Source organism: Peromyscus maniculatus, chromosome 16, assembly GCF_049852395.1.
Source record: "Peromyscus maniculatus bairdii isolate BWxNUB_F1_BW_parent chromosome 16, HU_Pman_BW_mat_3.1, whole genome shotgun sequence".
Taxonomy (NCBI): domain Eukaryota; kingdom Metazoa; phylum Chordata; class Mammalia; order Rodentia; family Cricetidae; genus Peromyscus; species Peromyscus maniculatus.
In genome coordinates this window covers 51998615-52070703 of record NC_134867.1, presented here as the reverse complement: position 1 = coordinate 52070703, position 72089 = coordinate 51998615, and the positions used below count along the sequence as shown (strand labels likewise).

Genomic DNA, 72089 nt, shown 5'->3' with positions numbered 1-72089 from the left:
TGCTATCAATGGGAGGGGAAGGTGCTTTCTGTTGAGATGTTCAGACAATTCAAGCCAAACTGTATATGTGGGGAGGGAAGGGCTCCCTGGGACCGGAAGGATAATTCCCTCAGTTTACTGATCGGCTTTGCATATGTCGACACAGAGTGTACAGTATTTAAAGTATCTCATATCCTACCAGATGCGAGCCCGGCCTTTGTGAGCGCGCTTTAGGTTAAGGAGCAGTGTCCAGAAACCCTGGCCTGAGCCAAGGCCATTGTTCGCAGCCCATTTCTGTGTCGCCCAAGTCGGAGAGAATTCCATTTAAGAATACTGCACTATGTTTTCAGAGAGGGCTTCCTTCCTGGTGTGGGAGAAAGTTGAGACTGGGTGCCATTCAGGACCAGCCTTTGGAGACATGTCTGGGGGAGGGGAGATGATTAAATGACATAGCAATCATTTAATCCCTGCGAAAACCTTAGCTTTCAAATGCTCGCAGTGGTTGAGTTTGCAGTATGCTAGCATCCAGTTTGACCCTAAGAACTCCCCTAAGTAGTAAACACTATTCCAACTAGAAAGGTTTTTTTTTTTTTTTAAATCTACATTGGTATCTTAAGAGTGCCTCAGATACCACAGAAAAGGCTGTTGCCTCCTCTTGCTTGCTAAAAATAATCCTAGGTAGAATATTTTAGCAGGAGAAAATGGTGGAAGTGTGGCTTTTCAGAAAGGGAAAGCAAATGTCCCGGGGGTAAGTAAACCAAAGCTTTAACATTTTTCTCTTCAAGTAATGATTTCTCTAAAAAGGGGTGGGGGTTTTGTGGGGTGTGTAGTGGGGAAGATCGTGTGTGTAGTGATGGGAAGTGATACGTGCACGTGGTGAAGAGATTATTTGTGCGTGTAACAGGGAGATGATGTGTGCATGTAGTAGGGAGATTATGAATGCACATAGTAGGGAGATTATTGTATATGTGATGGTGTGTGGAGTGGTGGGGGAGATTGTGTGCATGTAACAGGGAGATAATGTGTGCACATAGTAGGGAGATTATGAATGCACACAGTAGGGAGATTATTGCATGTGTGATGGGGAGATGGTGGATGCTGTGTGGAGTGGTGGGGAGATTGTGTGCATGCGGTGAAGAGATTATGTGTGCATGTAGTAGAGAGATTATGCACACATGGGGTAGGGAGATTATTGTGTATGTGATGGGGAGGTGTTGTATGCAGTGCTGGGGAGATGATGCATGTGTGTGGTGAGGAGATGATGTGTGTGTGTAGTGGGGAGATGATGTGTACAGTGATAGGGAGAGTGTGTGCATGCAATGAGGAGATTGCGTGTGCAGTGGTAGGGAGCTATGTAGGAACTCTGTGTGTGTCGTAGTTGCATGAAATTTAGCCAGGGAGATGCAGGCAAATGTCTACTCATTGTACATAGGACACCAACGATAGGCCAAAGGAGCAGTTCTACCACAGTGCAACTGGGTGAGCCAGTGAGTTGAGCTGGGCTTCCTTGCAGAGCATGGGGAACAGGTTACTGACCGAAGTGTGGGTGGCTCTAAAGCAATCATGTCCCTGAAAAGTCTCCCCCCACCTTGGGTGATGACTGCCCCATAGCTGCATAGGTGGTGTCTACCTCCAGCTGGCCTTCTCCCTCGATGTGTTCTACCACCTGAGACCACGGGGACCTCGGGCAGCTGGGGCAGAATCACCCACAGATCAGAGGGAGGTGTGTAGGAAGGCATAGCTAGTCCCTAAGATGAGGCTCCAGTGACCATGCCCCCCCCCCACCATCTGCTTCTTCGATGGGGAGCGCTGACAAGTCTGTGAATCGATTGCAGGTAGTCACAGCTGCCCCGTGAAGACAGCAATGGCTGAGGTGCGTGGAGAACACATTTCTACAACATTCAATCTTGCTATAACCCCCCACCCCCACTGCTTTATTTTTTAAGTCTGCTGAAAGGACTCATAAAGGATTAGATTTGTTTTAGGATCTAGATTTTGGTAATGTCTCAGAGTTCTTGCTATAGTTTGGAACTTCCAGGACCCATGTGTTGAAATCTTGGTCCCCAAAGACCAAAGTTGAGACCCAAAGTGAGGTCACGGGGATACTAGGATTGTGCCTCTGATGAGGCTTCCAAGACTCCAGACTATTACTTTTCCTGATGGCTCCCTGGGTAGGAGGAGAGTTGCTCCTCTATACCCTCCCCTCCATGTGTGCCCTTGTCACAGGCCCCAAGCTACAGGGTCACCTGACCATGGACAAGAACCCCCCCTCCCCCCAAACCATCAGGCAGAACAGGCCTTCTCACTCCAGATTAATTTCCTCAGGGATTTTCCCGTAGTGACAGATAACAAACCCAGTTTTCAAACCTTGCCTAAAAGTTCCTCGTTATTCCCAACTGATTTTGTCATAAGTTCCAAAAAGCCAGCAAGAGTGGCTCTAATATCAGGTGACAATTGGCACCAAGGGTCCTTGAGACTAGAAGTGAAGAAAAAGCTAGCTCTAGGAGTGTACTTGCCGTAGGCTATGCTGAAGCAACTACATGCCTATGGCCTTACAGGTCCTCTGACCTTTAATACAGGGGATGCCCAGCAAAGCCCTCTGGACCATATTTTCAATGCACTCTCCTAATCTGTGAGCTCTTCTGAGGCACCTTTCCTTTCAGTCTCTCTCCCTGGCCTGTCAGGATGCCATGCTGCTAAGTAGATCAACCACGTGGCCCAGATGCTAAAATTCCTCTACGGGGGAGACAAACAATATTTACCCCCTTCTCCCAAGGTCCCAATGACAGACCAAGACACAATGCCACCAAAGTTAACTCTGGACAACCAATGGGTTTCTTGGGCTTACTTACAGAGCCTAGGTGAGGGCTTCCCTACAGGGGTGTGGGTGCTCTCTACCTGAGTCTTTACCCAGCAGGAACGAGGGCTTTCCATAGATGGAGCCACTTCTCAGTTTTCCCTGGCTCCTCTGAGGCCACATGAAATTCAGGCAGCGTTACACGCAACAGGAGTTGTGGAGAGAGGTTGGATACTCAGGTGAGGGTCTTGTGACCCCTCCCAGCCCTCCATGAGGAGATGCAAACTGCAAGCCCAGCTAGAATAATCCTTTTGCAAGAGGTGAAGCTGAACGCTAACAAGATAGCAATTGTTTGTCTAGGAGGATAGTGATGCACAGCAGGCCCCCAGGCCACTTGTCTTCAGCAAGTGGCAACTACTTTGGCTTTGGGGAGGATATACAATTCTTGGTCTAGTTTCAGAAAAATCTGACTATCCCTTCCAAAGTAGGTTGTGCCCTAATTTCCCTCGGAATACCTCCAATCTGGCTGGGAATTTCACAGGACTTTCTGGAAGACTCTAAAACAGTGGGAGGGGATGAGAATACAGAAAATGACTCAAAACCACTAGTAATAAGATAGTCATGGCTGTCAACATCAAATTTAATATCCTGTGTAAAAGCCCAAATCCCACCGGGGCACCTTGACATCGGGTGTGCTGAGGTGTAGAGCTGGCTCTCCTGCATTCCTGTCTTCATAAACACCACCCCTTCTGCAAAGAGACCTCTAATAGTGTGCAGAGCAGGGAGGGGCATAGCAACCAGGAGAAGCTTGGGAGAGGCCAGGCCCAGGAGACTCACACACAGGCTTTATTTCCTTAACCAGTCTCTACCTTTCTACCCCACCCCCCCAGGCCTGTAGGTTCCTTTGCTGAGAGAGCTCTTGGCTTGGGAAATCTTTTTTTTTCTTTCTATCATAAGCTAGCCTGACCCTCTTTTCAGTTCTTTCTTCTTTACTTTCCGTGAACAATGAACACCTAGTTAAACATTTGTTTGGCTCTTTGTGGATTGCATTTCTATAGTGCAAGCTTTGACGTGGTGAGTCTGTCTTCTGCTCTCTCAACCATGTTGTCAATGGGCAATAACAGTTGAGTGATTGGACAACTGATCTAATAAAAGAGTCATTCTTCCTGGGTTTTGAAATCAAGCCTTCAAATTAAAAGAAGCATCTGGTTGGAAATTCCAAGGGAACGATTTGGTGTAGCTTCAGAAAAACAACCTTAAACATCACTCTCTCTATACGGTACCTTGCTATCTTGGGAAGTAAAAAAAAAGACAATTTTTTTGCCTTTGGGCCATGAAAACTTTCTTGCCTGGAGTCATTGGCCAGATTACTCTTCTCTGACCATGGTAGCAATGACCATTATCAATTAGGCTTGAGGAAGGAGTTCCTAGCCCACTCTGGCTGTAAGAGCGACATAGTGAATGAACTATGCACCAAAAGGCTTCTCCTGCCTAAATGGCTTTGTCTCATATCAGCTTCTTTGAGTTTCTGCCCTTCTGGCTTGAAGGAAATGCAATTAGAATCCCTTCTCTTCTAAACAACAAAATGAACAGTCGAGTCTTACAGCAATAGCGGGTCACTTGATCAACGGGGCCTTAGGATGCATGCCTGCATGTGTACGGATGTGTGTGTAGTAGTGCCCTTAGCTGACTCACTTTTTGATTCGTGGACATTAGAGCCAGAAATAGTTTGGAGACCAACAAAGGCAATCTATTGATGGATTAGAGGTCAAAGTCTAGTTTTTAAGGAACGTGCCATATTCATCAAAGGGAAAGGCTAAAAAAACGAAGTGACCAAGGGCACCTGGCCTGGGAAATAAGCCATGACAAAGGAGAGGGGTCCAGTATTGGGTGATGTCACTGAGGCATCTGTGTGACTTATCATTTCGTGTCTTTCCAATCCTTCATTCTGTCTTTCAGACTTGTCTACCAGGGAGATATGGAAAGTCTAGAAGAATTTCCCAAGGCAGGGAACCAAACAGCACACTGCACTAAAGAAAGCACTCATCCGGGTCTTTTAGCTCTAGAAATGTTGGAAACTCTACTGAAGAATCACAGACACCCCCCCCCCCCCAACCCCATTCCCTGGGGAATGAGGTGAGGTCACAATTCAGAATTTGAAAACATACAATAACAACTTAGAAAAAGCATCAGGTACCTCATTCCCGCCATTCCCTGGACTGTTGTGTTCTTTACCTGTTTCTCGCTCCCCACCTTTTGACATTCTCTCCCAGCACGTGGAAGAGAGGAGCTGAGACAGGAAGAAAGGTACCAAGAAATAACTCCTGGGAGCGCTTGCCCTGAATTCTCTCAGTGATGGAGCATGACAGGGACATGGAAGCTAAATAAACCCCTCCTTCCTGAGTTGCTTTTGGTCAGAGTGTTTTATCACAGCAGTGGAAAGCAAATTAATACAGTCCCCAATACATTAAAATTTTTCTCAAGAATCTGAGGCAAGAAGAAGGGATAGGCTGATGCCTGGTGCCAGCTAGAGCAGGAATTTATCTCCTAGGAAAAGATTTCACACAGTTCTGTGACCTGTCAAATTTCCTTGCAGAAGAAATCTGAGTGTAGACAAGATGTTTCAAAAATGGGCAGGACCACGCCTTGTCCAGGACTGCTTAATTATGCACACCTCTTGCCACTCCCAACTTGAAACCTAAGCCTCGTGGCAGGACCCTGAAGGTAGACTTGAGGCAGTCATTGAGTACAGTGACATCGTTCTCCTCCAGTGTGGCCCCATTGAATAAATGTCCTTTCTTTGCTAGAACCCAGGCTTTGACTGTAACTGTTCCAGTAGCCGTTTGGAGATTCTTGGTTCGGCATGAACTTTGCAGGGACTCAAGCACAGATGTACCCCTCCACTGGTGAGTCAGTCTGTTCATTTCCGACTCACCCACCCTCCAGGCTGAGCAGACAGCTAGCAACACATTTTCACATCTAAGCATAGACACAGGAAAAGAAGTACAATGGAATGCTTAATGTTGGCTTGTAAACGCCGGCATGAGAAGCTGCTGTCCAAGTATGTGAGACCCAAGGAAGGCAATGATGCTGAAATCCAGCTGCTGGGGGTGGGGTGGGATTCTGACTTGGTCAGATGGATGCCTGAGAACCTCAGAAACATCTTTCAGGTGATCAGGGGGCCCACAGGTGCAATTCTGATGCCTCCCTATTTAGGAGAACTCTTCTCTAAGGGGAGATTTATCTTCTGGTAGCTCATGCTAGGAGGATCAATGTCAGGGGGAAAAATCCAGCTGGTTTCCTTTGTATTTTAAGATTTCCTGTTGTTGGTATCCTTCCTCGAGGATAGCTTTATCTCCATGCAGGGGCCAGGAAGTTGATTGTGTTGATGGGAGCATCCTCCTGGCTGAGCCAAAAGCCAGCTCAGGCTTTTCCCAAAGTCCGAATGGAGAGTTCATGAGCTACCAATCTTGTTCGTAAGGTATTATTTGCCTACTGAAAATGAGAAGCTTCAACTTCCCCATAGCTCAGATACATTTAGATGGGTCTCCATTTCTGCAGCTGTCCTAGCCAGATGTGGGTGAACGCTACTGTTCATGCCCCTGTAAGCAAATACTACTCACGCATCCATCCATTCATTAGACAATTATTGCTCAGGGTGTTTAGTTCTATTTGAGTCACCAAGGTTATAGACTCATTTGTTGAGGTGTGGCTACTTTGTAGTGCGGGATGATGGGAAATTCACTGGCAGCATAAAGGCACAGATCTGTTGGCCATGAGTGTCACAGAGGGAAATAAAGCACCCTAAAGATGGGACTGCAACAGAGACTAATGGGGTCAATGGCACAGGGAAGGTGTTTTGTATATTTGTTATGTATTGTGTGTGCATGCACATATGCCATGGTGTATGTGTAGAGGTCTGAGGACAGTTTGTAGGAACCAATTCTTTACTTCCTCTATAGGAGTCCCAGGAATTCAACTCAGGTTATCAGGCTTGCCAGCAAGTGCCTTTACCCACTGAGCCTTTGTGACAGCCCTGCTGTTTATCGTTTTTTGTTGTTGTTTTTTATTTTGCTTTGTTTCATTTCAAGACAGGGTTTCTCTCTGTGTAGTACTGGGATTAAAGGTGTGCACTGCTACTATCCAGCTATTATTTATTATTATTATTATTATTATTATTATTATTATTATTTAAATAGGGATTGTCTTAGTGGTCTATTGCTGTCAAGAGACACCATGACCAAAGCGACTGTTACAAAAGGAAGCATTTAACTTTCTTCCAGTTTCAGAGGTTTAGTCCATTATCAACATGGTAGGGAGAATCATAGCATATAGGTGGGCATGGCACTTGAGAAGGAGCTGTGAGTTCTACATCCAGATCCACAGGAAGCAGGAAGAGAGAGAGCCACTGGGCCTGGCTTAGGCTTCTGAAACCTCAAAGCCCACCCACAGTGACACACTTCCTCCAACAAGGCCACACCTCCAAATCCTTTAAAGTAGTGCCCCTCCTGGGTGATGAAGTATTCAAATCTATGAGCCTATGGGGGCCATTCTTATTCAAACCACCACAGAGGATAAGTTAGGGCTGAGCGATAAAGAGAGTTCTAGGTAGCACAGAATCATTGCAAAGGCCCTGCAGTGGAAGCATCCTGTGTGCTTGGGGAATATTAACAAGGCTAGTGTGGCTGGCATGGAGTACATATAGGGAGAACAGATGATATCTAAGAGCATGAAAGAATGATTAGGGTGAGTCAGGTCCTGGGGGACACTGAGACAACTCTGCCTTGCTTGACCCTGAACTACAGAAGAAGCCATTTGTGCTTCTCAAGTTTGGGATGTTTCAGAAGTTGTCAGAAATTCATAGTTAAGTGGCAGAGTTCAGCTGACACCAGTACTCTGCCTCCAGTGTTCTGCCATGTTGGGGAATATTAAGGTGTGTTACTTTTGTTTATGTTGCATTTGTTTAACTCTGTGAAGCTGTGTTACTGTGTCTGTCTAAAGCACCTGATGGTCTAACAAAGAGCTAAATGGCCCATAGCAAGGCAGGAGAAAGGATAGGTGGGGCTGGCAAGCAGAGAGAAGATAAATAGATGGAGAAAACTGGAGGAAGGAAGGAGAGAGAAGTAGCCAGAGAAAAAGGAGGACTCCAGGGGCCAGCTACCCAGCTACACAGCAAGCCACCAAGTAAGAGTACGATTTACAGAAGTAAGAGAATGGGAAAAGCCCAGAGGCAATTTAAAGTTAAGAAAAGCTGGCAAGAAACAAGCCAAGCTAAGACCAGACATTCATAATTAAGAATAAGACTCTATGTGTGATTTATTTGGGAGCTGGGTAGCATCCCCTCCCACCCCCCAACCCCCGCAAAAGATCAAAGACAAACAACAACACTTCCATCACAAACTAGCTGTCTAGAGCCCCCATGCCTCTTTCTTCATGACAGGGAGAAACTCAAGCCCATCTGAAGCAGGAACATCTACTTGGTTCACTGCTGTGGTTTGGATCCCAAATGTTTGATCCCTAAAGACCCTCCCCATATCAGTCACTTTTCTGTTGCTGTGATAGAACACCATGACCAAGGCAACTTATAGAAGAAAGTTTAACTGGACTTACAGTTCCAGAGGGTTAGCGTCCATGAGGGCTGAGTGAAGGCGTGGCAGCAGGCACAGCTGAGTGCCCACATCTCAGACTGCAGGCAGGAGGCAGAAGCACTCTGGGGATGACAGGAAGCTTTTTTACCAACTGGAGACCAAGTAGTCAACCCCATGGCAGCCATTTTTCTTCAAACCACTATAGCCACTGTGTGAAAGGCTTTGTCTCAGCTTGGTACTGTGAGGAGGTGGTCAAGCCTTTAGTGGTGGGGTCTACTGAGATGTGGTAAACCGCTGGAACATGCCGTGAAAGTGGTAGAAGGAATCCAGATTCCTTTCCTCTCTCACTTCCCAGTCAATCACAAAGTAAGCATTTTGCTCCATGGAATGTTCCCCACCAGGATGAGCCCACAGCCATGGGACCAAGTGACTGTTCGATGATACCTTTGAAACAGTGAGTCAAATAACCATTTCCTCTTCTGTGAGTTGAATTCCCCTTTTAATGAATTTGTATCGGTTATGAGGGTTAACCAGGAAGTGGCACTGGTTGACGTTAGATTATCTTGTGTTATGGTAATGAACAGTGGCTAACTGTCCTGGTTGATGGGGGCTGAGGACTTGAGGTACTGACCGTGCGACAGTTCTGCACAAAATAGGATAGCAAGTCACTACACATTTGGCTGAAAACAAAGTAGCATATGCTAGTTAGCTGGGTGAACTCCTGGTGTCTCTGGTGGGTGTCTGCCTTTCACAGAGGCTGCCCTATCCTTGGGAACTACCCAGAAAGACATGGGGTCACTGCTTGGATTACTACTTAGATTTCATTGAAATAAGGGTGTTACCTCTGGGGTGTGTGTGTGTGTGTGCGTGTGTGTGTGTGTGTGTGTGTGTGCGCATGTGCGTGTGTGTGTGTGTGTGTGTGTGTGTGTGTGTGTGTGTAATCACATGTATTTTCCTTCCTATTTACGTACCTTTTCATATTTAAAAAGTTTGACCATAAATCTACAATACTGATGCTAAGTGGGAATACATCACATTGAACTATTACTTCACGTTCACTGTCTCTGTTCTGAGTCCTCACTTCAGTTCTTTGTGCTTAATGAGAAAAAGGGTTTGAGACAAGGTCTCATGAAACCCAGGCTAACCTCAAATTCACTCTGTAGCTGAGATAACCTTGAACTTCTGGTCTTCCAGCCTCTGCCTTCTGATTACTGGGAGTATGTAAATCGGTGGTTTAGGAAGTGATGGGAACTGAACCTGGAGCTTCATGCATCCTAAGCCATCAATCTACTAATTGAACTACATCCCCCAAAATCAATGACATATTTTCGAGCCACATACTACATGGATTGAGACAAGCACATTTATCACACACCAGCAGTGTGCGAGGCCTTTGAAAGACCCCATTAGTGTTTCTCAAGCATCCGTGTGTTTACGTGGACGGCATAGTAAGCCGTAGATGGCCATAGGCAGCTTGACCACCCTCAGAGTTTCTGAGTCAATTCATCGGAGGTGGGGCTGTATAATTTGCATTTTAATAAGTATCCAGGTAATGCTATTGCTGTCATAGGTAGGAAGGAAAAGATCACATTTGAGATGAATGGATCAATACTGATGATTGGTTAATTTGGTGCTGGTGTTCATGTAGTCATGTAGTTCATTTAACCATGAAGTGGAATGTCTCTTCATTGGAAAGTTTAGTTCAGTGTCTGAGATCAAATTTAGACATGAGGTCATCCCTTTGTCCCCACATTAGGCAATCACTCTGCTGTCTCCTTGAGGCATGAGTGGGAACACTGGACGCCGATTGGAAAGCAGCCCTCACCCTTCAGACACCCTGAGCCTATAAGAAACACACACAGTTGTTTGTTATTGTTGTCGTTGCTTTGGTTCCTAAATTTTCAACGAAAAAGTGGAACTCAGGAAGGAAGTATAAAACTTTGAGAAAATGTGTTGTTCATTACCCATGCATGAAAGCTGACTGACTCCAGGTTACCCCAGCTCAAAGGACGGGCCCTCCTTTATGAATTCAGCTGTTGAGAGCACAGGGCAAATGGGGCCAGCGTCATGGATACGGGCCAACCAATCAGATGGCACCCTGGGTGGAAACAAAGATCAATGTAAAGTCCTGTGTTGGTATTTGAAAAAAAAAAAATCAATAACTCAAGTGCAGTTTATGTAAAGAAGACGGGGAGTTGTGCTTGGCTTCCGTCCAATACCCACGTATAGAAACTCGGCTTGTGTCCCTTGCTAGGGGTGCATTTACAGCCTGTTTAGATTGGAGGGTTAACCGGGAAGCGGTGCTGCTTTAGGTTGGATTTCTGTGGACTCGTGTGTGTGTGTGTGTGTGTGTGTGTGTGTGTGTGTGTGTGTGTGTGTGTGTGTGTGTTCTTCGCACACTATGCGATTAGTCCATTTTGCTTTGCACATTTTCCTGGACAGAATTCTCACAGCCATGCTATGGTGTGGTATTTTCTAGGGGTAATCTGGGGACCTCCAGAATCAGCTTGTTACACCTAGCGAAGCTCACTGAAAACACTGCTTTCTGTAAACCCATCATCAGTCTCTGTAGATGGACCCTACGGTGTTGTTTTGAATACAAAAGCTCTAGAACCCCCAACTCTATACCAAGAAGGAAAAAGAAGGTAAGAAAATATTGGGATTAGTCATAGGTGTACTTTCAGTATCCTGTGGCTGTGCTGCATTTAATCAGGATTCTTAATCTCCTTAAGACATGCCGACTGCGTTCCTTCCCTCTTCCCTGCCATTAAGGAATATGGTCTTGCTAGAGAGCATTAATGTGCAAGGCTACTTTCCTCACTTGCTTTTGCTGCCAGGGAGCTCACCTTCAAAATTGGTATATATTGCAGGTAATTGTCCTGGTATTTCTGACAATTTTTTGTGGCTTATTTGTGGCTTTGTCTTCTTTCCTAATATCTTTTTCCTTTTCCTGATTTAATTTAAAATTCTGTTGTCCTATCTGTATTTCAGTAAACCACCTTGAACACTTTTGCTTGGAATAAGATAAGAATGAACAATTAAGTATTAGCATTTGTATTGTTTTCAGGAGACATTGTTAAATGAAATAAAGGCCAATTATTGTCAAAAGCGTAAAGCATAGCATTTACAACATAAAGCTAAGGAAGAGTGTGTTCACAGAACTGATTCATCTCTTTCATCTGGGGCTAGAGAGACAATAGAAACTAAAGAAAATTAGAAACTATTATGAATCCCAGCAATAACTTGATGATGCTTTTTGGTGTGTGTATGCATACACGGATGGTTGTGAGTGTATCCACCTGTCCACCTGTGGGTAGGTGTGAGTATATGTAGGGAGGGTTATGGAGGCCAGAGGACAACCTGATGTGCTGTTGACGTGTGTGTGTGTGTGTGTGTGTGTGTGTGTGTGTGTGTGTGTGTGTGTGTGTGTGTGTGTGACAGAGTTTCTTGCTGGCCTGGAACTCACCATTAGGCTAGGCTTGCTGGCTCATCAGTGAGTGAGCCCCAGGGACATACCTGCCTCTGGTTCTCCAGTGCTGGGATTACAAGCCGGGGCCACCATTTCTGGCTTCCTTTATTTATTTCTTTTTTTCACCTGTGGTTTGGGGATTGAACTCAGGTCCTTTTGCTTGCAAAGTAAGTGCTTTGCTCACTGAGGTCTCCATGTCCTTTCTTTCTTGGTGTTTCTTACTGATGATATTACACAGAGGTACACACACACTCACATACACCTACATGAGAGAGAGGAGGGAAGAGAGGAGAAGGAGGAGGAGAGAGGGTGTGTTATAGTTATGGACTGAATGTTTGTGTCTACCCTAAAATCTGCATGTTAAAGACCTATCCTTGGTGACAGGGTCTTTGCTGAAGTAATAAAGGTTAAATGAAGTCATAAAGGTGGAGTCTTGTGATTGGATAGCACTAATGTCCTTATAAGTCACTGCAGAGTCCTGCTTTTTCTGTCCTCACCCTATGAGGACACAGTGAGAAAACAGCTGTCTGCAGGAAGAAGGCCTGCAACAGAACCAACCGCACTGGACCCATAGCCTCCAGGCACTGATGAAATAAATTTTGATTGCTTAAGCCTTATGTATATACATATACATATATACATATATGTATATTCCAGAAATAAAATAATTTAAAAAATCAGACTCAGGTTTCTGAACTTTGTCTTTATCTTTTGACAAAAGAAACAAGCAGTTACTAAAAGAAAATAATAGCAGGGGGAGAAAACATAGCTATTTCCAATAACATTATAGAGTTCTGGGTTTAGAGGGTTTGGACACGAATTCAGTTCTGCATATGCTAGCGTGTCCAATGCACATTCATGAAGGAATGAATCCAGCAGGAACATTAGAGTGTGGCTTCTGGCTATGATGCGCAGAGATGGAGAAAAGCAGCCCGAAGCGTTGGGGTGTGGTCAAAAGCTCTTCGACAGGGCAGCGCTTGGAGCTGGAGAGATGGCTGAGCTGGCAGGGTGCTTCCCCTCCAAGCATGAGGACCCAAGTTTGACCCCGAGAGCCCATGTGAAAATCATGGTGGGGTGGGATGTACCTGTGATCCCTGCACTGGCGAGATGGATACGGGCAGATCCCTGGAAGCTAGTTAGCTTATCAGTGAACTCCAGGCCAGTGAGAGCCCCTGTCATCCTGTCTAAAAATCAAAACCAAAAAACCGACACACTTGTGTGCGCGTGCACACTCAGGCACACACACACACGTACACACACACATGTACACACACACACACATGCATGCACACACAGGCACACACACGTAGACACACACATACACACACAGGCACACACACAGGCACACACACACACACACATACACAAACACACGCGCACACACACACACAGGCACACACACAGTGCAGCAGAGCTCAGCCAGTGAGGGCAGCAAGGATCAAGTATGCTAGTCTCTTTCAAGCCAACTCTACTTTGGTTTGTGGCGATGGTCAGAAATATTAAAGTAATGAATGGATTATAAGGTTCCCAGGGCTATAGTTTAGATGGAGTTTGTCTCCCAAGGCTCTTAAGTCCTTGAATGAGAGTGTTAAGGTAATAGAACTTTCAAGAGATGGAGCCTTCCTGCTGGAGAAACCAGATATTGTTTCGCTAAATGGTCCCAATGCCAAAGTGCCTTCTAAAGGTCTGTGTTTACACCCATAGATTCATGCTGCTCTCTCTCAACCATGCTCAGAGAAGCAGCAGTTGATACAGAGACTAATAACTGGCCAAAATGCAGAGGATAAGTGACCATGAGTGTTCAGTCCTAAAGGGGACATCTATATTAAAGCCACCCTCCCCCCCACACACCTCATCCTCGCCCCATGCAAGGCTCAGGGGACATCATGGAAGAGGGGATAGAAGAATGTAAGATCTGGGGATGGAGAGGTGTTCTGTGAGATGCAGTCTTCTGAGCACGACAGAGCCTTGCACTTAAGAACTCACAGTAGCTGTGCTTGCAAAATCCAGTGAGGCTTCCAGCATGAAGGGGGGAGGAACCCATGAGGCTCCATCCCTAGCTGGGGAGTCATTGGTAGTTAATGGCTATTGTGGGAGAGAGAGACATTTTTTTTCCTGTGAGGATGTGGCCATCAGTAGGTTGTCCATGCTCCAGGGGACAGACCTGCCCATGCACAGGAGAGCAGTACTAATCGAACTCTGTGGGTTATTTGCAAAATAAAGAGGAGGACATGAGTTGGTAAGGAAGCACACTGGGAGGGCCTGGGGGGGGGGTTGGAGAGAGGGAATCGGAGGGGTGGATATGATAAAGATGTATCGTATACATGAAATTCTCAAATAATAAATAAAAATATTATGAAAATACACATGAAAACATTTTCTCCCCCCTTAATTTTATTATGGACAAAACTGTGTGCATTTATGAAAAGAGAGGGGCAAAGCCTTGTGAGAGGTCATTGGGTCTTAGGGGCTCTACCCTCAGGTGTGTTGGCAATGTCTTGTGGAATAGGTCAGGGCTCATAGGAGTGGGTTAGTTCTCACAAGGGCAGTTATAAAGTGAAGCCACCCTACATGCCTGTCCCTTGTGCATGTGGCCATTTCCCTTGGCACTTCTCCACTGTATTGTGACAAAACTGGGACCCTTTGCCAGGATATCAGCACCATGCTGTTTGGACTCTCCGGCCACCAGAATCGTGACCTGAGTAAACTCCTCTTGTCTCTAAGTTGCTAAACCTCAGGCATTTTGATATAGCAATACGAAATGGACTAAGATACATATATGGTTTTGAAAACCATTTAAAAAAGGCAATGAAAAAATAAATGCCTGGAGGGATGAGTTAATGAAGTCCGGTAAGGATGAGTGAGAAGTCAGGAAGGCCAGGACACACTGCTGTAGCTGCACGAAATCTCAAACCCTTGGAGGCGTTTACGATAGGTTAACAGCTGGGAGGTCATCCTTTGAGATGGGCCCTGGCTGAGAGTAGCCAGTGTACCCTCCCTCTGGCCCTGGGGATTTCTGGGACAAGGCAGAGTTCTCTGGCATGGAATCCTCTGTTTCCTGGCTACAGTTGGGTTCTGGGCCATCTTTTGTTTCATTCAGTTTCAGATGAGAGGATCTTTTGGATGCTGGCTCCGGGCTGGGAAATGGAAACTATTTGTGCAGCCATGAGGAAGCTTTCGGCATCTGGCAAGGGACTCTGGGCTGGAACCAGCATAAAGAGACTGTTAGGAAATCATCGAGCGGCCTGCACTCATGGTGTGCGTTCATTGTTAGGGTTCCAGGTCCTGGGAGGATGTCTAAAGCTTTTCCCGGTTTATCGCCTTGGAGATAGAGAAAAGAAAAAAAAAATAATAATAATAAAGGAAAGCCCACGGCACTGTATACGGCCTGAGCTCCTCACCACAAGCATCCCAGGAAGAAAGTCTGTGTATATGTCTGTGAACAACTCAAGATGGTGTGGGTGATAAACAAGGCACGTTGGGACCCTTTTTCCATTCTCTCATTGCTCTTCTGGCTCAGGCTTGCAACATCAGACAAAGTCCGCTCTGTCCTTTAGAAGTGCCTGCTGTACTTTCGAGGGTTTTCTCTCCACAATCCCCCCACCCCCCAAAAAAGAAGGCTTCGTGAGGGATATTTAGCTTGTTTCTTCACAGCATGAAATGGTCACTGTTTTGCTGGCATTTGGAATAATGAAGGGCATAGCCATTGGATCCTTGGCTTTGACACATGCAGAAGTAGAAAAGGACTGCTCTTTAAGAAACAGAGCTCCTTCCTTCTCTCCAGCATCCCAGTTCAACGTCAAACGCAGCCCAAAGCATCTGCAACGGTATTAGGATACTTTTCCAAAGGAGAGGCTCATCTCTTCTGTCTCTCCTGCTTCTCAGCCTCCTCTCTGTTGCCTTCAGTGAGCTAAAGACTCCCAGGAACACGATGTGGGCCCGGGAGGCAGCCTCCTGCATGCACAAACAGTGCTCATTCTTTTGAAAGTCCCAGCTCCCACTGAATTTAAATCTGTTTGATGCTTATTACACACAGCCCTTGAAATGTTTGGAGAGGACCGGGGTGTCTGCATTTGCCAAATGGAATATCTTCAGATGTTCTCCACTGGTCATGATTACCAGCACACATTAAAGCCGATACGCTCCCTTCCCGTCTTCCTTCCTCCCTCCCACTCCTATTTTTTTCTTTCCACAAATATTTCTGCATGTAAGTGCCAGAAATGGTGCTAGACACGCTTTCTCTCCATCATACAGCCAGAGGACTTGAATATTAAAGGGAAATACAGAATTTATGCAGTGTGGTGAGGTTGTGAAAGACCATAGACCCTGGAGTTAAGGTTTTGTTTTCTTTTGTTTGGAATGGGATGGTGCTATGAATCCCTGGGTGGACTTGAACTTTCAAATCCTCCTGCCTCAGCCTCCCAAGTGCTGGGCTTACAGGCATGTCCACCAAGCACATCTGATGTTGGTTCTCCTATCCGTCTTGGCTCTGGAGTCCTTTCAACCTTCCTAAACACGCTGAGCACCGGTTCCTTTAGTCATGATAGAGAGGGCACTGCATCTTTGTAGGGATGGCAGCAATGTGTGCTGCCTGCTTGGCACATTCCTTGGACTGAGCGGGAACTCAGCCATTGAACAGTTTGGCCTGCCATGTAGTATTATTCACCCAAATAAGAACATGGGATGGTCTTTGTCATCAAAGTGCATCTGCTACAAATCAACTATCAGAGAGCTTGTTCAGCCAGCCTGGTATCTGTGTTTTCGTTGAAGTTATTGATAAAAAAACATCGACCAGGATGTGGCCTGGATAAGGGCCCTGTGACCTTATCCAAGGACACCAAGCCCTTGTATCCTTATTCTGTTGATAAACATTTTTTTTTTATGCTGGGGATATTGAGTTGGTTATAAATAGAACTGTACTCTTTTCTGGTGTATGATTTCTCCAGATGGAAGTTTGGAGAGCTTTTGTCAACTCCCCCACTGAAATCCAGATATCTGTCTATGGTATTCAGAGGTCCAGTCATTAGAAGAGTCCTTGTCTTTTCTCTGTCCTTCTGAGTTTCAGAATGAAAACCCTCCCATTCAGTTGTACATGTTGCATTAGTTGGAACTAAAATATTAGTGATCCAACAGACAGACTCTTTTCTATCTGAGTCAGGTGGGAGTGAGAGAGTTGCTGGATCCTGGGAAAGGCAAAGAAGGGTTGTTAATAGAAATGTAAAAAGTAAAGCTGGGGCTAAAGAGATGGCTCAGAGGTTAAGAGCACTGTTTGTTCTTCCAGAGGTCCAGAGTTCAATTCCCAGCAACCACATGGTGGCTCACAACCATCTATAATGAGATCTGATTATTTCTTCTGGTGTGCAGGCATACATGCAAACAGAATACTATGTACATAATAAATAAATAAATCTTTTTTTTTTAAAGTGTGTAGCCATCATTGTATGGGGGATAAAAACAGGTCATACAGACTTAACGAACAGGCTTGGAAATGGATCTCTGCACAGAACCACATTTTGCACTGAGAAACAATACACATTAGGATCTCTGTGCCCATGCTTGCTCTTTCTCCCCATCTGTATGAGAAGCACCAAGGTCAAAACATTCCAAATGTACCTTTCATCCTGCCCTAGCAGGCATCAGGAGTGGGAGACAGATCCTTAGAGTAGATATTCAAGTTCAGCACAACTTCAGCATCCCTGCTAATGGTCAGATGCCAGCTGACATTCCTGGCCACAGTGCTAAGCACAATAAGTCATAATTCTCCCAACAACCCCAGGAAGACAGGGACATTAGTTTCTTGTCTTAGAGACCCAGAGAGGCTGGTCAATTTGCTTAAAACTACATAGATATGCAGGGAACAGAACCATGGCTAATTTAGTTCTTCACTCTACCAGGTGTGTTCAACATTTCAACATTTTGACCAACATTGTCATCTACAAAGTTCATACCTGAACTTTGCAATTGAGTCACAATAGCAATCACTCACACACACACACACACACACACACACACACACACACACACACACACACACAATCTTATGACATTTTAAATAAATTTTTGATTTTGTGTTGACTGGCATTCATAGCTACCCCAGGCCACAGGCTGCCCACAGGACTTGGATTGGACACGCCCTCAGGTGTTTCAGCTTTAAACAAATGATTCTTCCTAGTCTGTTTTTCAGGATTAGTTGACAATTGCACTGGCACTTGGGGATTCTGAACTCAGCCCTGACAGTGTGCCCTTTGTCCCCTTTATGATTTGCTGCCATGTGTTCTGGAGAAGCCCAGACCCCTCGGGATTATATATTTCCAATGTGTACACCTATGTGGCCTGGCCACAGGGCCAAGGACCAGGGTAATCTGGAGTGGACTCTGCTCACTTCAACTCAAGGTTCACACCCAAGGAGCCCTCTGCTTTCTGGAATTCATACTGCAGGGAGGCCAGCCTCTGGATTGTTTGGGAACTAGGCGGTGGTATCTTGGAACAGCTTGACTGGGGGCTGAATCTCATTACTGACAGAATTGTGACCTTTCAGCAGAATACAGAAAACGCCATTAATATAACATGCAAGAATGATGTCAGTGCTGTTCCATGGGAGGGAGAGAGATAGGCCATGTGGGATATTTATTTTAATGATATCACCATCAGTTGTTATGTGGTTTGAATTAAATAGAAGTCTTTGAGTATAAATTCCGCCAATGATTTTTCAAGAGCATTCTCTTGTTTTGTCTGGTGTCATTTAGCACTCATTTTGCTGTGCTTCCTGGCTGAATGGAGCCCTTGATGTGATTTGTTGTTGTTGTTGTTGTTGCTCTGATGTCCTAAAACTCAGAAAGAAGGGGCCTTTATCTTCAATCTAATTGTATCCATATTGATCTAAGATATAAGCATTTTTAAATAAAGAGTTGGAGAGAGTGTGGTGGTTCAAATTAATGAGATAGAAGGGATGGAGCCTGTTATACATGACAACTGGGTCTGGTCATATAATCTCTGTGTCTCTCTGCCTCTGTCTCTGTCTCTCTCTCTCCAACCTCAGGTTTCCCATGAAAAGTTCGTGTTCAGTGAGTTGGTAGGTATCCCATTCTTTTCAGCTCTCCTTTGGTCCTGGACACTTTTATTATAGCTATGTCTTTTAAAACATTATGCTGTTAACATTTTAAAATCATGTCTGTGTTCTTGGCCCTTTTCTTGGTCTGATCCTGTGCCGCCCTGTAGTTAGTTCTCTCCTGTGCCTGATTCTTATCTGATAGACCTACAAGTGCCTTCTATTTGCCTTCATCCTCCTCCCTGTCTTCTGCCCAAGGCCTTTCTTTCAACTGCTTGGCAGCTCCATCTAAATCATCACCCAGTGTTCATCCATCATATCTCCTGCTCAGTTCAACTAAACTCAGCACAAATCGGATACCATTCTCTGCGCCCAGCTGTCTACAAGATGGCTCTCAATGTCCTGATGTTACTTGAGTCTGAAAATACCCGAATTTGGCGTCTTCCTCCAAAAGCTAACTTCCTGCCCACCCGCTGGAACACACCCCCACCACTCTTATACAATCTGAAGTTGAGTAAAAAATAAAGAGTGACAAATAGATCATAAAAATACATAGTTACATGACCCAATGACAAGTTTCCAGATGTGTGGCTGCCAGGTTGAATCCGGGGCCCTCAAATTCTGTGAAGTGATGGAGTAGAGGTTCCGCAATGGCTCCCCACTGCTGTTTTGTCCAAGCTATGTCTGTAGAGAAGGTTTGCTAGCGATGCCAATAATTAGTAATCATAAATAACAACAACAATAATAAGCCCACTGTGGTGGTTTAATTGAAAACATCTCCCATGGCTTCATGGGTTTGGACACTTGGTTCCCAGCGGTAATGTTGTTTGGGGACACGGTGCCACCTCCCAGGAGGAAGTGCGTCACTGGAGGTTGGCCTTGAGTCTGTCGCTTTGTCTCACTTCCGTTTGCTCTCTTTGCTTCATGCCTGTGGTTAAAGATGTGGTCGGCTCCTGCCACCACACCTATCTCTTGCTATCATGCCCCCACCCTCCCATGACGGACACTTATTCCTCTGGAACCCCAAGCCCCAATTCACCCTCCCTTCTATACATTGCCTTTCTCACGGTGTCTGATCACAGTACCAGAAAGGAAGCGATCCAGCTACGTATCTCTAGTTCTCACACGTGCCACCTGATTTGATCTTGTCAACGTGGGTAAGGGGACTGTCAACATGCAGGTTGTTATGATCTCCATGTTACATGTATAAAGCAACAAACTTAACTGAGTGAGGGCATTGTGGCAGACACAGATATAGTTAGTGGTAATGGATGAAGCCTGGGCTCCAGGGTGTTAGGCTGATAGGTCAAAGCTGCTCCTGGCTGTCAAGTCCTCCTTCCCAGAGAGATGGCAGAGTACACAATAATATTCCTACCGGAGTCAGAACTGGGCTACCTGCTCCATACAAAGGACCCGTAAGAGAAGAATTCATTAGACATCCCCTCTGCAAAAGTCAAGGATGAGTTGTAGGCAGTAGCAATGAGTCTAGGTAAAGCTCAGTATGAAGCTCTGGTGTGTGAGGGCTGAGATGGGATTGTAGCAGGAATCTTAAAAGGTCTTATTAATAAAAACAAACTCAGTGCCAGGTATTGGAGTGAACGCTGAAAGATCAGAGAGACAGAACCAGCCACAGCTAATCTCATCTCACCAATTTCTCAGCTGATCTCATTTCTTCAAACTGGAAGCTTCTGTATCCTCATCCAAATGGATCTCAGCTGAACTGCTGCTAAAAGCCTAAAAGCTTACCCGACCCTAAGTTCCTGGTTTTCACAGCTTATATACCTTTCTGCTTCCTGCCATCACTTCCTGGGATTAAAGGTATGTGTCACCATGCCTGGCTGTTTCCAGTGTGGCTTTGAACTCACAGAGATCCGGATGGATCTCTGACTTTGGAATACTACGATTAAAGGTGTGTGCCACCATTTTCTGGCCTCTATATCTACTGACTGTTCTGTTCTTTGACAGAAGTTTATTAAGGTGCACAATATATTAGGGGACACAATATCACCACACCACATTGGAGCCTGTGTGTAGCAGGAATCTTAAAAGTTCTTAATAATAAAATCAAACCCGAGGCCAGTTATTGGGGTGAATACTGGAAGGTCAGAGAGACAGAACAAGCCACAGCTATCTCACCTCGCCGGATCCTCAGCTGGTCTTGTCTCCTCAGACTGGAGGCCTCTGAGTCCTCATCCGGAATGGGTCTCAGCTGAATTACTGCTCAAAAGCCTGAATGCTTAACCAGCCAAATGCCTCTAGTTTCTGGTCCTCACGCCTTATATATCTTTCTGTTTTCTACCACCACTCCCTGGGATTAAAGGCTGGCTTTCTGGGATTAAAGGTGTGTGTCACCATGCTTGGCTATTTCCAATGTGGCCTTGAACTCACAGAGATCCAGAGGGATTTCTATCTCTGGAATGCTAGGATTAAAGGCGTGTGCTATCACTGACTAACTAGTGGCTTGTCTCTTCTCTGACCCCAGGTAAGTTTATTAAGGTACATAATATTTAGTGAACACAATACCACCACACCTGTGTTCATTGTTGTGGCTGCCATAATGAAGTGTCACAGACTAGGGGGGTGCTTGAATATCAGGAAGCTTTCTTCATAGTTCATGTGGTTAGAAGTCAACAGCGTCGCTTTCTCCCAAGCCCCTCCGGCAACGGCTGCCTTCCCTTTTGGAAGGCCATGCCTATGCGTGTGTGTGTGTGTGTGTGTGTGTGTGTGTGTGTGTGTGTGTGTGTGTGTGTGTGTCCTCCTGTCCTCTTCTTGCAGGGACCCCGTCATGCTGTGTTAGTGTGCACAGTAATGACCTCATTTTAACTCAATTACCCTTTTAATGACCCTATCTCCGAACATGATCTCACAGAGAAGATTCCGGAGGCTCTGACTTCAACCCATGCATTTTGAGATGACACGATGCAGCCTGTGGCCCACTGAGGTGGTTTCATTGAAAATATTACTCAACTTTATTGTATTGGTGAGACAGAAGCAGAAGGTGCCTGGAGATCAACCAGCTTTATCCTTCTCACTGCTGTGGAGTGCTTGGTCTGCGTTCACCCCTAAGTTCAGCCAACCTACCACCCCATCACAGCCCATCAGGGCACCCTATTCAGGAGCCACCATGGCTGCTGACTCTCCAGTGCTTGGAGAAGGAAGACAAGCCTAGTCTCTATCCTCCCAGGTACATAAAGTCACTTGGAAAACTTGCTGAAGCCTGGAACAACGGGTCTTATAAAGATTCTGGGGGTGAGTTGAGGGTCTCCATTCTGACCACCTTCTAGGTGAATCTAATGTCACAGGTCCAACAGTCACACTTGGAATGACACTAGCAAAAACACACTGGGCATTCCCCATCCTTAAGAATGGCTCTCCAGCTGTTGCTCAGCAGCCTCCGAGTTATGAGTTCTGTGTATTCTGAAAGCTGTCTTTTAGAATTCAAGTTAGGCTAATCCCATTGTTCATTTCACAGACCCTACTGCTCTGAGGACACAGGAAAGCATGCCCGGTGCATTCTTGCTTCTCTTGAAATGTTCTTGATCCTCTTGCTCATGAGAAAAAAAGCTTCCATAAAAACAAAGGGCGTGTGCCCCACCATGCTCTACTGATCAACCTGTCCACACTTCATGCTTTTTAACGAACAAAAAGAATATCCAGGGACTGGCAGGACACACTTCCTGAGTGCTTACTTTTGAGTATTCCTGGCCAAAAGAAGGGTCTGTGCTCTGAAATTTCATCCCAAAGCAGATCATTTAGTACTCAGAACAGCTTTTCCAAAGAAATGACTATAAATAGTCATTTCACAAAAGCCCATTCAACCTGTAATGTAATTGAAGTATTTACACCATCCCTCACCACTGTGACTTGCAGGAAAGTACTTGCCAATGTCCAGATTACCCAGAGCAAACATTCCCATCATTGGCTTTGGTGGGAGTGGGTGTTGGGTAGGGTGGGTGTTAGCTGGGAGGACAGGAATTACAAACTTGAAGGAAGCAGTAACAAGTTCAAAGTTGGGACTATAGACATCAGAATTAGTTGCGCTTGACCTTGTTAAATTGTTGATGGTGTTTATTGTACGTTATCTGCTAAGATGGATTCTATGTTTATATGATATGTTTATTGTAAGTTATTTGCTAAGATGGCTTTAGTACACTGGCCCTCCACCTTCTAATGTTGCGACCCTTTAATATGATTCCTCATGTCGTGGCGACACCCCCCCCCCATAAAATTGTTTCATTGCTACTTTATAACCATAATTTTGCTACTATTATAATGGGTAATGTACCAACTGATATGCAGGGTATCTGACATGTAACCCCCATGGGGGTTACAATCTACTAAAAAGAACTGCTGCTGCTTTAGTGTTCTCTAATTCATGAGTTCTAATCTTGTCACTTCAGGTAGACTATAGTCCCCCATACATGTACTACAAGTGCTTCCTCTGCTGTCTTCTGGAGTAGCCTCTTGACTATCAATTCATTATGTCCTCTTATGCTTGCTTACTAGGTCCCAACAGGGCTCACCATCTGGTCCTAAGAAGCTGTGATGTCAAGTGGCAAGGCTGTGCTAAAGCTTACCAACAGGGACCAGAGCAACATGAGAGACAGGGAGCCCAGGTGCTGGCTTAAACGAGGACAGATAAAGTTTCCCTGCTCATGTCCTGCCAGTAGTCGAACTGGAGGAAGAAAGGAGAAAAGAATAAAATCATTTCCTTGGATCTCGTAGGAAATTAGACCAAAAATAAGTGGTGTTTAGAAATAGCTACATTCATCACTGGTTGTTCTCAAGGCTGAAGGGAGATCGTGGACAGGGGTCAGAGATTGCTAGAGATTCTACAGTTGAAGAAAGCCCGTGCCTGCTCTGGAAGTCCCAATGCTTAGTGCAGCAGTTCTCAACCTGTGGGTTGAGACCCCTTGGAGGTCAAATGACCCTTTCACAGGGGTCGCCTAAGTCCATCAGAAATATCAGATATTAAATTCCGACTCATAACAGTAGCAAAATTGCAGTTATGAAGTAGTAATGAAAATAATTTTATGGTCAGAGCTCACCATGCTAGGAAGGCTGAGAAGCACTGTGTTAGTGGAATGAGTTGGGCTCTTTCCACTGAAGTGACCCTGTCTTGGGGGCCTTGTTAAGGACATAGCCAGCAAGTTTATTCAAAAGTCTTGAACTTCAAGTACTGTATAATTTCAAAAGATAAAAACAATTGTTCTTGATGGTACTCCTTCTTGGGAAGATTTTTTTTTCCCTAAGGGAAACGGAACTCTAAACCATGCATCAGAATGCAGCCCCAACTCCAACAGAATGTATGAAAAAGACAGACTTGTAAAGATGTGCTTCCTTTGTGTGAAGATTTGTTTTAAGACTGGTATAAGCATATGCCAAATGGGCTCGAGAGGGAGGACAGGCCAACGACAGATACACATCTGCACATCTGCACTCTTGTCGACAGTGAAACCACTAAGTAGAGGATGAATGATGGCCCTTTGCAAAATGGTGCTGTGTCGATTACATATCCATTGAGAGAAGATGCAATTCTGCATTTTCTGGGATTGAGGAGACGGCTCACTTGTTAACGTTTTTGCTTTGTAAGCACAAGGATGTGAGTTGAATCCCTAGGACTGGCTTTAAAACAACAACAATGACAACAACGTCAGGCATGGTGGCACATGCATGTAATCCCAGTGAAGGAGAGGCAGAGACTACAGATGGATCCTTGGGGTAACTGGCCAGCCAGCCTACTTGGTTAGTTCCAAGTCTTGTGAGAGACTTTGTTTCAAAATGGTGGATTGGGTCTGAAGAATGATGCATGCATGATGTTGTCTTCCAGTCCCCACATGCATGTGTATACCCTTGCATGTACACCATCCCATATACATATACACTGACAGGCATGAACATGCAAACATGCAGCTGAAAACATGCATACAACACATGAACATGCAAAGACACACCAACACAAATGAACATGAAGACACATATATGTTCATATCCATTTTCTCTCATCTCACCAAAACCAGACATTGCAGTTGGATTGAGATTTAAATGCTAACCATTAAACAATTAAAGCTGGCTAGAGTGATATAGAATAGCATCTTTGTGATGCCAAGGAAAAGACCAAAAGCAACAACTGTAAGAAGAGAATCTGCCAGAGGCCCCGTGAATGCATCAGAATTACAAGAAATATATCAACAGTTTGAACTGAGAAAAAAAAAAAAGGGAATCAAGAGAATTTAAGAAGTTAAAGAAGCCTGGAGTAGGAGGCTGAAGGAGAAGGCTGCTGGAAGGAGGAAGTGATCACAGCATCAAATGCTGCCAGGAATTCCAGCAACATAAGTCGGTCAAGCGTCCACTGGGCTTATGAGGGAAGGGATCCTGGGGAGAGCAGCTGGAGTGCCTGGAGACAGCTGTAGCACAGACCGCCTGGATGAGGGACTCAGAGGAGCGAGGGAGGAACAGGGGAAAAGCTGCTGCTAATCTAAGCAGGTCATTGTTTTGTTTGTTTAATGAGAAAGTATGTCTAATGCTGTTGACAGAAGCACAGTGCACGGGGGTGGGGTTTGAGATACAGGAGAGGAGAGATGGAAGGGTAATTGCCTGAGGCTGCCAAGGAGGCAGGGTGCAGGGGAGGTATCTGAAGCAGTGTGTGGAGGAGGAGCCTCAGTCAACCTGAGACCCGCTCTTTGGGTAACAGGAGAGTAGAGGAAGGGACATCAATGAATATAAGTTACTACATTGTAGCTGGAGTTTTCCTGGTCCTGCCTGGCCCACGGTCAGGACAAATCTCTCTCACCCACCAGTCCCACAGCCAAGTAAACACACAGAGACTTATATTATTTATAAATTGTATGGCTGTGGCAGGCTTCTTGCTATCTATTCTTGTATCTTAAATTAACCCATTTCTATTAATCTATACCTTGCCATGTAGCTCGTGGCTTACCGGTATCTTACATCATGCTTCTCCTCACAGTGGCTAGGCACGTCTCTCCGAGTCTGCCTTCCTGTTCCCCTAATTCTCCTCTCTGCTAGTTCCGCCTATACTTCCTGCCTAGCTACTGGCCAATCAGCATTTTATCTATCAATCAATCATAGCAATACATTCGCAGCATAGAGAACATCCCACAGCACTACACAGTTTTCAGAAGTTGAGTGTGTTCATCTTTTCAATAGATAGAGTCTAGTTTTTCTAAATATTACCACTAGCCATCAGTAGAACTAGCATGATGCTATTCCAAGCTTTTTGTCTATACTGATTTGTTTTTTATCTCCAAACAGCCCACTGAGAAGCTGTTGGGTCATCTCCATTTCAGAACTTAGGAAAGGGAACATGGAAATAGATGAGTGAGTTTTGCCAAGGCCACATGGAGCCAAACGGCCCCCCAGGTGAGTCTGAAACCCACTGTATCACCACAATGGAAGTTGTCTTTACTCCCTGTGAAGAAGGGGGCTCCCTTGTGGGGAATCCACAAAGATGGGTTATAATAAACAAGGAGGGCTCCCTAGGTGGACCAAGGGCTTCATGGATGCTGAGACCCATGCACTGTTGGCCCCAGCAAGAACGGAGAATGCTTAGGTTAAGAAACGCCAAGAATCAGGTGACTCCAGCAGCCAAAAGTCACTTGGTGCTGCCTCTTGGTGACTGTGTTGCTCATGATCTTCATATTTTTCGCCAAAGGAAAGAATATGTTCTTTTGAAGACATACCCTCGGAGAAAGAGCTTGGGATTCTAACTCCTCAAGTATTATTTGGACTGGGCAAGTGGTGGATAAACAGAATGTAATAGAGCTATGGACAGCCACGGTAAGCTAAGCCACGAGGAAGGGGTGGAACAAAACGGTACCTATTGACCAAACGATGCGACTTCAATTTTATAGGAACACTGTGTTTTCCCCCAAGAACTGCTGAACTGTCAGTGTTATTAATATCCCTTGGCCAGCACTCAGGGGTATCCTGTGATCCAAAAGAACATGACTCACACTTCCAGGCTTTACAAGGTGGTCAGGGATCCACATCCTCTTGGTCTCCACAGTCCCCTGAGCACTGCTGCACATTCTGTATAAACTCCAGTTTACTGGCTGGTTGATTAAATGACTGGAATCTGTCCCATATACAGGATAGATTTTAAAAATCCAAACAAGATGGTTACAACCCAAGACATTTTTGTGTTGAGAAAATGTTCCCTGAGTCTCCACAGAGTGCAGATGGTACCAATCTTGTTTACAGGGCCAAATGTTTGTATGATGTTAATAAAACTTAGTGTCACTGGAGACTCACAGAGTGGCAGGAACTATTGAGTTTGTATGAGGTTAAATCCTTATGAATTCATACAGGAGAAATAAATCAATGCCATTAGTTACCAGTGTTGAAAAAAAAACCTGCCAGATCAGGAAAGGGTTAAATAGTCACCTATTAATTGTTCAGCCCACTGACCTGCTGGAACCAGGAAATCCAGCCAAATTGTAAACATTATTAGGAAGCACATTGGCAAAACAGGAAGATTGCTATAGTCTGCATCATTTCTTAAACATTTGCAATTTAACAGTAAGTTCTATTAGCTCCAGAAAAGAGCCAAATGATGCAAACACATGTTTACAATTCCTATCAACTGATTTCTGCAGAAAGAGCAGTGTGCTTAAGATGGGGAAGTTGAAAGCAGAGAGCTTGGGCAGGTATCCTTGAGAGGGCAGAGGTAAGGTAGAGAACCAGAGACAATTGGAAGTATGCAAGGCGCGGAGCAGGAAGAATCCACGGAGGAATGGAAAGAAGGGGTGGTCAGAGTGAAAGCAGGAAACTCAGGTGAGGTCAGAGGATGAAAGGAGGCTGCCGTGGTCTGAGCCAAAGAAAGTTGTTCAGATCCGAAGGTGGGGACGCCGTGTCCCCGAGTCATTTCAAGACATGGATGTGGGTGAGTGGAAAGACAGGTGCGTTGATGATATCAAGGCTGTGTTGGGTTATTAAGGAAACAGTGCTTTCAAAAACTTAACTTTTTAAAGATTATATACATTTACATACATACATATACATGTATATATGTATATGCATGTATGTAAATACATACAAGGTGTAACTTATAGAGTTCTCAGACACAAAGCTCTGGACTGGAAGGAACAAGGTTCTGTGTAAGTATGGGAATTATGATGGTCTAAAATCTAAATTCTAGAGCTGGAGAAATGGTCCAGAAGTCAGGAGCAGGGGCTGCTCTTGCATAGGACCCAGGTTCTCTTCCCATCACCCACATGGCCGCTCATAACCACTTGTATCTCCAGTTCCAGCCGATCTGCACTCTCTTCTGGACTCCGCAGAAACCAGGAACATGTGTGGTGCACAGATATGCATGCAGGCAAAACACTCACAGACATGAAATAAAATAAAAATAATTAAAGTGTGAATTCCTGGAACCCACAGCACATCCTTCTCTGAACAGAGAAGCAAAACATCCAGGAATCATAAATGGTTCAGCATGTGTATAAGCTGCATGTACTAATGTCTCCTTCCTAGGAGAGAAAACAAAATACACTCAGAACTGTTCTTCCTTTCCAATGATTGCATGCAACTTCTATGAAGAGTGAACACCTGCTCTTTTGACTCTGGTATGAAGTTGTGTGCCTTCTACTGTCTAGTCTGTGGAGGACTGTGTGTAGCAAGAACTGATGAAATGACCAAATTGGCCTTTGACACCCTCTGCAAAAACTCCTTAGGCATTCTTAACTAGGGAAGCCACTGGGTTACCACCATGTTGGGATTTTTCTTTCTGGGTTTGTCTGGCAACCAAGATAATACTAAAACAATGTGCCATTTTCTTTAAAGTTATGTATTTCGTGGGATAACTATCATGTATTATGTTATTAAATTAACTGTCAAAGGTCACTGTCCTCATAGCTGATTTCTTCTCCATGTTTCTATTTGTAAACATTTGAGCACAAACATCATAAGGAAATAACTGTGTTCTTCCTGGGATCTTCTCATTTCTCTCCATGCAATTGTATTTCTAGCCTGTATTCTGTCTGGGTATAACAGCTAATCTAAGGTTTTAGGTTGAATCTTTCACGATAGAGTATTTGATGGTCTTTTGTGTATGTGTTGGAATGTTTGTGATGGGGTCTGAACATGCACATATATATGTGTGCAGCAAGGGCCAGATAACCATCTTGAGTGTCCTTCCTCAAGCACTGTTCAGTATTTTTTGAGATGAGGTTCCTCATTGTCCTAGAACTCACCAACTAGGCTGGTTGTCTTCTAGCAGGTCCCAGAGATCTGCTTGTCTCCATTTCCCCAGCACTGGGATGCCAGGCACATATCACCACACCCAGCATTTTAAATATATAAATATATATTATAATGTTTGTATGTATGTGTATATGTGGGTATTATACACAAGTGCAGGTGCCCACAGAAGCCAGAAGAGGATGGCAGGTCCCTTGGAACTGGAGTTACAAGCAGTTGTGAGCCACCTAACGTGGATGGTGGGAACTGAACTCAGCCTCTGCAAGAGCAGTAAGTGCTCCGAGCTTCTGAGCTGTCTCTTCAGCCCTGCACATGTCATCTTTTAAAATGTAGTTTCTGGGGACAGAATCGAGGTGCTCATCTTTGCTGGGCAAACACTTTGGCTGGAGGTATCACCCCAGCCTTTGATGGTCTCTTATTTTTATACAAAGTATCTTTACTGTCTCCTGCCCCCTGAAGAGGAAGGATGATTTCATCTATTCTCAGAATGCCTATTATTCTTCAGATTGTGCCCATAGCATGTGTGGACATCAGCTTTCTAGTGTCTTTCATCTTGAGGACTAGAATTGCTGGATATCAGAATCTGGGAAAGAAGACGTGGGTGTCAGGATTAAAGGTGTATGCCACCAGCCCTGGTATAGCATCACCCCCTCAGGAATATCATGAAAACAAACTTCCTGTGGTCCATGGACCTGCCCCATATTGCAGTTCACAATGGGATTGCTTGAGATATAAGCAGTCACAAATCCCCTTGGGTTTCAACGGCATGTACTAGTTACGCTCAAGTGGCTTTACCTCTTGCTTTAAACATGCACATTTGAATTCCAGGGCCCCTTCTATATCTGTGGCCACCTGAGAGTCTCTGCATCAGGCCATGGGTAACCACTGTCCCTCTTATTAGGGCCCTAAGTGAGATCTCTTTGGAAGTGAAAGTCACATTGCAGGAGGTGCTGTTTGCGTGGAGGAAGAGGCGCAAGGTCTCAGGGCCTCTTGCCAAGGTGGCGAGGAAGAGGAAAGCAAAGTGCCCCTTGGAGACTATGAAGAACTACGGAGTTCTAAGGCGACACTGTCTTAGATGTTAGAGGCCAGTGTAGCAAAGCCTGGAGCAGGATAATGAGGACCACTTTCAGAAGTTAGCTCTGACTTGAGACTACAGATAGATGGATCGGTAAAAAGAAGGCACCATGGTGTAGAGGGAGGGGAGGGGAGCAAATGTGAGCCTGGGACGGGGCGGGTGTTTTCAACAGACACAGACTGGGATCCAATGGGAGACAAAGGCTCATTAGGGAGCAGAGAACACAGATGTGTTTAAATGCCAAGTATTTAAACAGTACCTGACTAAGACTTGCCAGGTTTGCTTTTCAAAGCCATGTTCCCCAAGACACACAAAGGGAGAAAGGGTACCCTATCCTGCCGATGTCAGAATAAAAGCCACCCGCTCCAAAAAAAGATAGACTTCCTCCCAGACACAAACCTAGACATTTTTCCCACCAATGAGACATAATTGTTTGAAACTAAAACAAAACTTTGTTGAGACAACCAAGCACCAAGTTTGGGGAGGTTTATAATAATTATATTTAGCTTGATGATTCATGGAGGGGAAAATTTTTGAAGAAACACCCATCAGAGATAAGTTATGATGTAATCTTCTGATTTTCTGCTGTTTTCAATTACTACTCAATATAACCACTCCTAGGAATGTTTAATGGGTCCTAGAATCTTCTGCCACTCATTCCTAGCTCCTAAATATCTGGGGCCTTCATGCAATTTTATTCCCAAAGTACCTTCAGAAGGCTTCATGTGGCCAGAGTTTGACCTAGGTCATGAAAGACTTGTATACCAACATGTCTAGGGAGACCTCATTTACTCCAAGTCTCTTGTTTCCATGGATCCGAATCTTTGGGTCAAATATTCCCTTGTTTTGTTTCTGTTGCTGTGATAAAATACCCTGACCAAAAGCGACTTGGAGGATAGAGGGTGTGTTTTAGCTCACAGTTCCAGGTTGGAGTCCATCATTGCAGAAACGTCTCAGGAGCAGCTGTCCACATCCGCAGCCAAGACTAGAGAAGGAATTAACCCTCACATGCTTTGTATTCTGCTAGCTTTCTATACTCTTATATAGTTCAGAGCCCCAAACCAGGGAATGGAGCTATCTACACACTTTTAGGCTGGGTCTTCCCACAGTAATTAAGGCAATCAGGACCATGTCCTACAGATATACCCAAAGCCAACTTGATCTAGACTGTCCTTCATTCAGACTCTTTTTTATCAGGTGATTCTAGATTAGGTTCAGTAGACAATTAAAACTAATCACTATAAAGAGCAAGAGAGCCGGGAGGTGGTGGCGCACGCCTTTAATCCCAGCACTCGGGAGGCAGAGCCAGGCGGATCGCTGTGAGTTCGAGGCCAGCCTGGGCTACCAAGTGAGCTCCAGGAAAGGCGCAAAGCTACACAGAGAAACCCTGTCTCAAAAAAACAAAAAACAAAAAACAAAAAAAAAAAAAAAAGAGCAAGAGAATGTCAACCTTGGAAAGTATCTGTGTTCTTAGAAACACCTTAACCCCTGTTCACAGTAGGTTTCTTCCATCCTAAAATTAGCTACCTAGAAACATTCCTGGTGTCCTTGACATTGGCTCATAGTAGGTCCTGCTTCTTAAAGACTTGGTCCAGTTAATCTGATTGATATTAGGATTTCAACTTTTCTTGACAGGATGCATTTAGATGCATCCATTTAAAATGCACAGCTCAATGTACCCAGGCAAATGTACATTCCCAGGTTAGACAGCCTCCTGTGAGAAACTGGCCATTAATCTCATTCCAAGATGTTCCACTGGCCTCTCATGTCATTCTGCAGTGTCTAGACAGCCAGTGAGTTCTGTCATTGTGTTTTCTTTCCTGGAAATTTCTCATCAGTGTACAAGGCTAGGCAATTTGTCTGAAGTCTCACAAGTTCTATGGGGCTAATGTCTTAACTGATGGGTGACAGGGCTTCTCTAAAGTATTCTAAAAACAGAACTGGGGTTCTTAGAATATTTGAATGTTTGCTAAGGTGCAGAATTCCATTCCCTAAGCTAGAAGGTTGTTATGCTTGAATTTTTCATTTCCCATAGCTAAGGGGTTTCCTTGCTGTTTCTTCATAGTCTCGTGATGTGTTTTATTTCCTACCTTCTCAGAGGATTTTGACACAACTATAGACTACCCCTCTCTCCCAAGTCCTGACTCCATTCTTGGGTCACTGCAGTATCTGTGTGGATGGAACCCACAGAGCTACCTACCTCCTTCTGTGACTTCATAATCCTCCATCCAGTGTTTTCTTTTTTTCCACATTCTTGCAACTCAATATCTCTTCACTACGACCATGTCTTCACCAAGAATGGTTTCCCCTCTGGAATCTTAAGCTCCATCAACATCCCATCTCCATTCTGGCTATGGCTTCTACTAACATCCTATCTCTATTCTGGCCATGGCCTCCAGCTATCTCGGCATGGTCCTTCCTCAACCTACCCTAGATTATACCTGCTCCATATTTCCAGCCCCACTCACTTCTACTAACCCAGCATTCCTTTCCTTGTCTAGCATCACAACCTAACTACAGCCACAGGATCAAACCTCCAAACCACATTCATTCTCATCAGAGCGCTCTAGGCCTCCATCATTCTTCTGACCCTACCCAGCTCATCAAAACTCATTGGTGGTGTGCCAACCTGACTCCACAATGCTGTGTCTCATGGGAGGGTATTTTTGTATTTGCATAAATGCCTGTCTTTCTACCCCCCTGAACACCTTCCAAAAATCCTCTGGCTTGTAATTTTTCAGCCTCTTACGTCTTGACACATGGGCAGCATTTCAAAACGTAGCTTCTCTTTACAGATCTCTTACCCAAACTCTACAAGCTTTGCCTTTTGTCAAAGACTTACCCAATTTCATCAAGAAAACCATAGTCATCAGGTGTACATGACATCAGCTTTCTGAATATTACAGCAATAGACTGGTCACTTCCCTGCCACCTACCAACCATCCATCAGGCATGTGAGATGAGACATTGTACCTCTTGTCCAAGGGTCCTGTCACCTACACTGTAAATCTTACTTCCTCACAAGTAGGGGGCTGGTAATGTCTTCCTCATATCATTCTTCACATACATTCATCAATATCTTCATCTCTTTCTTTTAAGCCTATACATATGCACAAGTACGCTCTGTAAAGGTGCTAGTTGAACAGTTGTCCACCTCTAGGCATGGCTCTATCCTTCTGTCCCTCCACCAGTCAAGTACCTTGAAAGACAGTTCCATGTTTAGAGCTCATTCTCAATGTCTCCTTACCCATCTTCTCCTCAACCCTCCACAGTCCTGCTTCTACCCTGTCTTGGTTACTTTTCCTATCACTGTGACTGAATACGCACCAGAAACAGGTTAAGGGAGAAAGGGCTTATTTGGGCTTCTATTTCTGGGGAAATGCCGTGATGACAGAGAATGCATGATGGTGGGAGCTCACACCTGGGGTACCAGGAGGATGAGGCAGCTGGTCATAGTAGACAGAAAGCAGAGACCTTTCCCAGATGCAGGGGAAGGCTCTGACCTTCAGGGGCCTGCCTGAAGTGACTCACCCTTACCAGCTATGTCTGTCACCCCAGATTTCCCACTCAGAGAGTGACACCAGCTGGGAACCAAGTGTTCAAACACAGAAGCCTTCGTAGACATTTCCCATTCAGAGGTAAAGTAGCTCCATCACCTTACTGAAATGTCTCTGATGAAGGGCATCAACGATTTCCCGGACCAGGGGCTATTTTTTAATCTATTACCCCAGTTTCTCCCCACATTTCATGCTGAGGACCACTGACTTCTTGGGCTCTGTTCTCCTGAGTCCTGTGACACTTCTTTGTTCTCCTGTCTTCTCTAAGAGTGTTTTCTTTGGGCCGCAAACTCCCGGATCCCCCCTACACTCCAATATAGGGGAAAGTTCCATCACCATGTTCTGTCCCAAGCCAAAGTTACTGCTGGGTTCCTCCACCACTGGCTCCAAGGAACCCTGCCTGTGAGATGATTCTCTGTGCTGTGGATATCGCTCTATATAAATAAAATACTGATGGCCAGTGACCAGACAGGAAGTATAGGCGGGACAAGGAGAGAGGAGAATTGGGGAAACAGGAAAAAAGAGGGAGAGACACTGCAGCCACCCCCAGGACAAGCAGCATGTAAAGACGCCGGTCAGCCACCAGCCACGTGGCAAGGTATAGATATATAGAAATGGGTTAATTTAAGATAAAAGAACAGTTAGCAAGAAGCCTGCCACGGCCATACAGTTTATAAGTAATATAAGCGTCTGAGTGATTATTTTATATGTGGATTGTGGGACTGCGGGGCTTGGTGGAACCTGGAGAGAAGCCCTCCAGCAACATCTCTGTCCGCTTTCTGCAGTATGGGCACCTTGGCCTGGTGGTCTTCTTTATCTCTCTCAGACTTCAGTAGGAGCTTTCAGACTCTCACCCTACCTCTTCCGTATTAAGTCTTTCTTCACCCAATAGATGGCATGGTACGATGTTACAAAAAAAATGGTGTATACTTCTGGAGGGTCTCATCAGTGTGCTATAACTGATGAGTGCTCTATAGAGTGGTGCCAGGTTTCCCACAAACTATGAATACTATATTCCAGAATTGACCTCTCCTGCAGCCTCTTTTTACTATATGGTCACCACATGCAGCTGCCTATGCGTTCTGCAGACTCCAATTCTGTTCTATCCCAAGGCCTTTGCTCAGGTACCCACTTGGCCTCCTGGGCTCACCTCGCATTCCCAAACAACAATTAAGTGAATAACAATCTATTTGATTTCTGCACCAGGTTCTTGCTATGTAGACCAGGTGGGCTTTGAACCCATGACTACTTTTCCTCCACCTCTCCAGTGCTAGGATTGCAGATATTAAGTGAACCTCATACCTCACTCTTAGAGATGTTTTATGACTCAGCTCAGGCATCCTCCCTGTTCGGGATGTGCCTAACTGCCAGGTTGACTATCAAGTACCATTTCTCTCCACCCTGCTGCAGCTTGATCTTCATTACTTGAAGTAAGGATGCTTGTACTCATTCTTCAAAGCGGAAAATGAGAAGCCTGTGTCTTCAGTAGGCCTCTGCATGGGGAGCTCCAGACCTCTGGCCTTCCTAATGAGTAGTCCTCCACTCTGAGAACAAATTACACCCAGACTCAAAAGTTGTTTTCTGTGCCATCTCGTCTCCCTTATCATAGTTTACTGCCCAATGTGACTACTTGTCATAAAACCAGAAGTGACTTGGGGCTGGGGGGTGGTCAGGGCTTGAACTAATTCACAGGTACCATTAACTGACTGAATACTATGTCAGGAATGTTCTAGACCTGGGGGCTAGATAGATGGTGATGGAACATGAGTTCCAGGATCCAACAGGATGGCTGGGTTCAGTGGCTCATCTCACTACCCTCTCCAGAGGCCCACACGACACCCTGTAACATGGTAAGATGACAATTCTAAGTCACACTTCTTCTTGGGGGGTTAAGAGTGGAGTGACCAAGGAAAACAGAAGCCCACTGGGGAGGTATTCCAGGTAAGGGGGCAATATGTGTGTGGATATACAGGTGAGTGATGGGAAGGGGAGAGAGACCAAGAGACAAACAGGGAGGGACGGAGGAGACCTGTGCCGGTGGGAAGGGGGAACAAGGTGAGGAGGTGCTTGATGAAGAGACGGAGTCAACTGTGACGAGGTAGGGAATTGTTGGGAGCAGTCGTTAAAAGTGGGGCTGGAGTGCTGAGTTTTGATGGTTGAGCTGTAGGGTGCTGCTGAAGAGCAGAGCAAGGATTTCTCTGAAGCATTCTGGAATCCAGAGGTCAGGGGAAGGGTGTGGCCCATGGGGATTTGGAGGTCATCTCTAAACAACTTCTGTCTAAAGTCTGCTCAGGTTTCCATAGCACCAAGCCCTAAGTTGAGCTGAAACAATAGAGATTCGTTGGTCATAGTTCAAGAGCCAGAAAGTTCAAGATCAAAGGGCCACACCTTTGATGTCTCATGTGTCCTTTCTTCTTGGCTCAAAGTTGGTATTTAATCTGTGTTTACACACCCACAGTGTCTCTTCAAAAGACACCAGTCTGATTGGATTGAGTCCCCACACAGTGGGCCTCATTCTAATGAGTGACTTTTAAATTTATTTATTTATTTTCTGTATATGAGTGACCTGTCTTCATGCACACCAGAAGAGGGAATCAGATCCCATAACAGATGGCTGTGAGCTGCCATGTGGGTGCTGGGAATTGAATTCAGAACCTCTGGAAGAGCAACCAGTGCTCTGAATGGCTGAGCCATCTCTCTAGCCCCTGAGTGACTTTTTTGAAGGCAGTTATCTCCAGATAAATGTACCATTAAATCCTAACCATAGCCTCATTTAATCTGAATTACTTCTTGTAATGCCCTCTATCCAAATGTGACTGCACAGAGGATTCAGGCTTCAGCATGTAAATGACAAGGGACACACAATTCAGTCTATAACAAGTGGCCTCCAGTGAAATGTTTACTATAAATATAGAGTGAATACCATCCTTCCCTTAATTTCTACAAAGTACCAGTTGACTGCTCGGCAGATCTGTGCATCTCTTTAGGTTCTTCCCTGAATGTTCCCGAGGCTCCTTGAAGCTCCCTCTGTGTCCCATCAGCTCCTGCTTCCCATGACCACCTCCTGCTTGGGTATCTGCCCTAGGTTCTTCCCTTGCTACACAAGGTGCATCTTCCTCAAATTCTGTCTTAGTTACTTTTCTATTGTTGTGATAAGATACCATGACGAGGGAGCATGGCAGCAGGCTGGCAGGCATTGGGGCTGGAGCAGTAGCTAACAGCTCACATCTTGAAGACACAACCATGAGGCAGAGAGAGCTAACAGAAATGGAATGAAACCTTAGAGCCTGCCCAGTGGCACACCTTCTCTAGGAAGTCCATGCCTCCTAATCCTTCCCAATCAGTTCCAACAACCGAGGAAGAACTATTCAAACATATGGGCCTGTGGTGTGCGTGTGTGTGTGTGTGTGTGTGTGTGTGTGTGTGTGTGTGTGTGTGTATTCTCACTCACGCCATTGTATCACACTTCCCTGATTTACTCAAAGTATAGATACAGCTCCAACTTCAACTCCCCCAAACTTGTCAACCAGGAGAGTTGAGTGCTCAATGAAAATTTAACAAAATGCAGCAAATTCATATCTGTGTAGCCTTGGACATGTTACCTAATGTTTGTATATTGGTCTCCACAATGGGCAAAATAAGTGCACTTTTTAACTTATCCATTAAACTCCATGGAGGGCTACAAGTGGGTCCAAAGACAAGATTTGTCCTTGAAGCTGAAAGTTCTCATAGAGATCACTGTGACCAAGTGGAAGATGAAAAAGAAGGACCAGGACAAGGGGAAGCTCTTAGAAGTGAGAGGAATGAACAAGAAGCAGCAGTGTTGTTTGGACCAGTGCACCCTGCCCAGGGAGCCTTCAAGATGATACGGAAAAGGGGAAATATTCTGAAAAGAGCATCTTAGAGGCTGTCTGCAGACACCTGTGCTGTGGGATGGTCTGTATGTCAAATTGCTCTGATTGGTCAATAAATAAAACACTGATTGGCCAGTGGATAGGCAGAAAGTATAGGTAGGACTAACAGAGAGGAGAAAAGAAAGAACAGGAAGGCAGAAGGAGTCACTGCCAGCCGCCGCCATGACAAGCAGAATGTGAAGATGCTGGTAAGCTACAAGCCATGTGGCAAGGTATAGATTTATGGAAATGGATTAATTTAAGCTATAAGAACAGTTATCAAGAGGCCTGCCACGGCCACACAGTTTGTAAGCAATTTAAGTCTCTGTGTTTACTTGGTTGGGTCTGAGCGGCTGTGGGACTGGCGGGTGACAAAGATTTGTCCTGACTGTGGGCCAGGCAGGAAAACTCTAGCTACATACCTGGATACACTCATGGAGTGTTATAGCAGCCCTCAGATCAGCTAGACCGAGTGACCTCATGGCCCCAGCTGTGGAGCAGCATCTGGGGGAATAAGAAGCAAAGTCGTTTTGTAACCTGAGACTCTCATGTTTTCTACAAATAATCTGTGCACATTGAAGTATCCTTTGCCAAGACTGTGCCTTTAAAAATCGTGTCCCCTCATTCTGGAACTCGATTGAATCTTATTCACCTGTTTAAAATACAAGTCCTCCATTTAACCACCTCAATTCGATCACAAATTCCTTCCAAGACTATGAGTCATATTAACAAAATACTAAGCTAATGTAACATTAATATACAGTGTGTGTGTGTGAGTGTGTGTGTATCTGACCAAGAATGCATGATATGAGCAACACATTTATAGAAAAATATACCTTGCAGAACAGTAGCAGTATGGAAATAGTTCTTACATGACTGGCATTCAGATCCCTATTATTTTTGTCATCATAAAGAATAAAAATCCTGGGTATTGCATGGTGGTGCATGCCTTCAATCCCAGCACTCGAGAGGTAGAGTTAGGCAGATCTCTGTGAGTTCAAGGCCAACAGGATCTACAAAGCAAGTTCCAGAGTTCCAGGACAGCCATGAGTGTTACATGGAGAAACCCTGTCTTGAAAAAAAAAAAAAGAAAAAGAAAGAAAGAAAGAAAAAGAAAAAAATCACGGCTTGAAAGTGTTAGTTAAATTAATCTACTGTAGCCATTTATCTGGCTTTATCCAGATTTTGGGCTTAGATCATTTAACCAAAGGGATAGTTTTATCATAGAATACCTCAGAACCATTCATTTCTTGAGAGATTCCTGGGTGTCAGGCAACAACTGCTTACAAGGTCTCTCAGATATGGAGAGTAAGAGCTTTGATCTTACCCAGTTCAATAAGAATATTAACCTTGGAAGTGGACTATTTGAGAAGGGACTATTGGGGGCCGGTGAAGAAGGATGAGCTAATAACAAAGGGTGTGAATATGTTCAAAGTTCATTATATTCTTCATAAAAATGTCATAATGATGCCCATTGCTCTGTATACCTACAATACGCTAATTAGAAGGGAAAATGAGAAACAGATCTACATTAAAAAATAATTAATACTTCATTAGATCCCAAGTGGCTTTAGTTTATGTATTTTGTAAACACTTCACATTTAGTGATATAAACATATTTACTTACAAAGGTTCATTGTAAGAGTTCATGCCTTAGGCGTTTTTGGTTTTGGTTATATTTGTTTGTGGTGCTGTGGATCAAACATGAGCTAAATCCCAAGCCTTATTGCATCCAGCCTGTCAACTTAATGTATGTTAGAATCGCCCCATTGCAATATGTACCTGTCTCCACTTTCACGGCTGTATGGTCCTACTCTATTTTGCAGACGCATTGTTTTAGCCAGTTTCTAGTTAATAGGACTTAATAATTTTTTTGTGTATTATTATTACAAGTGGCTTTTTGGTGGACAGCCTCACATAAATGCCATTTATATTTTTCATCAGTATGATTTAAAATACTTAGAACTTAAAGCTTCTAAGGTTGTGTGACTATCATATAAGGAATATGGCAAAGATTAGGCCTTGACTCCCAAATACCTACTAACAAAAGGAATTCACATTTGTACTCTGCAGAAATCCTTTTCATTGTCCCTAGCCCTTCAGAAAGTCTTAATTAGTCAACATCATTTATGGACAAACCAGTGGGGATGGGTCCTGGCCAGGGCCTCTGACATCAGTACCTCCTTTGCCTTGAATGGCCTGTTTCCCTTGTGCCCACCACAGATGAGGCGATGTGGGGTCACTGCAAGGAGAGTGGGCATGTGTGGGTAAAGCACAGCCACATTTATATAATCTGTGGTTGTGTGGTGCTGTGACAGAGAAATATCTTGTTCCCAAACAAGCAAACTGGCTGGCCCAGGGGCGGGTCACCCTGTGAGCACATGAGGTTAGTGTGTGGGAGGTCCTGAGAGGTGAAACTGGATATATTAGAGCCTTGGGCTGCTGGGGTCTCAGCAAGACTTCCCATTGGCCATCATCACCACCCAAGCACTCCCTGTGCCAGGAATGGGTACCCCTTTGCCTCTGCTAAGACCAACTCCTTTCAATCGGGTAGAATGAGTGCTATCCATCTTTTCCCTCATCAAATATTAAGCCCAGTTGTTTCCAGAGCCACCCGCCTGTCAACATGTAAGCAGTGTTAGAACTATAGCAACACTTATACTAACAAACGGAGGGCAAACGGTGCCCTTCCTGAGAGAGAAGAGTCCTTTGTAGAAACAAGACAGGCTTAATGAATTCCATAGTGTAATATTCCCTAATTGTATATCCTTCCAAATCAAAGACCACTTGAGTGTTTCTAAAATTTTACACTCACAAGCTGAGTGCAGGGGCTGGGGAGGAAATTTTGTGCCAAGGTTTTACTTCTTCTTACATCCAGCTCTAACCTCCTTTCAGGAGGCCATGCCATTTTGAAGAAAGCCATGGTTGCTCCCAGCTAAGACATGGACAGCTCCCCTCCTGATTCATCTCCATGCTAAGCTTCAGAAAGTGAGGAAATGTGGTCTTGGGTGAAAGATGTTAATTCTGGAGAACAGTTTGGAATAAAGAAGTCCAGGGGGGAAATAGCTACCTTTATAATGCTAATTATGGTTAATAGTTGAAAGGAGGAGGCTATAAAAACAGTGCAAACTGGAAGACAGCCCACCAAGTAAAATTAGAAGTTATTCATTGACTTTGGGGTAGGTGGGGCTTTTTCTTTTTTTAGACTCTCCCCAGAAGGTCCTGAGCTTAGATTTATTTATGCATTTGTTTGTTTATATTTTCTCCCCATAGGGTCTCAAATTGCTCAGGCTGGCCTAAACTCCCTATGTGGCCAAGGCTCGCCTTAAACTCCTGATATTTCCACCTTTACCTCCCAAATGCTTGGGTTACAGAGGTGTATCACTGTACCTACCTCCTGAGCTCAGATTTTATGTATGTATGTATTTATGTATTTATTTTGAGACAGGGTTTCTCTGTGTAGTTCTGGTGCCTGCTCTGGATCTTGCTCTGTAGACCAGGCTGGCCTTGAACTTACAGAGATCCACCTGGCTCTGCCTCCGGGGTGCTAGGATTAAAGGCGTGCGCCACTGCCATTCGGCCTGAGCTCGATTTTAAAACAAGGCTTCCCGAACACTCAGCTCTTCCCAACTCCCTCCTTGCACAGCTAGCATGGCCTCAAGCCACTCTGTTTCTAGAGTTGGCAGGGAAATTCTCTTCTTCCCACTGTAGGATGATTTCAACTGACCTTGGAGCCAGATAGTTCTCCTGGATCCCGAGAAAACTGACACCAAGAAGACGGGCTTGGGCATGAGGCCTGAGGTCAGCAGTTCCTGGCTCCAAACCTGAACTCTCAAGTGTCACCATCTTGAGAAAATCTGTATTTTGATTGACTTAGTGATCGATTCTTTATTCCAAAAGGGCTCTGGGGAAAGAAAACGTTATAGAAGAATTGGACTATTAAGGCTTCTGTTGCAAACTACTTAGCCAGTAAGTATGTTCAAAGCCAAGCAGACAATGTTAGCTTCCTGGCTTTAACTTGAGTGTTGCCAAAATCTGGCCAGAACCAAGAGTCACTATACACACCACCAAATTCCTTGGCTTACTCGGCCAGAGGAATCCTGGGTAGATAGGTACAGTGATGACCTTTTTGAACATGCTTAGTCTGCAAAGACCAACCATGGTAGAAGGTGTAGTAGATAATAGTTCTGTCTGTGCTACATGGAGGCTATGAACAATCTTAGCCAAGCAAAGGGACCACATTTACATGATGGTGGCCTATGCAGCAAAGCCACCAAAGCATTCTGGGAAGTCCTCTGAGCAGGCTTTTGAAGCCTTCATCTGAAATTCAGAAAGGAACGGATTTTGCCTCTTTAAGGTTTCCCCAGTAATTGAGTTCATGGACAGGTGGAGGCTAATTATGCTTTGGTCAGACTGTTGTCTAAGAATATGTCAGTCAGCAAAATGGTACCAGATCTCCATTCAGTTGGGTTTCTGATATGGCAGATCCCCTGTTTCTTGATAATATTTCTCAGCTGAACAATAAGAGCACATTTTCCTTATCTTGTGCTGCCAGGATGAGGCTGTTCCAAGTCTCCCAACATATCCAGCATCTCTCTCTTCTTTCCAGAATCCAGTCCTAGGATTCTAGAAGAAATACCCAGAAAATATAGGTTTGGCAAAGATAAAATAGTGCTTTGTGCTTTGGGAGTGACATCATAATTAACATCAGGATGACCCTGTTGAACACATAATGTGCATTTACCTTGATGTATAAAATTTTGGGAAACCATAGATGCACCTGTTTAGATAGGGTTCCCTTGTTAAAATGAAATCTCCAAGGACATGATCATGGGTTAATCCTCAGCTTTCTGTAATACTTATGCCAAATAAAGGGCATAAAGTTTATGTGAATTCTGGGCTAGTCTGATTATAGCCCAGTATTGTTATTATTTCAATTGTAGTCCAAACCAGTTCCCATATTTGATCAGTACTATACCTGGAGTAGCTTTGAAATACTGCCTCATGTCTGAAAATTATTGTACCAGACTTTTTTTGAGGGGGTGGGGTTGGGTGGGTGGAGCACCAACCAGCTCCCTGATCATGACACAGAAACTTCCTATTAGTTATGAATTCTTGACCTGCCTTGGGCTCATTTCTGGCCCTTTTAACTTAAATTAACCCGTTTCTCTTTACCTTTCGCCTTGGGGCTTTTTAACCTTTCTTTCTGTATATCTTACTTCCACTGCTTCTCTTGTCCGGCTGGCTTGTGGCTGCCTGGCTTCCAGCCCCCGGCATCTCCCTCATTCTCTCCTCCTTCTCTTGTTCCTCTTGAGCCTAGAGTTTCCCCTCCTATTTATTCTCTCTGCTTGTCAGCTCGGCCTGTCCCTCTCCTGACTAGCTATTGGCCATTCAGCTTTTTATTAGACCAATCAGGTGACTTAGGCAGGTAAGCTGAAACAAATGCAACACAAACACATCTTTACATAATTAAACACTTTACATAATTAAACTTACATCGTTAAACAAATGCAGCGTAAACAAACGTAGCGCACCTTTACACAGTTAATGTAATATTCCATAGCATAAACAAATGTAACACATCTTTACATAGTTAAAGTAATGTTCCACAACACATTACCTCGTTTCCACACAATCATGCTTTGGTTAAAAACAAAGTCACTTACCCCTGTTTCCTGGGTTCACAACTGGTGGCCAGAGGGAGAAGGACAGGGTTTAAAATTTAATCGCTGCGTACAATGTGTTTCAAGGTGGGGTGATTTGGAAAGGATATTGCTAGACGGTTACACTTTAACAAAGTGTAAACACACATGCACAGCCCAGAATCCAGACAACTGTGCCCTGCAACATGGGGAACAGTCTATACTGTAAAGAGCACAGGCTCCCAGGCAGTTTCCATTTTTTCCCTTAGAGACACAGTTCCTGGTTTTTCCCCCTACCTCCTTTTTCCTTTCATCCCTCCCTCCCTTCGTTCCATTCATGGTACAGCTGTACACAGAGGGCCAGAGAGAAGAAAGAAGGATGTGGTCATGCCGCCGGGCAGGGGAAGCGGTGTCATCTGGGGTCTGCTCTGGATGGATTATCACACGATTGTGTTTGGGAAGACCTGTAGCTGAGAAGAGTGTTTCTACCCAGGAGGAAAAGCATGGGGGAAGGTTCTGGAATTTGAAACTCAATAGCTGCCTTAGAATGCTTTGTGCTGCTTTAACTGAATACAGAGTGGGTTCTTTATGAGGACCTGAGGCTTTCTCAGCCCACATTCTAGAGGCTGGTGGGCTTAAGGTCAAGGGGCCATATCTAGGGAGGGTCTTCTTGCTACCACTGACATGATGTAGCTCATTGTTTTCAAAACAGACCACTCACATGGTAACCCACTGTGTCATTGGTCCATTAATCAATGATTTAATGACTCCAAGGTCTCACCACAAAATGTCATTGCCAGATAACTTTGGGGATTAAGCTTCTGATACAAGAATTCTGGGGTGCAAACACTCAAAGCATAGCATGGCCTTCAACAAGATAGGAGCATATGAGGCATACTGTCATTTTATCATGAGTGTCCTGTGTAAGAGACACAGACGTGTTTATATCTTGCTATAATGTCAGAGTTTGTTGCATAAATCCACAAGCTTTGTCAGTTTCACTGGCTACAGCTTACCAAACATCCCAATTTCTCTTGACGGTTGGCTTTTGGCATCATGGGTTCTTTTATTCCAATATTAATTACTATTATTGACACTCATTTTCACACAGTTATATAAGAATGTATATGTGTGGGTATGCATGTATTTATATAGGATAAAAAATGGCTACTACAGGGTTAGAGAGACCACTGAGCTCCAAGATGCCTCATTGAAAGCAGAGGCAAGATGGCTGATGAAGATGAAGAGTCACTGAGGTGGTTAGATGGGCTAGTAAGGAGGTCATTGGAAGGTGCTCAAGTAGTCTAGCAGCTGAGCCACGCTGTAGATCCACAGAGTCATAGGTCTGTTGTTGAGTAAAGGTCCTATTGGAAGGAAGGATGGATGGATGGATGGATGGATGGATGGATGGATGGATGGATGGACAGATGGTTAGATGGATGGACAGATGGACAGATGTATGTATGGGCAGACAGTTGTTTGAGTCGTCTGTATTAAGCAGTTGGGACCATACTAAGCTGAACTACCTAGTGCAGTCAGGTGGTCAAGTGACAGGTTGGTGGAGATGTTGACATCAAGACACTTGGTGTCCCTCTTTTAAATGGGGTCCAGGTGAGGATGGTGTGCTCTTCCTTGTCTGCTCAGTAAGTTTATAGACCAGGCTTTTCTAACATGGTTTTCATAGGCCCACATGTCTATGTGTTCTCCATGTACTTCAATGGGTTTATAGGTGGTACCTTCTTATTAATATACATACATTGCTTATTAGTCTGTGCCACAGACTGGTTTCCACACATTGTTTCACTTGACAGTCAGCCATACTGCCTTTCCCCAGCAGCTCACAGAGATCTGCTCCACTCTTCCTAATAGATCAAAACGGCGCTGGGTGGGTGGGTGTGCTGCCATTTGACTATCTAGTTCCCACTGCTGGATGCTTAGCTTGTTTTCCATTGCTCTAAACAATGATCTGATGGTTTCCTCGGGAAATATCCCTGGGAGGGAAGTTACTGGGGCAGAACACTGCATGCACCTTAAATATACTGTGATTTGCATCGATGACTTGGCTTAAGGAGATTTACAAGTTCCCGGCTCCCAAAAGAGGACAGAGTCCTTTTCTTGGACCGCTGTGTCTCTGAATGCTGAATCATCTTTGTCTTTGCCAGCTATTTCCATAATGATCATTATTTTGTGTTCCTTTAAATTTGCTTCCTTAGATTGCCAGAGATTGAACATCTTTTCTTAAAGTTATTAGCTATTTGCATTCTTCTTTTACAGCCTTGAGCATTTTGGACTTTTGCCTGGTTTGAAATTAGAATGTTATCTTTTTATTGACGAAGGGGAACATTTTGTCTGCCAGATACACTGCTCATATTTTTCCCCTCAATATTATATTCATTTTTAAACATCATTTACATCTTTTACTGTGCCTAGATCTTAAATTTTTATGAAGTCAATCCTGGAAGCATAAAACTTAAAAGACAAACACCCCTGACTTCATATTGTGCAACGTTGCAGATGGTCATTGGTTTCATTTCTTGGATCTCTATGCACTTCCGCAATCTAATGTGGCTGCTATGGGATTTGCGTCTTTGCTGGGACCATTGGTTCCACCAATGGAAGCGACAAAGCCCACCATCCCTCCTCTTCTGTGAAACCTTCCCTCTGTGTGTGAAAGAGCCTGACTGTCATATTAGGAGGTGAAACTGGGGACCCTAACTCATGCCAGCACCAAGTACGGTGGCACCACCAGAAGATGTGACAGGCAAAGCCATCCCAGACTCCCAGCCCTTGTCTCACGTGATGGCTGAGCAAGCCTCCTGGAGACAGCCACACCTTGCCCAGATCAATGCAACTACCCAGACTCTCCAGAGACGTGTCAGCTAAGGTCAGTCACCACAGCTTACATCCTCAAGCTTTTGGGCAGCTTGCTCCGAGGCCATAAAGGGCCAAGTCACCTACACTTTCTTCTGTACTGAGTTTTACTTGGGGTTTAACTTTTGCTTACATCCTTTAACTCACATAAAATTCATTTTCATATACTGTGGGAAGTGAGCAGAGGAGCTTCGGGCTTTGTTATTTTTTTTTTTTCTTCTAAATGTATAACAGATTCTCCCAACACTATTTTTTGAACTGCCTTTTGCCACTCATTTGAAATGGTTCTCATTAGCTAAATTTTCATATGCACAGGGCTGTCTTTTAAGATATTCCTTATATGTTCTGCTGATTTCTTTCCATATTCATGCACCACTAACACAGTACTTATTACTTAATTTTTGCATACAACTTGTTGACTGGCATCATAGAGAATAGTGTAGGAAGCCAGTTATTAGGATTCAGGGGAGGCACACTGTCTTTAATCCTTTCACACTCCTCGTGGAATCGGCTCAGCTTTTGTGACATGGTGGTGATTACCAAATTGGCTTTTTGGAAGAGGAAACATTTAGCCTGCCAGCACAGCGGGAATGGCGGCATTCACTACACTAGAAATCCACTGAGAGCCTTGTGGTTTATGAGGAGGACGTCAACAATTGTCTCTTGTCCTCACAGCTCTGTATGGTATAAGGCAACCCACCTGAGACAGGAGAGAAAAGAGAAGGAACTCTAACACTCACAGGGAGTTTGCTCTGAGATGGCCCATTCCTGCCGTTTGACTTTCCCAACAATCCAGTGTAGTGGGTGGGTGGTTTGTACCAGGTCCTGAAGCACTGCCCCTAGTGAGGCAGCAGGGAGCTGCTAGGTCCACCTGACCCTTGGGCATGGCAACGAGGGACCCTTAAGACCTGGGATGCGTGTACGTGTGCTCTCTTCTCTTTGTACCTTGTGCTCTTGGATGCTGGTGCAGATCAAGGCAGAGCTCTCCGGAGAACCGAGTTGGACCGAGCCCCACCCCTCCAGGATTCTGTGACCAACTTCTTTACTCTGATTGTGAGTTAACCCCCAAATAAATTCCTTTGACCATCAAATAGACTCCGTGGATTCATCCCATTAATCTGGAGAGGTCTTACATCTGTTTTTCGGAGGAGAATGTGAGGTGCATGCAAGATCAAATAGCTATATACATCAATATCCCATAGTAAGTGAAGAAGTTAAAATTTCATATGTGTGTGATCACAAAACCACACTGTCCGGAACACAGAAAGAAAGTGTCCCTCAAGGCAAAGGGTGGTCTTCTCTGGAAATACGGTTATGGAAATTTCTGGGTTGTTTTCTTTTGACACCCCCCCCACCTCTGATGCTCTTCAGATCTTCTATGTGGCTTGCCTTCTTGCTCTTGGCTTGGTCGGGGTTGCCAAGCTAGAAGGAAGAGGGGGCCCCTCTGGTGAACTTGCATTCAGTCATATTGTTTCCTAGCCTAATTCATCTTTCCCTCCTATGAGCATGTGTGGTGTGGTGATGATGGTGATGGTGATGGTGGTATGTGTATGTTCATATGTGTGGAGGTGCACATGTGAATACAGGTGCAGGTGTACATGTATACGTGATGTGCATGTGGAGGCCAGAGGGCAACTTTAGGGGTCATTCCTCAGGTGCCATTTTGTTTTTCTTAAAGACAACGTCACTGGCCTGAAACTCCCCAAGTAGGCAAGACTGACTAATTGGCAGGTCCCAGGAATACCCATATCTCTGCATCTTCAGTGATGGGACTATATGCATGCACCACCACACTAAATTTTTGTTTTGTTTTGTTTGAGCAATATCTGGGAGACCAACCTCAGGCCCTCATGCTTGCAAGACAAGAGTTTTACCAATGAAGCCCTACATACAATTCTCATGGAAATCTGCTGTTCCCACCTGGACTGGAACCTGATGAATGAAAGAAACGTTTTCCAAAGAAACATCGATTATTCCGTGGCTGACAGAGACGGTTGGAAGGTACAGGCGGGCTTCACTCCCACCCTCCCGTCTTCCGCATGCATGAATGAGTGTGAGTCTCCATATTATCTGGCTACATCTATTTTAGTGTAGCAGTAGAAAAGGGTTGGATTATGAGGCCAGGCATAAGAAGGATAACTTTTAGTCCAGCGGCAGAGCAGAAATAACTTCTGAAGGCAGAGTACAATTGGAAAGGACCGTTCATTTGGGCAGATCTAGGCAGAGAAAGGGAAGAGCAAATGGACAGACCAAAAAAGCAAAATGGAGTCATAAATCAATGCAATGGGATTGAGTTTGCCAGTGGTTCCTTTGAGTAAAAAGCAGAGCACAACATTGTTTTTTGTTTGTTTGCTGTTTTGTTTGTTTATGAAGAATGCACATCAAGTGTAAAGGAAGGCAAAAAGCAAAGTAAACAGAGAACACATGACTGCCCTATCCTGGAGGGATCACCGCCACAGAACAGAAAGGGCTGCGTGTTTGTGAGAAAGCAATCTTACAAGATATATACATCCTGAATTTAAATGATTGACTCAGCAAGCAACTCTGTGTTTGTGAAGAGAACTTCAGGGTATATACACAAGTATCTGTAGCAGGAAAAGAGAGCTGAGAACTGAGGTCCCATTCGTGGAGAGACGGAATAAAAAAAATGACATATTCAGGTGATTCAGGGCACAAAAGAGGAGCAGAACTAATAACACACACACACACACACACACACACACACACCACACACAACACACACTCACATACACTACACGCAGGTATTGATTAGACTGACTTACGCACTTGGAGGCTGGATAGTCTCTCAACAGCCACCTGCATGCTGGGAAGCAGAGAACACAGTAGCTTTTATGTCCAAGGAAGTGGAAGCCTCTACATTCCCAGTCCAAGGCTAAAGGATGGAAGCTCCCTGGAGAACTCCTGGTGTGAGTCCTCACTAAAGCCCAAAGAAGTGAGTCTGGTGCCCACAAGCAAAGCAGTAGCAATACACACACTTGTTCCACAGTCACATCCTGGCTGGATTCTTCTTCTTAGCTTTGTTCCACCTCACCCTAGCCGACACGGCGATTCCATGCATGTTCAGGGCAGGTCTCTTCCCGCTTAGCTGCTGTCCTGTGTCAGTTGTATTTGGAAATACTACACACCTCCATAAGTGTGCTCTGTTAATGTCCAGGCTACCTCTCATTCCCATCCACCTGGTAGGAATTCAACAAGATTAAACATTACACCATGTCAGGGAATACTACGAGACTGACTCTCTGCTCAGTGCACCAAGAGGGCATCGTGGAATATTATATGGCTGTTAAATAACTTGGCATTTGAAAAAGCAGACTAGAAAAGTGGAATATTATACAGCCGTTAAAGAAATTGGCACAGAAGGACACAGACTAGCAGACAGATAAGCACAGTGCATGTATTCATTGCTACTTTATACTGTGAAACTTTTAGAAACATTTAGCTGTCGAGTTTTAGTTTTGTATGGCCATTGTTATTCTTATTGCTATGACAAAGTGCATGAGAAAAGCAATTTAAAGAAGGAAAGCTCACAGTCTGAGGGGACAGTCTACCATGAAAGGCAATACACAGGACAGAGAGAGCATTGCTAACGTTGGTCGCAGGAGTTGGAGGCAGCTTCCATCCTCACAGGAAGCACAGAATGCTGAGTTCTGGTGTCCCACTTACTTTTCTAGCCCCTGCCTGAGCCCAAAGGACGATACCCTCACACCCTGGGCAAGCCTTCCCACTTTAGTGAAGCCTATCTGGAAATGGCATTAAAGCCACACCTGGAGCTGTGTTTCCATGGTGATTCTAATCTCATCAAATTTGACAATCAAGGTTAACCACCATCATCATCATCATCATCAAATACTACGGATTCATTTTCATAGTGTTGGAAGTGCTTACAGTCTAATGAAAAATGGCCTACAGAATGGCAGTCACAGAGCGCTACCAGCACTGACATGATGATTATCAAAGCCAAACACAGCTTTATGCCAGTCTCTGAGGAAAGCAGTTCCAGTTAGAACCAGGCTATCAACAGAGGTGCTGCTTTGTCAAATAAATTCAAGGGTGCCCCTGGCAGTTCTTGCAAATTCAGGCAGACAATAGGAATTTATTGTTGAAAGTTAGCTGTTTGCTGATTTTTAAAGGATTAAAAAACTTCTAAGGAAGAATACCTGATACCAGCCATGAAACTTATGAACAGTAGCTGTTCCACCCATTACTAGAAAACAAATCCAACTGCAGTCCAACCAAATACCCTCCCCCTGTAGAAATTAATCAACAGAGGCTGGAGAGAAGGTTCAGCAGTAAAGAGCATCCATGTGTTGGGGCTCACCACTGCCTGTAACTCCAGCTCTAGGGGCTCCCATGCCTTCTTTTGGCCTCTACAGGCACCAGCACACACATGCACATACCTGCAGATTGCACATAGCCCCACACAGACATTCAAATAAAATATAAATAAAACAAATATTAAAGGAGGAGTTATTAAGCAGAGCACTGAGACAAAATGACAGCCTGGCCCATTTCTATTTATTTATTTTTTTAAATATTTTGAGACAGGTTCTCACTTTGTGGCCCAGGTTGCTCTTTCTCTCATGACCCTCTTGCTGTAGCCTTCTGAGTAGTTGGGACTATAGACATGTGATCATACACATCCAAAAGGAAAGAAGATTCTTAAGCAAGACCAGAGACCCAGAGACTAGAAATGAAAGAGAATAAATCTTAATCAGATGCATATCACTGTATACTTTAACAAATAGAGCAGAGGCCTGGAGAGACAGCTCAGCGAGGGAAAGTACTCACTGTGCAAGCCTGAGAACGTGAGGTTAAATCTTAAACACCCATATAAAAAAGTTGGGCATGGCTGGATGTGCCCGCGACTCTAACATCAAAGGGTGGAGACAGACAGATCTGGGAGCACACTGGACAGCCGGCCTAGCCCAAATGTCAACCTTTGGGTTCAGTTAGAGAGAGCCTGTTTTTAAGAGAGTAGAGGAGAGAGCAGAAGATGCCAGCATCCTCTTCTGGCCTGCCAATGTTTAGCAAGAGAGTGCACACCTGCACATTTGTGGACATGTGCTACTCCCATCCACCGAGCTCTAAAGAAACAATGGATCTGGAGCAGTGTTTGCAAAGAACAATGTCTGACAGTGTTTGCTATGGATAAAGAGTTCTTAGAAATTGATGGAAAAGGGGGTGGGGGAGAAGCAAATAGAAGAATGACCAAAGGAGATAATTAGGAATTTCACAAAGAGAAAAGTAAACCCACATAGCTAAGATGAATATGAAACATGACAAAAATCACTATTTAGCAGGAGAATGCAAATTACATTAATAGCAGATCACATTTCATCTGTACACGTGCTTATGCCTACGGAAACACAACAATGTGGAAAAATAAGAAGGTAGGTAGCAGCCTGTCTGAGTATGTAGCGTGAGAGTGGAGTCCTATCTCAAGCCCAAATCTCATCTCTGCTTGATGAATTTAGGAAGGTCCTTCTAGCATGAAAGAAATGGAGAGATCCTGACAGGAAGGGACTCCGATCCTTGGCCAGGGAGAGGGAGAAGAATCTCTTCCTGTCTTCACCCTTCCCATTGGCCCTGCTGAGTTTGTGGGAGGTGTTTCTTTAAAAAGGGAGAAGTCTTCATGGGAAGGTATGGCTGTGGCCTTTGAGGGAACTTGATGGTGGAATCCAGGACACACCCACGGAGAATAAACACACAGCTTTGCAAAGCCATTCCTGTTAAAGTCAGGAACCACAGAGGCCACCGACTGTGAGACTGCACGATTTTCTCCCTCTTTTCACTCCCTGGAAATTGACTTCAGAATACTCTGGAAAGAATATTTTTACGATCTGAAATAGTCTGGTGGAATAAATAGAGGAGTTCAGATGAGTGACCTGAAAGAATACATAAAGCCGGTCATTTTCAAAGGCACTTCGGATACTTTAACTACATCTTCGTCTTGGGCTGGGAAGACGGATCTGACGTTAGGAGAGCTTGCTGCTCTTGCAGAGGACCTAAGGTCGCTTCTAAGTCCCTACATCAGGCAGCTGAACACCGCTCACCTACAGTTACAGGGACCACTTTTGCCATCACAGGTCTCAGCAGAGGGAGGGGCTCAGTGTTTCTGAGATCAGTGGTCTGAGGCCTTGAGCCATGTTCTCGTGAAAATTACTTGAGGAAGCTCCCTTCTCTTGGTTTTATTACGGAACGTGACTCCAAATGACACATTGTTTCTGCACCAATAAGACCTTATGAGTTGATAATGACCTTATGACTTGGATAATGCCCAGCTCATTCATGGGCGGGGATTTCTGTTTATAGGATCCTTCTCTTTCCCACTGATTTTTTTTTCTTTAGTGTAAATACCTTTATATGAATTAAATGGTCTCCCCTTATTAAAGAAACAGCAAACGCACACACACCCCTGGCCAGGCCGAGTAAACCAAATGTTCTTATCAGGCAGGTCACAGAAGGAGTTTGTTCAGCTGTGTTGAGTGGGTTGAGTTCCAGCACGATGGCTTTCAGGGATTCCTAAGCGGGCAAAGAGATGCTCTCAGAGTCACCCAGAGTGAGCAGATGAGAGAGCAATAGAAAGAGGAATCCCCATAGGACCAGAGAAGCCGTTCCCTCCAGGGGAGGCGTGTGGTCCAGGTGAGTGGTGGTGAACTTGACTCTGGCTCACAGAAGACAAGGAGCCACGTGATTTGACCCAAGGCTAGTCTCTACATTCATTCCACTCACTCTTTGGCACTGATGTGTCCCTGATAGCTTTTGAAAGATTTATTGAATAATAATAAAAAATTACGTGTATGTACCGTGCCCGTGTGAGTTGAAGAACATGGTGGGAGACCAGAGTGGGTCAGATGCCCGGGAACTGGAATCACAGGCAGTTTCGAGTTGCCTGAAGTGCATGCTGGGAACTGAATCAGGGGTCCTCTGTACGAGCAATAAGTACTCTTAACTGCTGACCCATCTCTCTAGCCCCAAATAAATTTTTTGTACACAAAATTATGTTTTTTTTTTTTTCTTTGAAAACAGGGTCTTGTTCTGTAGCTTTGACTGGCCTGGAACTTGCTGTGTAGACCACAACAGCCTCCAACTCAACAACAGAGATGCATCTGCCTCTGCCTCAACCACCTCCCCCATGCACCCCCTCCCATGCCAGGATGAAAAGCTTCGCTTACCTTTCAATGACATCTTTTAGGTGTGGCTTTTTTTTTTAAAATCCAGAATCCTGGGCAGAGGGAGAGTGTGTTGGTTACTTTTCTTGCTGCTGTAACAGAAAAGCCTGACAGACCAGCTTAAAAGTATCTAGTCAGTCATGGCAGCTAGGACCCAGTCTGTGGTAGTGGGAGCTGGTGGCCTGGCTCCTTACATCTGAGCTGACCGGGAAGCAGAGAAAAGCCCACAGAAGCAGGCCAGCTCTAACCCTCCAGGCCTGCCTCCATGCTCCTACATCTCCCAGCTGGGCCCTGTATCTAAAACCTGCCCAGCCTTTCACACAGACCCACCAAATGGGGACCGAGTATTCCAACAGAGGAGCCTGGAGGTGTGTGTGGGTGGGTGGGGGGCGTCACTTTTTATTCAAACCATAAGGGGGGGGGGAGTCAGAGGGGGCAATCCGTTCAGGGGCAGCCGGTGTTACAGTGTCTCTCCATTCTCTGTGCCCAGGCAGCTACTGCCCCATCCCCCACAATATGCCCTCTGAACCCTGTTAAGTTGAAAGGGCAAGTTTTTGTTTTTCTGTCCGCTGTCATTCCAGACCCCTCATGGGACAGTCTGGTGTTCAACTTTAGTTTATTCCGCCCTTGAGGGTGGAACCAGGATCACTAGGGTGAGTGGGTGGGGGCTTATTAAAATAGATTTCTGGGCTCCACCCAGAGACATATACAGTATCTGGGCTGGGGAAGGACCCTCCATTTGCATTTCAAACAAGGTTCCAGGTGAAGGGAACTGTGGAAGATCTGTGGACCATGTGTTGGCTGCTAAAGAAAGGGGTTGCTCATTCAACTGGTATTTATTTGATTTTGCCTCTCTGCCACTTGATGTACAGGTGCTGGGGATAAAACAATGGAGAGAGAAGAGGAATGCATCCTAGCTGGCAGCGTGGATGCTACGCAAATGGTTGCATAAATATTTATTATGTTGATGAAAAGGACATTACTAGACATTAGGCCAGCAAATAACAGGGAAGGTGACTCCCCTGGAAAATGACATTTCCATTGAGTTCTTTATAGGGAATTGTTAGATTTTCCACTCATTCGTTTACATTCCCCATGAGAACAAATATATTCCATACTTTGAAAATGTCTTCAAGAAACATTCTAAAGCTCTAAACAGTGCACCTACTTACTTGGTGCTTTCTTGACATGGGCGGATAACCTGGAGACAACAACTGGATTTGTTTCGGAGTCAAGAGGTGATGAGAAGCTTGGAGTGCCGCTGTGTGCGGAACTCTTGGCTCCCCTCTCAGCCTCTGTAGGGTCAAAGGCCAGGATTACAGCAACTAAAGAAGTAAGGCCTCTCATTTCACAGTGGGAAACCAGATCCCGGGATCTCACAGCGTTTACCTTGTACTACTAGCATGGTGCGGGATTCCAACCACACCCAGCAATTTCCTTGGGAGAGCATAGGCCGCCAGAGGGAAGCTATGTCAAAATGGGAAGGCCTGGGGGTCTAGCAGGCAGGGCCAGTGAGAGGAAGCAAGTGATAAATAAGACAACAACGTCTAGAAGTGGGACCAGTGAGAAGGTAGGGCTCTTGGGAAAAACATGGTCTGTGAGAATGAAGGTACTATGAGATGGTGTGTCCTGTGAGAGGATGAGGACCATGAGAAGGTGGTACCGGGAAACACTCGGTCTTAAGACATATGGAGAGTTGCTGAGGAGTTTTAAGCACAGATACGCTGTTACTAGTGAGGATATGAGATGTGAAGGAAGATGCTTATTGTCCTCAGCGTTATTTGGAGGAGAAAACATTTTCCATCTGCTGAAGAGCCAGGATATTCCGTAGCGAATGTCCACATCGCCTGTCCTGTGCTGGTAGTGTGAATCCTGCTGCTAACTTGCAAGTCCCCTTTCTGGTGCCATTTCTACACTCACCTACAGAAAATGTGTGATGGAGTCTCCTGTTCCAGTCTAAATACTCTTCTTCTGAGGTAGGTTTAAAGGAGAATTTAAGTCCATATATATATATTCATATATATGGATATTTACAATATAACATATATTATATATATACATGCATGAATATATATTATATTAACAAAAGAATCAGGCCAGACAGCTACACATGAAAAATGGTGTCTAAAAAAAATTTGGTGGATAAAATGTTTTTGTTTAGTTTTTTTCTTCTCCCTTTCCTGGTTCCTTTTGAAGTAGGATTTTGATATTTTGATATGATTTTTCATTTCTCCTCCTCCCCATTGAATGTGTGTGTGTAGATAAGAGAGAGAGAGAGAGAGAGAGAAAGAGAGAGCGAGAGAGGGAGAGAGAGAGAGAGAGCAAGTGAGCTGTAGTATGAGCACAGAATGAATGAACATTAATTTCTTGGGCTTTGTAAACATCTCAAATATGCCCGTGTCCGGAACACCTGCTAAGAACTTGGGGTGGGGTAGGGTGGAAGGTTGCAACCTTTCATACCCCTGAGACAACAAAGTTTCTTGTGCTTGATATGACCGTTAGTGACGTGACCTCGGCCTCACACATAAAGTACCTTTCAACAACACCATGCGTGCCCCCTGTCCAAATATGATTAGTGGTCTTCAAAGGCCCAGGAAAAGCCTGGGATAGAATTCAAAGAGCCACATTTACTCAGGGTTCCCACACGGTCCATATTGTTTCTATTAGGGAGCTCGTCTAAGTCCTTGGCAATCTGGGTTAATGATTAGCTGGGTAAGTGACACTGATAAAATCCCCATATCCTGACTTGTGGTCAACTGAGTGTTGCTCTTCTGAGGACATGTTTGATCTTACAGCACATTTAGACCTTTGCCTACCTTTATCTCAGAGCTTGAATCTTTTGTTTCTCAGTGTGGTCTTTGTGAATTAGGGAGTAAATACAGCAAGATTTTACCCATTTGGGGATGGTGAAAGAGTTATTGGAAGGTACTGTAAATGGTTTATTGTTTGAGCTGAACCCATCAGGTGTTGTTTGTTTTTTACTCTTTTGGGGGGGGGGGCTGCCACCCAGCTCCCAAAGAAATCACACATGGAGGCTTATTCTTAATTATCAGTGCCTCGTCTTAGCTTGGCTTGGTTTCTTGCCAACTTTCCTTAACTTATTCCAACTACCTTTTTTCTCAGGGCTTTTCCCGTTCTCTGACTTCTGTCAGTCTTACTCTTACTCCATGGCTCCATGTGTAGCTGGGTGGCTGGTCTCTGGTATCCTCCTCCTTCTCTGGCTGCTAGCTCTCCAACCTCTTCTGAGATTTCTCCATGTATTTATTCTCTCTGCCTGCCAACCCCGCCTATTCTTTCTCCTGCCTTGCTATTGGCCGTTCAGCTCTTTATTAGACCATCAGGTGCTTTAGACAGGCACAGTAACACAGCTTCACAGAGTTAAACAAATGCAACATGAACAAAAGTAACACACCTTAAAGTAATATTCCACTACAATCAGGTTGAGTCCAACCCCCAGCCCTCACCCAGTGGAACTCTTGCCCTTCCTTCCTCAGGATGAAACCTTGCCATCATCATCTGGGACTGGGGTGGGGTGTAACACTGAGCTTTAGCACAGCCGGTATCAAGCCCCAAAGAGGCCTGAAGCTGAGATGACACTATGGTTGTCCCAAGTGGTGATGAGGGGTTGGAACCCTTCTTCTGTTTCAGTATCAGTCACTGGCTATTGCGTCTCCAGAAAGGAATATAGTCTCTAGGCAACTGGCAGCCCAGGACTCTGTAGGCTGCACTGGACCAGCAGGGCTCATGTACTTTATCCTGTGTCAGGGTATCCAGGTTCTACCACAGGTTCTACAGAAAAAAAAAGGCATACACAGTCCTACCACACTGGAAATGTGCAACCTGCCATGGTGCCTTCTGGGAGATATGTAAATAAAAAGTCATTACCAATGGGTGCTTTGAGGGTTTCTTGCAGATACCCCCACTGAGGACCACCGGGTGCCATTCTTTGCTAGAGAAATGCCTTTCACTGCTTTGTCTGCAATTCCCTTACATTTGGGGGTTTGCCCCTCTGTGGGATCCCTTGTTTGGGGCCCTAATCTTGGTGGCCAACTCTCCAGAATTGTCCAGCATCACCATTGTTCTAACACACACACACACACACACACACACACACACACACACACACACACACCAAAAAAATTCACGTCCCAGGAGATGTTCCAGTCCTGGATAAATGGGGGTCACCCTAGAACGTATGGACCAAAGACAAATGGACACACATTTAAATTTCTACAAGAAGGCATTATGCTGGCAAATGTTTAGTAGCTGGCTTTTCCAAAATAAAGCCCTGATCTGCATTGCTGACAATTTCTGTGGTGTAAGTATTCCCACCATGGCCAATACGTCACTGAACATGGAGTAGTGAGAGATGCTGATGGTCAGCTCTTGGGAGGTGGGGTACAGCAGGTCCCACCTGCTCCAGCACTCTGCGGAAAACAACAGTCCTGAGCATCAGTGAGATGAAGGTTTCGGACAGAAGTTGATTCTAAAGCTGCACAGATTAGGGGAAAAGGGAGGAGCCTTCAAAGGAAGCAGCTAGAGCGAAGGGAAGGAGAGGAAATGGGGAGAAAGGTCAAGAAGCCGAGACTCTCGACAGTTAGTGGCTGTGCATCCAGAGCCTCAGTTTACTCAGCTGCAAAATTGCAGCTGCCTTGAAGGATTACATGACTCAGGCATGTTATTTGATACCTAGTAGGTGCTAAAATGGTCAAGTTACTCTTAGAATTGAATTAAATATTTTCACAGTAGTATCTGTGTAGAGATATAATAGTAGGTAGGGTTATAAAGACACACACACACATATATGTTTTTATATGTAAACACGGGGTATATACACACATCTGGAACACCCATGTATAAACACACACACACACACACACACACACATTCCCCATGAGACAAAGCCACATGACCAGACAGAGCGAGCCGTTTTACGCTCCTTGAATGTCGACTAGAGCCATTAGAGAATGATGTCATTTCTGTTTGGTTGTTCAAGGACATCTGAGAGATGAGAAGCTTAGGAGAGAAACATCCTGCCCCAGCCTTTGAGGCTACAAACAACCACCACAAGACCGGAAAAAGTGTTCACGTGAAAATGGGTTCCTTTCAGACTTACTGACTAAAAGGACTTCAGGTCAGTGTTGATCCTTCAGGAAATAACTAGGAAGTGGGAATAGTTCCATGTTCTGTCAAGGTGTGCGGCTCCTTCAGAAACAAGAGAGTCAGAGGCATCCTGAGTGTGTCCTTACTTCTGGACGAGTCCCTGGGTAGACAGAAAGAGTGACTGGGTAGCTTGTTTCTCATGTGATAATTCAGTCTGAAACTAAATGATGTGGCTACAAACTCAAGTGTGTTCCTGGGTTTACCCGTCAGCCAGGCTGGACCACACCTCGCTGCTTGAAATCACCAAGGAGAGGGCTGGTGAGATAGGTCCATCAGTAAAATGCTTGCCTTACCAGCATGAAACCTGAGCTTGCTGGGCGGCGGCGGCGGCGGCGGCGGCGGCGGCGGCGGCGGCGGCGGCGGCGCACGCCTTTAATCCCAGAGGACCTCTGTGAGTTCGAGGCCAGCCTGGTCTACAAAGCGATTTCCAGGAAAGGCACAAAGCTACACAGAGAAACCTTGTCTCGGGGAAAAAAAAAAAAAAAAAAAAAAAAAAGAAAGAAAAAGAGACCAGAGCTCTATCCTCAGAACCCACATTTTAAAAACTAGGAACAGTGGTGCATGCTTGTAACCCTAGTCCTGGAGACTAGTGGAGACAAGTGCATTGCTGGGGCCCCATGGCCTGCCAGCTGGGCCCACTTGGCAATGCCACATCAGTCAGAGATGTTTTCTCAAAAATCAAGGTAGATGGCACTTGAGGTATGACCTGGGAGGTTGACCTCTGTCCTCCACATGGGACTACATGCATGTGCACACATGTACTTACATTTCACATGAACATGGACAAACATACATACACACACACACACACACACACACACACACACACACACACACACACACACCACGGCAAGAATCTTACACTTGCTGCCATATCTACTTACATTCCCCTTGTCTGTGCCACGGGGGTTGTAGAGAGAGACAGGACCGAGTCTTGTTTCCGGTGTAGGATGCGGAACGAACCGGGGCAGAAACTTTGCGTGGGGGAAACTGGATGAGATCTGTAGCGTGGGACTGGGGTAGGTTCAGCCACAGACGGTGGGAGGCCTGAGGAGGAGCTGGAAAAGCTGTCAGGACGGAGAGTCCTGTTTCTTTTGTGCTGTTCTGCTAAAACTATTTTGAAGCGGTTCTGTGCTTCAGCTGAACTTTAGTGAGAACAATCGAGGGCCTGGTTTTGTTAATAACTATGGAAATAAATGTATCGGTGAGGACCTGTCAGCTGTCATGTGGAGACTGCCATGGCTTGGGAATCTTAAAGTTACCAGAAAGTAAGTCTAACACAGCACAAAGCCTCTACTTTGGTTAAACATCTTGTTTATGGTAAAAATGCAGGTGTGCCAATGCATGCTGATTTGCGGTTCATAATTTTACACTAATATCAACTTGAACTTTGTGCAGATAATCTTTCCATGAGCATTTGTACCTAGAAAGGGGTAAACATATGTCAAATTCATGCTTTGGTTTTTTTATTTGCTTGTTTGTTTTGTGGGAGTGTGAAAATTAAGCTCCAGTGAAGATTTTAAAAAGAATAAGGTTTGCACTAAAATGAAAACTCAGCTGTAAGTTTAAAACTATTTAAACAGAATATATTTGCTTTCTGCACTATTGGGATTACCTTCATTGTTCTTTGAAAAGGTTTAATAAAAAAAATTTATGGGCGTGGGTGTTTCACCTGCAAGTATGTCTGTGAAACATGTGTGTACCTGGTGCCCACAGAGGCCAGAGGAGCATATTGGATCACCTGGAACAGGAGTTAGAAATGATCAGGAGTTAGAGCTGCTTTGTGAGTCTTGGGAACTGAACATGGTTTAAGAGCAGGAAGTGTTCTTAACATTGAGCCATCTTTCCAGTCCCTGCTTTCAATACTCTGTCACTCACGCTTTGAAGGCAAAAATAGAAGAAATCAGAGTACCCAAAAGTCTCAAACCTCCTACACACACATATGCCCCCCCAACACATACAAAACACACACACACACACACACACACACACACACACACACATACACACACAAAATTTTTTGTGAGGTTAAATGGATTCAACTCAGATGGAAGGAAAAATAAAAGACTTAGGCTTATGACAGCTTGACTTTCCAGACTCGATGTGATGACTGTCACAAGCACAAATATTCGAGAACCCTGTATTGTGGCAGCAAACACCTGCTTTATGAGAGAACGAATGTTTGCGTGCCAGCCTTGAATATTGGTCCCTTACACTAGAACCAGATTTGATTAGCTAAAGCATTTAGTTCATTCGAACATTCTTTGAATGTCTACCAGTGTGAGCTCTGAGCAAACCTCTGGTGGCAAGCTCCTGGGACCTGCCTGGATGTAAGGAAGTACAGAGTGTGGTAGGGTAGCCATGAGGTAACACACGGATACTGCCTCTGTCGGGACACACTGGGGAAGGTGCCCTGGGGACAGGACAAAACAGCAGTCCTCCTCTGAGGGAGAGGACACACCTACGTAGTCTTTCAGGACAGGGGACATATCTTGAGGCATGGGGAATGGAGACAACATTCCAGACAAGCAGTAGCAAAGGCAAAGAAGGTTGAGAGTACACATTATTCCAGGAATAGTGGTGGCTGGGACACAGCCATAAGGCTCCAGGAGCCGATACTTCCGGCAGCCGAAATATGTGTTCCGGTCCTGAAGGTAGGATGTGGGCAAGACCACCCACTCTTCCCAGTGAGTCAGGTCATTTGGAAGCTCTTGAAATGTTGGAAACCACTGCTTTCTGTTTGAGACTAGTGAGTGGGTAGAATACATTGCTTGTAAACCTGAAAGGGCCTCTGTCTGTGCTCCTTATAAAGTGGGATCCCGCTGGGAGCCTGTTAGCACCATTCATGACCAGACACCACCCTACAGCTCCAGGCTCACCTTCTACCACACACAAATGCAAGCTTCTACCTTGCCCCAAATGCAGCTGTGGCACTAGAAGTGGGGTCTTATAGGAACTGATTCCCACAATCTTAGGCTGAGGTCATAGCCATAAATCAATTCGGTGAATGCTTTTTTCTCCACCTCTGTTAGAAGAAGGCCCAGTAATAGATCTTATTCATTCAGGGTAGATGATACCATTTTTGCAATGTTGTCTTAGAACTGTATGAACACCATTGACATTGATGTTATGTGTTGAGGGAATCTATTAAAAAAAATACAGGGATATATCGTACTAGTTCATCCCAATGACATCACCAGAGGGTAACATTATGTTAATCATCGTGTTAGCTATGTAGGAAGATGTAGCTAGTCCATTGAGGCCTTAGTGTGTGTGTACCATGAAAATGGAAGATAAATTCTGAAGATTTGGGGGCCTGCAACATCAGTGAAGTGTTTAGGGGCATGCTGGAAAATCTCATCAAACTGAAGGACAAATTGTTACACCATTCTCCTCAGTACGGAAGGCAGTAACATTTTTAGTGGGCCTCCTCTCTTTGTGGGATGAGAATATTTCACACTGAAGAAGTGCTGTGGACGTTGCAAGATTTGAATCAGGCCAAGTGAGAGAGTGCCTCAGCGTAAGTCCAGTCAGAAGTACAAGCACCCCTGCCACTTAGTCCATTTGACTCACCAGACACTATGTTATTAAAATATCTGGGTGGGAAAGGCCACTATTAGAAGATTAAGGCAAACCCAATAGGAGAATTTAAATGTGGGATTCAACTCTGAAGCGTGATCATGGTTCTGCAATATATATATATATATATATATATATATATATATATATATATATATATATTCTACAGAATTTGGAAATTATCTCTTGGTGGACTATTCGCCTAAGATAATGATACAGCTTTTGCCCATGAAACATTTCATGATTGTGTATTTAGAGCTATCTATCATGGGCTAGATCCTTTCAGATCCATTGACACAAAGGTTGGGTAGATTCAAGAGCAATTCATCATAGGATGGAGTAGGCCCTCCAGGACTGCAAATAAGTGTGGATAAAGTGTGTGAGGAAGCTACACTAGGAGCTAGCCCGAGTCCCCAACAGTAGTGAGTGCAAGACTGTAGTATCCACTAGACCTGTAAGTGTTAAGTGGAGGTGGGAATGGGCCTTTGGAACTTTGGGGGTGTTCCTATCATAAGCTCAGGGATCACTCTGGGGGTTCTGATTATTAAGGGACCCTTCTCCATTAAGGAACCAGTCCCTTTAAATCTCTTGCTCTGGCAGTCAACTGACTATCAAAGTCCTTGTTCTTAGACATCAGACCACAAGACTAGTTCACAGCAGCCAAGGCCATGGAGGCCATGTGTTCTGATCACCAGGGAGCAGCAGAGATGACAATAGAAAGGCCTCTTGGGAGGGAATGTGTGTAAGCATGTGACGATCTGGCAGCGTGTGACCCATTATTTTCCTTCCCGCAAATGAGAGAATGAGGGTAAATTTGTACAGCAGCACCAACGGCCTGAGAAGGAAATGATGACGGTATTTATGGTCAATTGCTTTCTGAGTGTCAATGAAGAAAATGGCAATCTTAAATTTAAAAAAAAAAAAAAGTACTGGAAATTGACATGAAGAGAATGTGACCACCCAGAGAAGGCATGAGCCAAAGGACCTGTGGGAGTGTCCCCTTTCCCTGCCTGGGGCACAGGAATCAGTGAAAAAGCTTCAGCTGCCGCCACAGGGACAACTGAGCAGAAAAAAAAAAAAATCAAGTGGTATCAGACTGTAGCCCAAGGCATACAATAAATGCTCAGGCATCCATGCCACTATAAACAAGTGACTGAAAAAGAGAAAAATATCCTTTACAGACTTCCAGATCGGAGCATTGTCCACCTGGAGAGCATGCCTAACTCTCACTCCTGCGGTGTGAGCAATGCCCAGTCACTGCCGTCCAAAGAGCACAGTGTGGGAACTAGAGAAGGAACAATAGCGGACAATATGATACCTACTATTTGAGCAAAGCGACCCAGGCCAACGGTAACCCACACCAATCACGTGGCTAGAATACACCCTTAACACAATGAGATTAAAAATGGCACTTTCCCTCTGATGGTTATTCCCCTGCCCCCAAATCTGACCTCGCTATTATCATGAGAAAACCATCAGACAAATCCAAATTTATAATAGCTCACGGAAGTCCCCGATAACACCGTTTAAAACTGTCAAGGTCATCAAAATTAGAGAATTTCTCACAGCCAAGAGGAGACAAAGGAGACCTGAGCTCATGCTATAGAATCTGGAGTAGGGGGTGGGGGGAAAAACAGGCAATAAAATTAAGGAGAACACAGTAGATAATAGACTAGGCAATGATAATATGTCAGTACCATGACACAGGTACTGTACATAGGAAAGATGGTAGCGATAGGAAAACCCAGGCATGGGGGTATTCATGGACCCTCAGTGTGCTTTATTTTTTTCTGTAAATCTAGAGCATTTCTAGAAACAAAAGTATTAATAAAATGAATGACATAAAAAAACTAAACTTTGGCCTTTATTTCACACTATATACTAAAGTTCATTCAAAACAGAACTACATGTAACGTTAAAAGTATGAAACTCTTAACGGAAAAACTTTGTGATATGTAAATTAGGCAAAGATTTCCTAGAACACAAAAATCACTATAATCATAAAGTGAAAGCTGGTGAACTGGACTCTGACATTGTAAAATCCTGCTTTTTGAAAGACATTGCTAAGAAAATGAAAGCAGGCAACAGAGTGGGTGGAAATGTTCTCAGTATGTTTGGCTGACCAAGTAAGTCTTAAGGTAAATTAAGAACTTTCGCAACTTCCGGTTACTTCTTTCTCAACTTGACCTACAGTCAACAGGGAAGAAGGAACCTCAGCTGAAGAACTGCCTTGATCAGATTGGCCTGTGGCATGTCTGTGAGAGATTATCTTGATGGACGGCTAGTGTGAGATGGCTCAGCCCACTGTGGGCGGTACCATCCCTAAGCTGGTATTCCCAGGCTGCATCAAAAGTTAGTTGAGAGAAGCTCTGAGTAAGCCAGTGTGCTACATTCTTCCTTGGTTTCTCCTTGAGTTTCTGCCCAGACTTCCCTCAATAATGCACTGCAACCTGATTATCTAAGATGAAATAAACCCTTTCCTCCCCATGATGCTTTTGGTTATGGGGTTTGTCACACCCATGATGGAAAGCAAAGTAGAATACAACTCAGTGATAAGAAAATGTACACTATAATTTAGCAGGTTTGAAAAAAAAGATCATTTATGTTTTTTTTAATTAAGAGATTTTTCTATTCATTTTTATATACCAACCACAGATTCCCCTGTCCTCCCTCTTCCCACCCCTCAGCCCCCCCCAACTCTCTCCCATTCCCACCTCCTCCAAGGCAAGGTCTCTTATGGGGAGTCAGCAGAGCCTGGTACACTCAGTTGGGGCAGGTCCAAGCCCCTCCTCCCTACACCAAGGCTGCGCAAAGTGTCCCACCATAAGCACTAGGCTCCAAAAAGCCAGCTCATGCACCAGGGATGGGTCCCATTCTCACTCATAAGTGGATACTAGATGTAAAGCAAAGGATAACCAGAATGCAACTCACAGCTCCAGGGAGGCTAGCTGGTAATGAGGTCCCTAGGAAAGATGTAAGGATGGCCCAGCAATGGAGAAGTGGATGAGATCTACACGAGCAAACTGGGGGTGAGGGTGGGAAATGGAGGGGAAGGGATGGGGGAAGAGAGCCTAGGGGAGCAGGAGGTTCCAGCTGGAATGGGAACAGAGTGGGAGAACAAGGAAAGAGATACCATGATAAATGAAGGCACCATGGGGTTAGGGAGAAGCAGAGTGCTAGGGAGGTTCCCAGGAATCCACAAAGATGACTCCACCATAGACTACTGGCAATGGTCGAGAGGGTGCCTGAGCTGACCTACTCTGGTGATTGGATGGCTGAACACCCTGGCTGTCATGATAGAACTCTCATCCAGTGACTGATGGAAGCAGATGCAGAGATCCATGGCCAGGTCCCAGGCAGAGCTCCAGGAATTTAATCGATGAGAGAGAGGAGGGATCCTATGAGCAAGAGATATTGAGACCATGATTGGAAAAAGCACAGAGACAACTAGCCAAACTAGTGGAGACACATAAACTGTGGACCAATAGCTGAGGAGCCCCCATGGTACTGGACTAGGCCCTCTGGATAAGCGAGACAGTTGTTTAGCTTGAACTGTTTAGGGATCATTTATCTTTTTAATGAATGGTTCTAGGTTTGTTCCCTACCCTTAAGGACCAGAAAAGGAACTGGGACCTTTGCCTCATATTGTACACAAATATCAGTTCCAAGTGATGTTCTGGTTTTATCCTGTTGCTGTGGAAAAACAAAAACAAAAAACCCCACTCTGAACAAGAGTAACTTAGGGGAGGGAAAGGGTTTATTTCAGTTTTTAGGTCACAGTCCATCTTTAAGGAAATCAAGGCAGCAGCTCAAGAAGGAACTTGAACCAGAAATTATGGAGAGGCGAGCTGCTTGCCGGCTTTCTCACAGGTCATAGTTAGCAAGTATGTTTATACATCCCAGGACCCAGGGGATGGTGGTGCCCACAGTGGACTGGGCCCTCTTACATGATTAACAAGAAGACAGTCCCCCACAGACATAGCTACAGGAATTTTTTCCAGGAAATTCCTCAATTGAGGTTTTCCCCCTCAAAAGATTCTAGGCTATGACAGTTTTATGAGGACAGTGGTTAGATTAAAAATGTGAACAATAAAACAATAAAGCTTTTAGAAGAACACAGAGGATATAAACCATACAGTTAAATAACACACATATATGTATGTGCATGTAAGGCTTTAATCAATGATTAAATAACCTAAGATTAAATTTCTTGTTCTTTTTAAAAAATTAAAAGACTAACTAAACAAATGAGATACAACTTGAGAGAAAATATTCTCAACATAAACTACCCAGAATGTAGAAAGAACTCTTAGTGAATTAATATTTCACAAAAGATGAATGAACAGCTAATGAGCATGTTAAATGGTGTCCAGCACACGTAGTCATCGGAGAAATTCACATAAAAACCATAGCGGGATCATATTTTTTGTCATAACCATTGCTGGTGGAAGTTTGAGGTGAGATAACCACGCTGTAAACCAATTTGTCAATGTCTTGTAACATACCATTGTCATGTGACTCATTCTTAGATTTTTATTTAAGATAAATGAAATTATACATCCATACAAAGGTTGTACATACATGCTCATGGCAGTTTTGTTCATAATATTCAAGGCCCATCTCAAGGTGAGTGGTATACTTTTGGTATATCTATATATCTTATGATGTGTCTATATACATTGTGGCATATCTATATAACTTGTAATATGTGTGTATGCATGTATATATGTATTACAATATGTGTGTGTGTGCGTGTGCGTGTGCGTGTGTGCGTGTGTGTGTGTGTGTGTGTATGTGTACCTTGTGGTGTATCTATACAAATACAAAACAATGAACTGGTCCACACAGCAACACAATAGTGAGAACCTGAAAGAGGCAAGATACAAATAATATATGCAGTTCTAGAAAAGACAGGTTTAACCTACGGGGACAGAAAATAAGCTGTGGATCCCTGGGATGGGAGAATTGAGAACATTAACTGGAATGGAGCATGGGAGCTTTTGGGGGGGTGATGTGAATGACTTGTAAGATTGTTGTGGTGACTTGTGGTACATGACTTAAATTGCCCAAATCTCATGAAACACAAAAATCACTTAGCATTGGGTATATGCATTGTAAATGAATTGTAGTGCAAAACAACAAAAATCTTTTAAAACACAATAGAAGTCATGCATACTCACACCACGATGTCAATGTCTATATCCTGATAGCCCAAATTGCCGGTGATTATTTCATGCTTGACTTCACTGCCATTCTAGTGAATGAGATATATATTTTCCAGCTTTTTATCTCATCCTGTTGGACAATAGGTTTCTGTGGGAAAAGACTGAGCCTTAGAGCTCCAGCCCCTGAAAGTCGTAGCCAATGACGTTATAGCTGACGAGGAATTTGTTTCTGTGTGTGGAGAGCGGGTAGAAAGACCACAAGAGTCAGGGGACAGGGAGGAGCACAGTGAAACTCCAAAAGGACATGACATGATAGGTTTGCTGCATTCATGAACTGACAGCAGCAGGCATTGGAGGGTGGGGAGTGACCTGTGCAAGCCCAGCACAGCACCCTCAGGAATAGGAGAGGGCTCATGAGGCTCCGCCATGATGGTTTCTGGAGGAGGGGGTGTCATGTTCTTCAGTGGTACAGCCACTGATAAATCGTTCATGTTCCAGTAAGTAACACATCACCAATATACATGTACAATGTTCACGTCTTAGTTGCTTTTCTATGGCTGTGAAGAGACACCATGACCAAGGCAACTTAGAGAAGGAAACATTTAATTGGGGGCTCACTAACAGTTTCAGAGAGTGAGTCTGCAGGCATGGTTCTGGAGCAGTAGCTGAGAGCTCATATCTGATCTACCAGCAGGGAAAGACCTGGCCTGGCAAGGGCTTTTGAAAGCTCAAATCCCAACCCCAGTGACACACCTCCTCCAACAAGGCCACGCCTCTTAATCTTTTTCAAACAGTTCCACCAACTGGGGACCAAACACTGAAACACATGGGGGCCATTTTCATTAAAACCACCACATTCAGTGAGTCATAAAAACAGAAAAGACATGAAAATAGGAGGGGGATCCCTCGGAAGGCAGAGAGGGGGTAGGATGAGGGGTGAAAATGGCCAAAATATATTATGTGTGTATGAAATTGTCAACAAATAATTTTTTAAAGACCTACTCATTTAGCTACCAATGTTCTGGTTTTATCTGATATTTTAATACTGTAGACTCATTACAATGTTGTGGCCAGTGTCCCCTTTGGTATTTTGTCTCTATGCTTATACATAATCTGAGGCACATGTAATTCCATGCTGAATCCTGGAGGTAACAGTGCCAGACACTTTAGTCCCAGCACCTTCTCATCACCCTTCTCCTCACTCCAGTCTTTACCTTGGTCTTTGGAGGAATTATGCCCACGGGGCTTGAGAACAGCTCCAACATTTCCACCGCTGTCCTTCAGCCCCTCTACGGAGGCAACTATAGGCAGTGGGGGTGATCGTCGAGATCACACGGTCCCTTCCCATGTTTCACAGGAAAAGAAAGTTTCTATCTGTACTGCTCTGAGTGGCCAAACTGGGACTAGAATTTCAAACCCCTAATTCCTAGCCTATGATTCTTTCTATGCAATTCCAGTGCTTCATGAACCAGCAACATTGAGCATCCAGCATCCAGATGTGGTACCCAAACACGCAGTGTTGACATGGCAACACTTTAAGGAAAATAAAACATGCGTGATACCCTGAGCTCATCCAAATGACTTTGTCTGATGAAAGGGAAATGTGCTTGTGACTTTTATGATTGAACGCGTGATGACACAATGCACTGGAAGATGCCTCTGTGGCAGCTGTGAGTGGAGACAAAGCGTCTATGCATGTGTGTGTACTCATTGCATGTTTGCTTGGAACAAACCAGGATTCTGACTATCTTGGCATGGTTTTTAATAGTTTCCTCTTACTCCCAAAATGTCCTTATTTGAAAGATAATTATACTATCACGATAATTACAAGGAATCCCTGGCTAATGGGCAGTGTTGTACCATCTGCTTCTTTTTTATTACTAGAAATAAATGGGGAGTTTGGGGTAAATAGCTAATAATCAACTTCTAAATCACGCTAGATTGGGGAAAAGGAACATCCTTTTCTCTCTTACCATTCTGGAGAAAAACCATCTCAGATGACTCACTTGAAACCTTCTCAGGGATTATCGCAAGAACACTACTTAACACAAGAAAGTGGGGTATCCTTTTCTTGTCCCCCACTTTCCAGACACAGTGCTTTCAGCTACAGGTTTCCACATAGATAATGATCCAGCCAGGAGTGCTTTAAATGCCAAGTATGGGGACACACATACTTGGGAGCCTGAGGAAGAACAATTGCAAGTTGGAGGCTAGCCTGGGCTACAGGGTGAAACTCTGCCTCAAAGACACGGGAACTTTCATACGATGTAGAAGAGTGGGGTGAGGTAGTCTTCGGGCTCATTGGAAACTCATATCCTCGCTCTGTGTCCTAGTCTTCCATCCATATAATGATTCTCCTGATTGAATAAGGGTCACACTAATGGATGTAACTCTTGGATATAGCTCTTCATGATTAGAGCATTCACAGTCACCCTGGGTAGAAGCAAGAGCTTGTCGGTAACCTATGTTGAAAAGTCCTGTACAGTGTCACCTGGGATACTTCTCACTGGCCATGCTCAGGGGTTGGGATTATAAAGAGAGAAACTGGAGCCAGATCTGGGGGCATAGACCTGGGATCCCAGCCACTCAGGAGGCTGAGACAGTTCAAGGCTTGCCTGGGCTGTAAAGTGAGTTCAAAGCCATGCTGGATAAACTTAGTGAGATGCTATCTCTAAAGGTAATTAATACAAAGGGGGGTTGTGGCTCAGGAGTAGATTATGTGCCTATGTGTGAGAGGTCAATACAAAGTGCAGGGGTGCGGAGTATAATCCCTGCTCAACACCCCCCGCACCAAAGAGAGAAAGAGAGAGAGAGAGAGAGAGAGAGAGAGAGAGAGAGAGAGAGAGAGAGGAATTACAATTAAGTATGCTCTTGTAAGAATCAAGATGTGAATAACACCCCACCCCATCCTGTTCTTCCAAAATCTCCCTCTCACAGCATCTGCTGTATCCCACAGTGGTGGGGGTGGGGTGGGGGGAGGGGAGACTTCCAAAGCATCTTTCATCTTAGAGTTGTTATTACACCTGATGCGTTCCCTTGATCGTCTTCTCAACCAGACCGAGTTTGTCCTCTCCTGTATCCTGTTTGGGGTCTGGCTTGGTCTCAGAACTAGTGGGCAGTAGATGAGTAAGTGAGCAGGTAACTCATCTGTCTGTCGTTTATCCAGAGAGGGAAGAAGATCACTCAGACGAAACTCCCTTGGGGGAAAAGTACGTCCAGCGGAAAGTTCTGTATCCATGCATGAGGTCACATGCAAAGCAGTGAGGAGAATTAAAAAACAAACAAAAAATCAAGCTGATCCTGCTACGAACCACTGCTTGGCTGTGTCACACATAAATACTCACTGGAGAAGGCACACCATCTATCGGGTGGTCTATCTCATATGACAATTGTACCAGTCATAAAGACAGTTTCTTCAAACTGCAGCTCAAGGGACCGGAGGGATGGATCAGTGGTTAAGAGCATTTGCTACATTTCCGGAGGACCTGAATTCAACTCCTAGCACCCATTTTAGGTGGCTCACAACTGTCTGTAGCTCCAGCTGCAGGGCATCTGTTGACTCTGGCCTCTACAGGCACAAGCACTCAGGAGCACATACCCACGTGCAGACACACACACACACACACACACACACACACACACACACACACACACACACACACACACACACGCCTATACATAACAAACAAACCCTTCAGCTCAAACTCTAGAAAGGTTTCCTTATTGTGAGCCCCACTGATTTGCTACCTCTGTGGCTTTGAGCAGGTGACTCGTCCCTCTGTGGGTCTTAGTTTTCTAATTTTCATAACAGATAGGAATAACAAAAAGAACAATGACGCGCCCGTGCATACAAACGTGCGTGTCTGCCGTTAGGAGGCTGGGAGAAGTGAGTGTGTCTGACAGCCTTAGGCCAGCTCCTGAAAGTAAAGGTAGTTTCGTATTGCCATATTTGTGCCACTGTCGTCATTGATGACAAGAGAGTTTTAAGTTCAGTCCCACGCTCTTACTACAATCCCAACCAAGCGCTAGGGTATGCTGCCCTGCTGAGGCCACTCATCTGTCCTTCCTCCTTTCTCGGCTAGTTGGTGACTGTCTCTCTGGACATCCTCTGCCTGAGCTCCTGAAGTCCCAGTCATTCTCCTGCAGCTGCTTTGGGTGGAGGCTGTGGGAGGCTGCCATGCCAGCCACAGACACCTGAATGGCCGACAGCATCCATTCCTTCTATTGCTGAGTTCTAGCGGGTCTGGGATGATAACCGTGACAGCCACCTCCTCCCTCAAGCCCTGAGGAAGAGGGATGGGGGCGTTGGTAAGGAAGGGCCATGCTTTTCCTCAGTGAGGTGGCTGTAGGGGGAGGGGGGATGGAAAGAGGAAGGAGGGGTTGGGGAGGGGCAGGGGTTGTGGGTCCCTCAGGAGCAAGGGGGACACTCCAGGACACCCTTGAAACCTTTCCAGAGACTCCCCCACATAAAAACAACCCTGCCTCCTCCCCTGCACAGGCCCAGCCAGCTGTTTCCACTTCCTTAGCATCTGGTCATTTACTGAACTGTTTACTAACTTCTCATCCAGAACTTTTTAAATAGAGGAAAACCCAGGGCTTGTCTGTACCAACCAGACAGCAGAGATAAAGGAGAATAAAGTAATAAACAAAGCAAAAAGGCAGAGTTAGACCCTGGAATCCAGGCTTGACCAGGACAACCTATTGATGGCCCTTTGAGGCTGTGGCTTCCTGAGTCATTGGGGAGACTCAGCCCTCTCTAACCCCTTCAGTGATGCTGAAATTAAAGGACTTCTGAGCTGAACCGGAGATCCAGGACCCGGAGAACACAGCTACTAGAGAGCTGCAG

The 72089-nt window shown here is 44.7% G+C and overlaps 1 long non-coding RNA gene across 1 annotated transcript; it reads right to left on the bottom strand.

Moving 5' to 3' along the window:
- Nucleotides 1-19632: 19632 nt before the first annotated feature.
- On the bottom strand, nt 19633-43328 carry LOC121823093 (uncharacterized). Its single transcript, XR_006064405.2, has 4 exons — nt 43297-43328; nt 41358-41534; nt 38053-38134; nt 19633-19809 (listed from the first exon to the last, which is right to left on the bottom strand). It is a non-coding gene; the product is annotated as an uncharacterized LOC121823093 (long non-coding RNA).
- Between the last annotated feature and the right edge of the window lie 28761 nt (nt 43329-72089).